The sequence below is a fragment of the Wasmannia auropunctata genome, unplaced genomic scaffold (assembly GCF_000956235.1).
Source record: "Wasmannia auropunctata unplaced genomic scaffold, wasmannia.A_1.0 LD335244.1, whole genome shotgun sequence".
NCBI classification, from domain to species: domain Eukaryota; kingdom Metazoa; phylum Arthropoda; class Insecta; order Hymenoptera; family Formicidae; genus Wasmannia; species Wasmannia auropunctata.
In genome coordinates, this window is record NW_012027646.1 from 105374 (window position 1) to 172801 (window position 67428).

General features: G+C 39.8%; 5 protein-coding genes across 7 annotated transcripts in view; 3 read left to right on the plus strand and 2 right to left on the minus strand.

The window, feature by feature from the left end:
* Positions 1-2737: 2737 nt before the first annotated feature.
* On the minus strand, positions 2738-12059 carry LOC105457370 (adenylate cyclase type 8-like). Its single transcript, XM_011701994.1, has 17 exons — positions 11990-12059; positions 11305-11494; positions 10486-10670; positions 9923-10121; positions 8618-8776; positions 8183-8412; positions 7783-7919; positions 7248-7557; positions 6857-7063; positions 6619-6716; positions 5816-6337; positions 5234-5599; positions 4696-4933; positions 4499-4625; positions 4242-4348; positions 3587-3850; positions 2738-3351 (listed from the first exon to the last, which is right to left on the minus strand). The coding sequence occupies exons 1-17, from the start codon at positions 12017-12019 to the stop codon at positions 3133-3135; spliced, it is 3588 nt and encodes a 1195-aa protein (XP_011700296.1). The 5' UTR covers positions 12020-12059; the 3' UTR covers positions 2738-3132.
* A 3680-nt stretch (positions 12060-15739) lies between these two features.
* Positions 15740-20037, plus strand: LOC105457371 (thiamine transporter 2-like). 2 transcript variants are annotated; one of them, XM_011701996.1, is made up of 8 exons: positions 15740-15835; positions 16140-16334; positions 16408-16792; positions 17013-17111; positions 17199-17429; positions 18220-18412; positions 18565-18700; positions 18783-20037. In XM_011701996.1, exons 2-8 carry the CDS (start codon positions 16212-16214, stop codon positions 18963-18965), a joined length of 1350 nt encoding a protein of 449 aa, XP_011700298.1. In that variant the 5' UTR covers positions 15740-15835; positions 16140-16211; the 3' UTR covers positions 18966-20037. The 2 variants fall into 2 exon arrangements, with proteins under 2 accessions (XP_011700298.1, XP_011700297.1); XM_011701995.1 differs by having other exon boundaries at positions 17013-17429.
* Positions 20038-20526: 489 nt separating this feature from the next.
* Positions 20527-29522, plus strand: LOC105457372 (serpin B3-like). 2 transcript variants are annotated; one of them, XM_011701999.1, is made up of 4 exons: positions 20527-20650; positions 26623-26964; positions 27790-28171; positions 28483-29522. In XM_011701999.1, exons 1-4 carry the CDS (start codon positions 20636-20638, stop codon positions 29091-29093), a joined length of 1350 nt encoding a protein of 449 aa, XP_011700301.1. In that variant the 5' UTR covers positions 20527-20635; the 3' UTR covers positions 29094-29522. The 2 variants fall into 2 exon arrangements, with proteins under 2 accessions (XP_011700301.1, XP_011700300.1); XM_011701998.1 differs by lacking the exon at positions 20527-20650 and adding an exon at positions 21427-22695.
* Positions 29523-29750: 228 nt separating this feature from the next.
* LOC105457373 (serpin B9-like) lies at positions 29751-33768 on the plus strand. Its single transcript, XM_011702000.1, has 4 exons — positions 29751-31477; positions 31792-32037; positions 32283-32676; positions 32953-33768. Exons 2-4 carry the CDS (start codon positions 31792-31794, stop codon positions 33513-33515), a joined length of 1203 nt encoding a protein of 400 aa, XP_011700302.1. The 5' UTR covers positions 29751-31477; the 3' UTR covers positions 33516-33768.
* Positions 33769-63242: 29474 nt separating this feature from the next.
* LOC105457375 overlaps positions 63243-67428 on the minus strand; it is a 51100-nt gene continuing 46914 nt past the window's right edge. The window contains exon 4 of the mRNA XM_011702002.1: positions 63243-63305. Within this exon, the coding sequence (XP_011700304.1) occupies positions 63252-63305 (54 nt within the window). The 3' untranslated portion in view covers positions 63243-63251. The remainder of the gene's footprint in view (positions 63306-67428) is intronic.

Genomic DNA, 67428 nt, shown 5'->3' on the forward strand with positions numbered 1-67428 from the left:
GAGATTTATGAGGCGCGTTAGGTCGCCAACAAAGGGATTCTCGAGTGTTATTTCGCGTTTCGGACGCGTATACACATATACGGGATTCCGCGTTCGCGTATATATATAATACCCCGCGTTCCTCGCGCGAGAATTCAATTTCACAAAGACGGTCTCGCGCAATTTCATTACCGCGCTCCACTAATCCCACTGCGGATTGTCAGCCTCGTTAAATTCTCGATAGATGCGCGCGGGTATCTTAATGAAATTTAATTACTGCGTTAAACGAGCGGCGTTTCAACGTAAAATTCCCGCGAAATCGCAGCATGATCGCGGTGATTTCGACAATTCACATCTCTGTCTCACTCCTCTCTCTCTCTCTCTCTCTCTCTCTCTCTTTTTTGGTGAAAGCTCCGCTCAGATAAGATTTCCACGCTCGCGTGCGAGCTTCTACTTTCTTGTATGTAGAAATGAGAAAAGGGAATTTTTGAAGGAAGGTATTCAGATACGCGTACACAAACGAGCGTTCGAGCGTTCTCGATAAAACGCGCACACAATGGATAAAGATGATCGTTAATCCTCCACGGACACCGCAGCGCAACTTTCGTGGCGAGCACACAATCGCGATTTATTATAGATAGAAAAAAAAGGAACTTAATCGGGCATTCCTTTTGAATAATTCTCGTTCGTGGAGGATTAAATCGGTCGGAGGGGGAGAGGAGAAAGAGTGTATAAGGGCATATTTTCGCTATAAACTACTACTACTATTACTATTATTATTATTGCTACTACTATTACTACTACTACTACTTCTAATTTAAGTTGTACACCCTACGAAAAAAACCGAGAGCAGACCAGACGAGAATTTATTTTTGGTCCGTGAAAAGATATAGCGAGGTAATATTTTTCTCATCAATCCAACCGTATATACATTCGTGTATATACGGATATATAAATCTGTATAAAAGAGCCGTGGTGTTTATATTATACATATATACATATGTATAGCGAGCCGTTGTAGCTAGCAATCGTATATGTATGTGTATAGCATTTGAGGGAAAAAACACACGGCTGAACGCTACGTCGCTGTAAGTTATGTATTTCTTAAACGACAACAACAACGTGAAAACGTTCACTGCCAAATTGTGATAAACGTGAGAGATCCCACCTTTTAAGCCAGGAGCGTTTTCTTGACTTCTGATCGCATTGACCAATCGTTTTCGCGTCCCATCCGCCCTTCCTGTTTTCCACAATCTTCTTCACTACAAGAATTCACCTCCCTCCGTGTAATAATAATAACAATAATAATAATAATATTATAATAATAAATAGTTACCGCGCATCCAATCCGATCATAGTCATCTATTTTTCCTTAAAATGAAGCTAGACTAATCTAGACGAGGACGAACGAAGAAGTTAGTCTCGACCAATGCAGCTAGAAACGAAGGAAACAGCTCCCCTATTTTAAGCGCCACGATTTAATAGCCGTATTTTCAAGCGACAGACAGATGTTGTAGATCGAAGCGATATTTTTAAACGGGGCACGTTTTACCTGTCGAGAGAAAGAGATAAAGTGGGAGGGAGGTGAGAGAGAGAAAGAGAGAGATAAAAGAGGGGAAAGGAAGCATCATCCGGACCGCCTTTTTAGCGCTCTTCTAATTGTATGTTCATTAAGTGTACAGTGCCTTTGTATCTTAAATGAGACAAGTCTCCCCTTTTCGTCCCTCGGTGAAAGCAGCTCGACTCGTGACTCGAGCAAAATTTTCCGAGCATCCTCGATAAGAAAATGATATGATATTTATTGGTTCCTTTAATTAAGAAGAGCCGTTATCGCGGTATTAAATCATAATTGTCTTCATCGTTTAAAGATCATTGTTACGAATTTCAATGTAAATTAGAACGAATATTATTTAAAATAGAAACTGACTATTGACAAAATTTGAGAGACAGATTCTTTGTTATTAAATATAATTTTATTCTGAAAAAAAAGAAGATAAAATCGCGCGAGTGAATTAAGATATAATTTTCTTTCTCTTTTTAATATAACAGTATCTAAATTTCTCTGCGGCAAAATGATCGTGTAATCGATATATTTTATCCTTGGAATTCTTTCTCAGAGAATGCGAAATTTTGCTGATGATGTGTAGTCGATTAACGGCGAGCAAAACAGATGCGTGGATCTGAGGGAAATGGAGGCGTGCGGTCCTTCCTACGTGTCGTGACGTTCTTCTGACTAGGTTCATAATTGTAATGAATTGTCTAATGATTAATATGTAAAATTAGATTAATTATTCGAGTATGTTGTAAAAGTCGTGTACAGTTGCGCCGACCGATCGAATCGGGAAAGTGCGGTGGCCCGTCGGAATCGCGCGGCGGCAGCCACCCTGTAGCTAGCCTTATTATGATTATCATTATTGCCATTATTATCATGGATTATTATTACGATTATAAATATTGTGTTTACCGTAATAATGTGTAATATACGAGGTTACACGGAGCCAGAGAGACCTTGTGCATTTTCACCTGTCACATTGATTACTATATAATTATATTAGTAATAATAATAACGCCTTTTTACAGTGAGCATGTTACATTGCTGTTGTGATAAAATTAACAAGTCGTCAGTTCTTTCGTTGTATTCACGGCGGCAGTGTTACTAATTCTTTCTGTTTTCATGTCGAAGTAGCCGAGTGTTAGAATCATTTTGCTGTAACAAAACTTGTGATTAAAGTTTCCAATTAAAAAAGGTCATGACTCGTGTGGGTTTGTATAAGATCGATTTTATTTATTGTAAGTGCTATATACATTCAATATTTTGTGGCAAGATGACACGGAAATGAAATTGGACAGAACTCCTTTTCAAGACCTGAATGTCCGCTCAAATTCTTGTCGCGCTTATCCGTCAGATTGGTGCAAAGGTTTATCTTTTTCTATTAATATCGATATGTTATTTTACTATATATTGTACGTTTTATTTTTTTAAAAGGAAAATTGAAATAATTCTTTCTAGATGAAATATACGTGCGTCGTAGACTGCCTTGATGAAATGTAAACCTGCGCGACTCTCTGTTCCCAATTGTTGAGACTTTCCGCACCAATCTGGCAGCATTGGCAACGCTCTACACGAGGAAGCTATTCTCGGAGATTCTCGATCTACGTTCGTCGCATCGCCTGCTTTCTGATCTGCTTGCGACGCGCCTGGACCACACCGTAGACCACCGCGGCGAGGCTTCGGCAGGTGCTCCTGTGCCTCGGGGTGCCCTCCTGCTGCAGCGTGGCTTTGCCCAATACAAAGTACGTCTCCATCGTACCCTTTCCCTTCACCTCGATTAGCCCGCGTTTCTGCGTCTGGTAACCCCTCTTTTCCAGAAACTGTTCACGTACGAATGAATTGATGAAATTAGTGCGATTCTCAATCGCTATTTTAGAAAATAAAATATCGAAAAAGAAATGCATGAATTTAGATTACACGAAAATATCGTTAAAAAAACGTAATTCTGTATTTACTTTCCAGGAGACAAAGTGCGAAAAATTAAGAAACGACTTGCACACGAAGCTCAAGATTACTTTTTTTAAAAACCACTGTTATTGCTGCTATTATTATTACCCTGGCGATATCATGCGGAACTTGTATCTTGCCCATCACGCCGGTGGAGTCCATCCTGGAAGCTTCGTTCACAGTATTGCCCCATATGTCGAAGACTGGCTTCCGGGCCCCGATCACACCGCCTACAAGGGGTCCGCAGCTGATGCCCACTCGCAGATCGAAGTTGTTGAACGAGTGAACGTTCACGTCGTCGAGACGGTGACGCATGGCCACCGCGTAGTCAACCAGCCTGCACAAGTGCTCCATGTCGTCGCCGTTGTTATCCTGCTATCCAAATTTTAGTCTTGTATACCCCGTATTATTTCATCCACTTTTAATACAAATATTAAAAGGTAAATTTTTCAAAACTAGGAATTTAAAGATATATAGGATATTTTCAGTATCAATATGATTCTGTGGGAATCAAAAATATTTTCAATTGTAAGATTTTTTTGAATAGTTTTTTCAATTTTCTTTCTATACTGCATTACAATTAAATTCCAAAATTGAGAAATTCGAATATCGATAAGCTTGAAATTTTCATGGAGAGAAAACCTAAATCAGCTAAGAAATTTTTAGCAAAAAGAACATCCGGTGACTTTATAACATCCTCGTATATCTTGTTAAGACATATATATATTGCGTTGTATTATATTTTATATATTTATATTGTTACGATTTGGCTGGGATTCAGACCCGACGCGGCCATATAAGTGGCGCCGACCGTCTTTATCTTCTCGATGCAATGAAACGGCGGCTCGTCCAGCAGCTCGTCGAAATCAGCTGTGTATTGCAAGTAAATTACATGTCAAGCATCAATATTATGAAAGTGAAGAAGAAAAAAAAAATGAAATGAAGAAAAGAAAATATGAAGAGGATATACATTGATTTTAATATCATAAATTATACTAATTTAACGAGAAGTCGCCGTACCGATGATCTCGTTAAGCAGACGAATGCACTCCATCCCCTTGTTCACGTCCTCCGAATAAAATTCCGTGAAGTTCGGCACGCTGGCGAACATCACGCCGACCTTGTCCCGCGACTGCGAGTAGAGTTCCTGCGTCGACGAAGGGATATTAGTACGGGGAGCAGCGTATTTGCCTAAATGAAATAAGAGCGAGCCCTACTTCCGGCGCGCGTTCCGCCGTGAGGAAGTGATGCGCCACGTGGTCCGGCAGGATGTTCTTCAGGAGCTGCATATTGTTATGCCGCGACTCGATCATGTCGCTCAACTCTCTCTCGGCCTGCTGCTTCCACAGGAAGTCCAGACGCGACGTCACCTCCACCAGTCTGCCGTGGTACGTGACCATCACGAGGAAGACAATCAAGAAGGTCAGCATCTGCGCCGGTAGAGATATCGCCGATCTGGAAGAGAAATTAAGAACGAACGAAGGATGAATGCTGTATGAGGAATTTTCCGATCATTATTAAATTAAAAAAATGCTTCGAATTAATTTTACACTCCGACTGCCGAAATACAAGCTTCGTCACATATTCCCGGGCCTTTTCGACACACAAATTTGTTTTTATTTGTTATTAATAGAGCTGTTAAATACATTTTCTCGCGACAATTAAAGGTTTCACCGCACATTTAAGACTGAAGAGCATTTAAATGTGAAAGTTATAAGCCCGCCAATATTTTAAATGTCGATCTGAGCAACTTACGCGTTCGTTTCTTTCTCGGTGAACATGTCCTTGCACACGACGAGGATCAGCACCGCGTACACCAGGACAATCGCCGCAGCTAGCGCGGTCTTCACCAGATAGTATAACTTCAGAGCTGAAGCGAGCGCGATGAGGCACAGAATCCATGTGAACACCATATACTCCGGCCGGATACAGCCGATCTCCTCAAGCTCGTCGAGACTCCTCAGAGCCAATCGCTTTGAGCGAATATGAGCAGCTTTGAGCGGCTCCTCTTCGTCGACAGAGAGAATCCTTCTTTGGGAGCCTCCCTCGGCGTCGCGTTCGAGCGCGACTCGTCTGTAATGCCGGCTTTCGGTTTCCGGCTTTCCGTAATGCTGCTCGTACCTGCGATAATATTAAACCATTTGCCAGGAAGTCATAGTAATTTCTTTTATCTTTTTATTTCTTTCAATTAATTCGTAAAATAAATTTCGCGTAATTCTTTCTGCGACAACGAAGAACCTTCGAATTTACAGTGCCCCCAAATGGCGCTGCAAGTATTGTAAATACAATCAACGTCATCTTTCTTTTTTTTTTAAATTTAATGACCACAAAACACACCTGTAGAATCTGAAGAACTCTCTCCTGCTTCTTCCAGGCGCCCTATCATTCACCACTCGTGTCAGTTTCAGCTCGATATTGCTGGAACCCGTTTCCAAAGTGTTGTTCTCCGTCGAGGGGACAACACTCTTTCCACCCTCGGTGGACTCGTCGCTCAGGGCAGCCTCTAGGAACGTAAGGACAAAGTGATCCAGGCTCGAGGTGGTCGCCGTCAATTTCTCCTGCATTGGAAGCGGTACCGTCGCGATCGTTGTCGGTACCTGCTGTTGCTCGAGCACCATCACTTCCTGGTAAGGGCGTACCGTGATGGGACACGTCAGCACGCCGATGATGGATGTCAACATCATCAGGCTGATAACGCCGCAGATGAAGACGGTGCGGTGCTTCTTGTTGTGCACCAGCATGGACGACGTGTGTTGCAGATACGTCGGCATGCCCTTGAACTCCTCCGCCATCACCAGGATCGACGACGCCACCAGTATCACCGTGGTCACCAGCAACGAGATCAGGAGAATCATGCAACTGCGGTATTAACAAAATTAAAGTTATCGATTTATCACTGTACGTGCGACATTTTTAGTTATAAAAAGAAAATTAAAATTCTTGATTTTATAAAAAAAAAAAAATTAACAATTTAAATAAAATATGAAATTTTAAATTAAATGTTTTGGAAATTAGATAATGAAGAAGGAATTATTTATTTCCAAGAAACAACCAATTTGATTCGTAGCAAAATTTATGTTTCCAAACACAGGAAATCGATTGTTAATTGATTAACTTCCGACTTGCTTATGTGTACTCACTCAGACAAGATTATGGCTTGGCAGACGGCGATGAAGAGCCATATGACGAAGCAGCATATCATATTAGACTTGAACATGTCCTCTCGCAATTGATCAAACTGAAAACGCGGTTAATAATACAGAATATCTCGTGATTCATTTTGATTTTGATAGAAAATTCGAATTTGTATATTATTTATTTTTTCATTAGATCGAATAAACCCAAGAACAATAATGGTATCAGAGGAATTAATTTTACCTTGGATTCCAAGCTCTCGTCGTTATAGCGCAAGGTCCACGTGTTTATGTTCGCCGATCTCATACGTTTGTTGCTGGCAGTCTCGATAGCGCCCTTCTTCTCGCCGGACGTCGTCGAAGCTGCTTTGTTGCTCGGTTTGGCTGGCTGGCCATTCTCCTCCTCTAGATACTCGGACTCCAAGTTACTCACCGATGTAGCCGTGTTCAGCTACGATTGCGAGGCAAACAAAGTAAATAACATTTATGACTACCATATAATTGCATTTGTTGCATTATTAACTCAATTAATGAGTTACATTATTATTAATTCAATTAATTCATTAAATATTATATATGGCTCATTTTCAGTTGAATTTATTATTAATCAGATGCATTAGCATTTTAACGCTCACATTCTCGAACGGAATTTCAGGCGTCCAGTCAACCCCGATATCGTCGTCCGGGGGTGCATTGCTGTTCACGGCATGTGGATTATTCACTTTGAAGCTCTTCTTGTTCTTGTTCGCGGCCAGCTCTTCCTCCGTCCAGACCTTCGGCTTCGACGACTGCCTTCGTCTGGACTTCTGCGGCTCCAACTGCTTGATGAGATACGTCACAACGTTCCTGTCCTTTAGATAATTGTCCCGCTCGCAGCCATAGCCGGGTTCCACCTCGTAAACGTCGTTGAGGCACTTGAGCGTGTCAGCGGAAATGTGTACCCTCCTGTAACAAGATATAATTCCCTCGTTTTGCTTATGAATTTTGCATGTCGAAGGCTTTAACGAGATAAGAGATTTGAGGACTTGAACGGGAGCCTCAAAGTTAGTAAATCTATGTATTTTCTTAAAGATACGAATTTTCGAGAGTAGATTAACAGTTAATAAATTATTAATCGTTTAATTTTATAATATGTGGTGTACATTCTGTATAAGTGTTTTTTTTATATACCCCGGTATTCCTCCGCTCTCGAGATGATTTGCGAGCGTCACGTCGTACGACCACACATCGAACTGCCACTTTCGCAGACCCAAGACCCCGCACAGCACCGATCCGCTGTGTATTCCTATCCTCATATTCAAATCCACCTGCGCGACAGGAAGATAAAGGAAATTTCGATTTAAATACGCTTAAGACATGAAATATATTTCGTGTTTACTTTATATAGATATTTATAGGATATTTGCTCGAGAGACTTGCTAAAAATAAATTAAGATCTCTAATATGCAGTGTCATTCAAATATTAATCACAAATTTGCTTAACAGAAAATACACCAGTTTTAAAGGTGTATTTTAGAAATTTATCTTTCTTTTCTGAAGAGATTAATTTATACGGGAGTAATCTCAGTACCTTCGTAGTGAACCTAACGTCCCGTATGGCCTTTATCATGTGCAGGCCCATCTCGACGCAGCAGTGAGCGTGATCGCTCCTGGCGATCGGCAGGCCGGAGATGCAGTAGTAACAGTCGCCGAGGAGCTTTATGCGCAGACAATGATTCTCCGCCGAGAGCTTGTCGAAACGGGCGAACAGGTCGTTCAGGACCTTCACCAACTCCTGGGCGCTGCACTGACTCGCCAGTGCTTTACAATGAAAAAAATCATCGTGAATCGTCACCGTGCGCTGTCACACAGCTCTAACTTACATATTGCATATAATGTAGTTAACTTAATTTACATAATATATTTTATATATTTAATATGTAAATCATATATATTGCGTATATAAAATTAAGTGAAATTTTTCGTTCTACGCTATCGTAGGCTCTAAAACCGAGCGCCAGCGTACCCGTGAATCCTTTGATGTCAGCGAATAGGATGCTGACGTTCTCGTAACGGTGGATGTATATCCGGTGGAACTGATTCGGCGTGAATGATATCGTCCCACCACGTGCCGTCTCGCGGGCGATGTCGCGGATCATTTCCTTCGCGACGAAGTCGGGCAACACTTTAACGGGATTAATTGATTATGCTTCCATGAGACACGTGTATTAACGCGACGATAAAGTATAAAAATGTGCAGCTCGAGGTTTCGCGAAATATTCAATCCAAACTGGGTAGATTATATCTCTTTAGCGAGACATAATCATATCTGTCGTAAATATTCTCCGCCTTGAGTATCTTTACAATTAATTCTCTCGTATATTAGACAGAAACGCATCTAAATGAAGTCCACTTCGTGAATCTGAAAAGCAGAGCTCCGCCGTCTGTTTTCACTTCCGAAGCTCAACTATCGAGAAACTTTGGTGGCTTATATAATTTTGCGCAAGTAAGTAAGCCTCGGGCGACATTATTCCGGCATCAATTTATTGAAAACAAACAGTCCTATGGCGTTACGAGAGAGCGAGTGATAGTGGGTCAGAGGTGGTATTTATGTAATCCAGCGTAATGTATCCCGACGATGGGATATATTTTCGTAGCGGTCGCTACGAAGAGCGGGGAGGATCGATATATCGGGTGGGATCGCGGCGACGTAACACGCAAAAGGCTATTGGAAAAACGTGCGTCCAACCGGCGCAATCGGCTGAGAGAGTGTCTAGTGACCCTTTTTGACACTCGGCCGAGCAAGTTACACGGACGAGCGGCGGCGGCGAGTTACCCGCGCCGCGTGTTACGATAAATATGCACATAAATACCCAGCCTAGTTACGACCCCGCGGCTACCGACGCCTCGCGCCGCGTCTTTCCTCTTCGAAAGCTTGCGAGAGAGGTGCTCTCTCAAAGATTCCCTCCAGTTTCTCTCACACTCGCTGTGAGGGGGATACTCGCCGAGGATACTCTAATCTATCGGAGATACTCTAATCACGTTTCTTTAAGCTTCGGCCGTGAAGGCACGAGGCGAACGGTATGAAAATCAATTCTCGCATGCACGTCCTGCTCTTCGCAACTATTCTACTTCAACTACTTGAGCCAAAGAAAGAAGAAGTCACACTTACTCCGTCAGGAACTTAAATAAAGCATTTTTATTTCCGAAGCACTCTCAGTCCAAGATGTTTTAGATTAGTATTAAAATTGTTAGATAGATAATCCTTACATTCAACGTGCAGGATTACGTTCAAAAAGTAGGATAGCTTGAATTTGTTTTTTTTTTTTACCTGAGAGCAGCAGCTTTTCCTGTCGATTGTTCTCGTTCTGCGTGCGTTGTCGCGTCTCTGTGGAACGATGGGTCTCCAGGAAGGCTTGCCGCTGTCCCCGGTCCGTCAAGTACTTGGTGTACATGCCGGCCAAGTTCACGGCCAGGTACAACAGCACGTTCGTCGTCAGCATGCGAATGATACACGCGGCGTCTCGCAGCTGCAAGAGATTCAAGATCATTTAAAAGCTTTAAAATAATTCGGGCTGAACAAAATTAAAAGAGCTAAGCAAGATAAGAAATGATAATCAAGAAATTAAAGATTCAAATTAAATCAGAAGTTAAATTAAAAAAAAAAAAAAAAAATATAAACAGAATTTAATGTTCGCATGTTTCAGTAAATATTAAAATTTCACGCACGATAAAAAATCATTACTGAAACATTCATTATTGAAATTATCTAATTTCTAATAATGTTCTTATTCGTATAAAATAAAATGAATCAGAGGGTAAATTAATTAAATAAATTTTTTAAAAAAACTTTGAACGGAAATTCCATGAATGGTCTACGATGTATCTTCTCACGTATGTGGAGTCCTGCAGGAGACTTATGCCGGCCATCACCATGTGTGTTAGCGCCGTTCCGTAGCCGGCGAGGACGCACCATCGCAGTGGCAGAGGCAACATCGCGTAGGGCGCGTACACGACGAAGAGTATGTACCACATGAGCCGCTGCTGCGTGGTGAAATTCAGACCGGCACCTATGAAACCTGCAAACGGCCACGGGGGATGCGGCATTTTACTTGCCGATATTTACTTCAGTTCTTTCTTCCGCATTAGCGTGCTCGATCAAGAACGGGAATACTCGGGCGCGAACGGAGATTTGTTTAAAAGGTTATTTTTGCGCGCATCTTCGGAATGAGCGGATGAAATTATCGGCTACGATCTCCGCTTTGCTCCACGCTCTGGTGAACGTTCGCTCGAATTTTAGCTGGCCAGCAGAGCAAGACGCCATTCTATTCAACTGCGGAATCGATACAGCAAAGTACCGATAGCCAGCGCAGCTGTTAGAACGATGTAAAAGTTTTGTCGTTCTTGCCAGTTAAAGTTCAGAGCGAAGTTAACAAATTGCAAAGTAATTTCTGCGCTCGAAATTCAAATAAAATAATCGCTATTGACCTCGGTACATTTTTTCTAGAGAGAAGAGACCGCTAATTCTTTCTTTTAGATTTTTTTTCTCTTAAATCATTAGTTTTATTTACGAAACCGAGCTTTATGGAAAGTTTATGAAGCTTTATAGAGAGACGAAATCCTGCGTGTCAGCCCGATATTCCCAAATCGAGTAGTTGCATCGAGTTATAATTATGGGGATCGATAGGTCAGAATGAGTCGCGTGGGCCTCACCTTGAGAGTTTATTAATAACCAAGTGAATATCGAGGCCCAGTACAGGTAATTGTTAGAAAAGCAACGCCACCAGCCGAGCACGCAGATCACCAGATTCGCCGCCATGCAACACGCGGCCCACGACAAACCCTCGATGAGTCCACCGTTGTCCGGGTCCCGTTGCCAGAGCCAGATCCCCGTTAGCGTGATCTGCGTCGCGATAAAAATCTCTTCTATCACACAGTTTACCAGGGAACACGTTTATCTTTCAATTTTTATCTTCTATTATTCTTCGTCGAATTTCGAAGAGAGTTTGACTTGAAATTTAATCAGACAATCTTCAGCCTAAAGATGTATAATAAAAAAAATATAAATGTCGTACACAATTTCGTTTTATTTTATGAAATATAGAAATGTGACGTAAAATTTATTGGCAGCCTCATAGAAAGTATAGTTTTAATTTAAAAGTTTAAGATATCTGTATTTCTCTATAGTCTAAAGTTTAATTTTGCAGGATATAAAATTGTAGTTTAGCTAGACAATTTTTAAAGATAAAAAATAGATTTCTACGTAAAGATTCTCTACATGAGTTAATAAGATTATATTCTACATCTTAGATAAATCACAAAGTCCAAAATCTGAAGAGAAGTCTGGGATGATTTTAAATAATAAATACAAAATTGATTTAGATTTACTTTCGCTCACCTTCAAGCTGAGGTCCACGATGTTCAACATTATCAGAGACTTCTGTCTCTGTCGATTCGAGTAGAGAAGGTAGGACGTCTCCAGCTGCTTGTTGTGAAAACTGTTGGTCAGCGAGGGCAGAAATATTCCCTTGTACAGCGTTCCCTTCTTGAAGACATCTAAAACCACACGATCGCGCACATTCCCAGTCTTTTCTCCTCGTATACTTTACGTCGGGGGTTAAACGGGAAACGCATCCCGGGACCGGGGATTTCGTACCACGTAGGGTCTGAGCCTCCTCATCGTCCACGGCCTGCTCCGATCCGGCGGCGGCGTCCGATTCCGCGTTCGCGGCCTCGTCATTCTCGACGGGTGCCTGGCCGGCGTCCTTCGATTCGGCGGCGACCTCGGGATCCGTGTTGGACTTCCGGTCCTCCCACGCCGCCAGTCCCTCCCGGCCCAGCCTCTCGGAGGTCAGTTTCTTCACCGCCTTGATCCATAACTGTTTCCTCGGCGAAATGCTCGACCTGCCCCACGATTATCACGCGTGGTGTATCGATTCGTTGACGAAAAGAGAAAGATGATTGATCGATAGCGTTGTGCAGTGTGAAATTTGCCCACAAACGTGTTCTGATTGTTACATAGAGAATTTTACGTTTTGCTTTAATTTCATAATTGTATAATTCAAGTAAACTACTCTAGGACGTGTTCATATTCCCATCCAAGTACTCTTCAGTATCTTATCCTTGTTTACTTACTGTTAATATTTTTCGGTAAGTAACAAGGATAAAATAATATCTGAGTGGCACTTGGGTGAGAATTCGAACGCGCCCCTGAAATTCTGCTCCAGAGATTTCAAAGAAATATTTATAATTACGTAGGAAATTTTGGCGCAAGAAAAGTTATATTTCCTGCAATATGAGAAAAAATGGTACTTTCGTAGCGAATTAATAGATATTACTGAGTTACTGTAAACAAAAAATTATTTTTAAATTCAATGATTTTCAAATAATCCTCGTGAAAACGAAATGTATCCAATTTTTATCAGGTAAAATACTTTCGTTCTCGATCAGACCAAGCGAATTTCACACTTTCGCGAAGGGACAGAGGAGAAGCGAGTTGGCTACTCACTCGTTGATGCCCGTGACATCGCTGTCCAGCATCATGCTCCAGGTCTGTTCTGTAATCATTATCTCCCCGATGATCCGCGGATCACGACTGACCGCTCACGTTGTGATCGTCAATAAGGCAACAAGTGCCTTAGCGTCATCCGGCATTGTTCACAGACACCTTGAATGAAACTGACTTGCGAAGAAGCGACGATTTGTTCGCACCACGGCGGCGACGTTGCGGGGCGAACGTCGGTTTTTTTTTCACGAGAAGTAGATATAACTCTCCGGCAAGGAAAGACCCCCGGTAAGAGAGATCGGTCGGTCCACGATCGCGATCGCGTACGACGGCGGTCGATCGACTCCGTTCAACGTGATCCGGCCTGACTCTTTAGCTTCACAACCGGCGGGATGCGAGAGGCGTCTGATCGAAGTGTCATATCTTTTCCTTTCTCCTCACGGCGTATCGGGTCGTGACGAAAACGCCTCCACGGGGACGCCTACGTACTTTTTTTCTCCCTAACACTTGCAAGTGTCCCTTCAACGGCTCTAAGTGTTGTTATCAACTTCTTCGTCAATATTAAAATGGCGCGTCTCCGCGACACGCGAGGTCTGACGAAAAAGAAATGGCATCAAGAAACGGTTCGTATCTAATTTGGAATTGGAGATATCTTTTAAATAAATTATCGCTTCATTTTCTGCATACATAATTGCTAATTAGTGCGTGTATATTTGTGTGTATTGCTTTATATAGTGATATAAGTGCACGTCAAGAAATTATACAGTATTTGAAAATTTATGGGAAAAACAACACATCAAAATAAAATCCTGTCAGCAGAAAATTTTCAGGTAATTAATGACTAATGAATTACTAATCTTCTTTTTTTGATTTTAATTCTCAGTAATTTTTGTCAGTAATTCTACGATGCTTTCTTTCTCATCAGCCATTTCGTATTTTTGCGAGACAAGTCTTCAGATTCATTTGAGTTTTTTTCGTTATATCTTCGAACTATTTTCGTCACGACTCGACTCTCTTCGGATGAAGAAATGAAGTATTCAATCGCGATACGACAGATAGATGATAAAGTTATGTATATATGTTATCTACTGTTCATCGAAATTGCAGTATCAAAAAATCGCAATAAATTTCACTATTATTGTAACCAATCAAAAAGTAAACTTTGCATCTTTAGTGTTATTTAATCTAATATGAAATTAATTTAATGGATTTTTAATTGCGTTGCAATTCCAATAAACAAGAATATAAAAAGAAAGATAATTTGTATGAAATAAATGTTGTACGTCTACATAAACAGATGATTTCTTTGTAACAAAGTTTTAACAAAAAAGTATACTTTTTAAACACGATAGCCAGTAGCTTACCTTATTATGTCAATCCTCAGCAAAGGGAACAACAACTCCTTCCTGCCACGTCCTCGGCATCGAGTCCGTAAATCGCGGGAAGAACTCGAAAATCGGGCGCGCGCTTCCTGACAAGCCGACGAGCGGGATCTATGAGATGACCACAAAGTTCAACCCGCATCCCCCATCATCGTCGGCTCATCCCCCCTTGCTGAATCCGATCTGGAGAAGGGGCGCGATTGTCGGCTTGGCCGATACTTTAGAATAACATTGCTATCGTGATATTGTATTTTAAGGAAGATGCCCCTTGTGAAACAAATTTTTAATGATCTAAATTTGTATTCCCTTAGAAATAATAAAAATAAGTCTGCTTCGTATATTAATGTATAGTATTGATGAATATTATAGAAAATGCATGTGATCGATTGAATTTATAATATGCTGTTTAAATTTAAAAGTTCGCATTACTTAATGTTGAGTTGTACTACTGAAAAATAATAGCCGTGCGATTTATCGTCGACTCGCACTGCAAGTCCTAATTTTGAAATAGAGACTGTGGCGGCTCATAACGGATTGCGTCAAAGCTAAAAGTTCGTCATTAGGGTGCATTCGTTTGTGCAGTCACTGCCGCAGATGTATCATTTTATCTTTCTTATTCGAATATTGAACAAGGATAAAATAATATATTTGCGGCAGTGATTGCATAAACGAATGCACCCATTATATTACTGCTGCCAAAAGGAATAAAATGTTGGTGATTCAATTTAGAAAATTCATATATTTAGCGCTAAATACGCATTTATAGCATAACGGCGTCATGAATTTCTAATTACTATATTATTATTACTATATTATTGACAAATAAAAAATACATTAAAAGAAATTTAAAAATAAATTAAATTTTACAAATTACAAACGTTTAAAATTTTAAATATAAATCTGAAACAAATTAACTAAAATATAAATTTTCCAAATAAAAATGTTGAAGTTGATAAATTATCGACCACAGATAAGAACAATGAAATATATATCAATATATAGCGTAACCAATCCGATTTTCAGAATTTGATTTTTAAATTATAATTTAAAAATTTAGCAACTTTTACAATTTTATTTTTAAAATATAACTTTTCACGCGATTATAGTTTTTTATTCAAGAACATAATGTATATTAAAATGTCATCGTTGTTCGTTCATGGTTTAATATGTTACAATTTTCCTCGCTAAGGTGCGCTGTGACTTCGCTTCTCTTTGGAGTTTCCCTTCTATCACTTTTAAATTATTCTTGTTCAAGCTTGGCATGCGAATTATTTTGGCTTGATTTTAACGGAGCACAGCGGAGCAAAAGGCAGTAGTGGATGATACAGCGTGGGAGAACGTACAAGAATTTTTCAAAGTAAGGTTAAATGTAATGTAACGTGGAAAAATATTCAAAACGTGCAATACACACGTAGACATTAATAACTAAACAGATGTTATATAGTGCAGAAAATAATTAATTAAATACAAAATTTAAATTAAAATCTTCAATGTTAAATAAGACTATTATATAAATTTATATTTTATTGTATTAAATGTATTATTATAATGCTGTTATTTATTAGATAGATATAAATTAATACATATACATTTATTATTTCTATATGACACATTGATTATGCTTAAATAAATCGATGTATATCTTTTCTCTTTTCTTGCAGAGATGCATTGAAGATTTTCTTAAATTTATTAAGATAATTCATTGAACGACGCACAAGTATTCACAAGGCAAGATGCATTGGCTCAAGATCTCATTTATCTTGTGCATGTTTGGATGCTTTAAGGACTTCCGGCCCTCTGAATCATTTGTGACAGATTATTTAACTGGACCATGGAAGAACTTTACAGATGATCAAGTAAGTACTTCAAATATTGAATGATTTTATCCATTGAACAATTAAATTATGTTAATAATGTTCAATTTTTTAGGTGAATCAGGAGATCATTCCTGTGTCCACATACAGCTATTTAGCAACATTGATACTTGTCTTCTTGATCACAGACTTCGTCAGATACAAGCCTATCATTATATTGTGTGGTTTCTCCGGCGTCGTCACGTTCCTCATGATAATACTCGGAAAAACTGTGATAGTATTCCAGATTCTGGAATTCTTTTATGGCCTGTATATGTCCACAGAGGTAGCCTATTATACTTATATATACGCCAAAGTGGACAAGAAACACTATCAAGAGGTGACCGGGCATACTAAAGCAGCCACGCTGTTTGGCCGCAGCATGTCTGGCTTTGTAGCGCAATTAACAGCTTCCTTCGGCTTACTGAACTATCACCAGCTCAATTTTATAACTCTTTCAGGTACGCAAGATAAGATAACCTGAATGTATACATATTAATTAAATTCAAACTACAAGTCTGATTGCGACTTAGCAATAATCTGCATAGAATTCTACACAGCTTGTGAAAAGTAATGATATTAGTTGATATAATATAATATAACATGTTTAGAAATATGACATGTTCCTTACGCATTATATAAGATACTTATATAAATGACGTTATATATTTTATTTTTCAGCTAACATTTTCGCGACGGTCTGGGCGCTTTTCCTGCCTTCTGTAAGTCAATCGATGTACTTCCATCGCAACGGTATTTCCGATGAGGAGCAACGGAAAGGTGCGCTCGATCATCAGTCGCAACATTCAAGTAATCCGCGAGAATCGCCCGATATAGAGAGTGGCGAAACAAAGTGTTGTTTTACAGTGTTAGGCGGGCCATTGCTTCGCAAGATCAGAAATGCGTATGCGCTGCTGTGGAAACACTTCGTGCAGGCTTATACCAATTACCGCGTGGCCAAGTGGTCGGTCTGGTGGGCACTGGCCACCTGCGGCTACCTGCAGATCATCAACTACATTCAGCTCCTGTGGCGGACCGCGGTGGGTCCGGACGACATGATCTACAACGGTGCCGTGGACTTCATCTACGCGATTGTGGGTAAGGAAGACGTTTCAATCGTCTTTGGTCGAAACACGTGCCTTATTCCAATTTTGTAAAATCAAAACCAGAAGTCGGAACAATGGAATCAATTTTGAACGATTGATTAGTCTGTCAACTGTATGGAGTGAATTTTATGCAAGTAGCTTCTTTGAATACTTTCAAATTTTATGCGCTATAGTTTCATTGTTTTTTTGTAATTTGAATATTATATATCGCAATAAGGATAATAACTATTGCAATCACATTCATGCTATCTGTTAAGAATGGGTAATTTTGTCTCTCTAATCTGAAATAAGTAGATACTGTGCGATAAGCTTAATAGAGGTGGTTGATAACATCAATAACGTCAGAGCAATAAACTTATCTGAAATAAATCTTGGTAGATAATATATATTTTTGTTACAAATGAAAAGAAAGAACTATGAATGTGCTGTAAAAATGTATTTGCGCCAACAAATTGAAAAATATTACATGTTAAAAGAACATCTTATTTATCTTAATTAAAAAATTTATTCAATTCAAATCTAATTGTAAGCAGAATTATTCATCAATTAAACGCAGATCAGTGAGATTGGACGCGCTATGAGATGCGCGATTTATAGATACGTTGAACATTTTTAACCATAAATTCATTAAAGCTTAATTAAAAACTTAATTATCGATCTTTTAATTAAGTTTTTAATTAAAATATCGATAAGATAAAAGAGCGTAACTGAGAGAAACGAATTAAATTAAATTATGTAAAATTGGTGATTTTTTTTTATATATATATTTTTGTTTTCACCAGGTGCAGTGACCGTATTTTGTGTAGGGAAGATACAATTAAATTGGACCCTATTAGGAGACATGATGTTGTCCGTTTTCTCGCTCCTAGAAGGCGGCATACTATTGGGATTATCTTACAGTTACAACATTTGGTTTCTATACGCCGGCTATATCATATGCGGCGTGATTTATCACACTATGGTCACTGTTGCAAGGTGAATGCAATTAATTAATTAACAATACGATTTGATCGGGGAATAATTTCGATCGGAAGTTGAAATAGTTTCTTGATTCTTGAATAAAATTACGATAAGCTGAACGAGGAAATGGGGAAGTAAATAAGCGTTTTGCTTTTGCTTGTTCGTAGCTTCGAGGTCGCCAAAGACATAACTGAGGACAGCTATGGTCTTGTGTTTGGGATAAATACATTCTTCGCGTTACTAACGCAAAGTTTACTGACGTTCGTGGTCGTGAATACGCTCATGCTGAATATCAGGCAGCAGGTAAGATGATGCGCTAAAAGCACTTCTAAAATTGAGTGTTGGCTATCACCTCAAATAATGTCGGCAACTATTCGCATTTCAGTTTTTCGTCTACGGCAGCTACTTCCTCGTTCTGGCCATAATGTACATTGTGATAGGCGTCATCAATATCGTGCAGCACTATCGAAGCGGCGCAGGCTTCCACGTGTGGCTCAGCGATGACGATAAATCCGCGAGTGATGCGAGTAACATTGAGCCGTCCAAGTCTGAGCACGATGGCAGTTGAGGCAGACGCATCTTAACTATCAATTCAATTTGTAGCTCGAATTACGCACATAGTTTTTTAATTATTGAATTAGTCTACGCCGTGAATATTATTTTTATAAAACAATTGTTTTATATATATGTTCTTTTCGCGACGTGCCGTTGTTCCTAAAAATTTTATACATAGAGATTTATTGTACATACAGTATACGCGCAGTATTAAATTGCGAGGTAGTTATTTTTATAGAAAAATCGAGATACTTTGCACTAAATGCCAAAAATCGTTTTTTCAATTTCGTTTTCAAAGCAACACAAGTTTCGTGAACAAATTATAGATTTGAAAATCTTTTTTGAAAAAGAAAAGTGCAATAAAACCAAATATTTTTAAATAATATTTAAAAATTAATTTTAATATTAATATTTCAAAACTTAGTTTCAGTTTTATTTAAGATAAACTTAAAATAACAGATTTAAAATCCATTGAAGTTCGTCAACTTCAATGGATCAATCTAGTATTATTATGACTTATATTATGCTTCGTGACGAAGAGATGAATGATAATTAAGTTTATATTAATACAATCTGCATTTATCTATTTTCTTCACACAAGAGTTTCTTGTAAAAAGAAATAATAATATAATGTATTTATAAAGTATCTCTATTTTAGGAAATTATCTTGAAATACGTTTCTGTTGTTTTAATATGATTGATATTTTGTTGAACAAAATCCTGATATCCGAACGAAATGCGAATCTTAAATTGTGATTATGTTCTAAAATCTTTTTTCATTTACTTCCTTAGATTATAATGATAATGATAAAAGATAATGGTTTGTACAAAGCGGTTGATTAATTTTAAACATAAATTACTTCGATCAATAAAGCCATTGTTAGATATCGTGATACTACCCACTTTATCAAATTTTTAATCTATAAATATCAAGTTAATCTTCAGATATCCGGAAAAAGAAATCTCTACGTGTTCTAATTGAGAAATTTATTTTCAATAAACTTCATATCATGTAAAATAAACAAGAGTTCGATTTGATATTGCTAATTAACTTAACAAGTGTAATAAATTAAAGATGGAACAAAGATTTAAAAATTTCTTAATTGCGCAATGAATTTACTAATTAAATTTTTATCATATCAAATTTGTTGTTTTTTATCGATTGAATTAAATAAAAAATATTGTATCAATGTCTAACTTTGATTTAAAGTCGAAAATAAATTTTTATAAAATTTTATTACCAATTAAAAATTTTTAAAGATTAAATTTTATTCGTTAAATAGAATTTGTATTGTTATTTGATTTATTAAAATTGATGAAGCGTGTTGATAAATAACTTGGGATTTTCCAACGCTTTTCTGCTGCTATTAGCATTTACATTGTTATTCAATTTGCACAAACGGAAATGTGTCTTTTCAATCATCTTTTTCCAATAACGGTAAAAGCTGTGGTCCATCGCAGATGTGCTGATTCGACTGGGATTTTCCCAGATCCGCGCCGAAAGTGCGTACGGACTTGTGTAAACATGTGTGTAAATAATGTTCATGTGAATGGCGTTGCTACATATAAAGCCACCACGACGATGCGTAAAAACACAATCGTAGATACGTTTCGTTACAAGACGCTGTTGTAAAACAGTCCTTAAGAAAAATCTCCGTATGATAAATCGGTGCTCCAATAATCATGATTTATCTCCAGGTAAGATTAGACATAATTAACGGACAAGATTCACATCATTCATAATTCAACGATCTAATATTTAATTTAAGTAAAGTATCGTTCTGTGTTCGCGATTTTACTTGGCGAAGAAAACGTACGTCTTTTATCGAATCTAATATCCAATTTATTCAGAACAAAACGATGTTCTTTCTCTCGGTAATAAATTCGTTTTTCTTTTGCAATGAGAGTACAATCCACAGCAATATGATCCACTTTCATTTCGTTAGAAAGATCATTTATTATTTGTGTTCACGTCTTATAAATAGTCAAAGAGTTTCTTAACGTGAAGAAATCCACAAATCCATTTGTCGGAAAGATTAAATGTCTTGTTTGCTGCGACGATAATGAGGTAAGAGTGAGCATTAAGTTAGCATTCTTAACTCCGAGTTAACGGAATCTTTAATGAGAACGAATGACATTACTTCAGAGAATACGTTGTTTGTTTGACAATTAGCCAACGTGTGCCGCAATTAGAACGTGACATCGTTGCATCGTTGCACTGTTTTATTTCTTCCACTCGGTATATGTATTAATAATTGTAAAGCTTGGTTAAATTGTCATCTTAACGTAACTCATTTTAATGTGAGACACGTGTAGATTGAATTATAATGTGTGCGTGAAGAATGACTGTACAGAAAATTTTCGGTAAATTATGTCATCGAACGCGATTGACGACAGGAAATTACAAACAGCTTTTTTTTATTAAAAACAAATATTTACACGATTCATCACTTCTGACATCATAATCCAATATAATATTGAATTAAAATACCAGCAGCTTTAAATTTAACACACTTGTATCCATTTCTACTAATATAGATTAATTTTCATCTCGGGTTAATTTTTTATCTGTATGTTTCGGCTTATTCTTTATCTTTTTCAATTTCCCAGAACAAGAACAAGATAAAGAATAGAAGTTAAGCCGAGAAAGTTAATCTCTACATTAGTAGAAATGGATATTAATCGCTCATCAGGCCAATTGACCTGTCAATTTTGACCTACAATAATCGCAGATAGACAAATTATGTGCAAATCAGCACATTCTGATTTTGAAAATGTATGATAAATTATATAATTTCTCGCAAACTTGATAAATTCTGATAAATTTGATAAAAATTCTTGACACAAGAAATTGATAGGAAATTGAGAGAAGGATGGAATAAAATCACTGCAAAATTTTAACTTTGAAAAATTTGGGCGTGACTGGAAGTAAACATATCTCGTTAAAGGAATTTACTTCTTATGAGTAAATGCACGAAACTAAACCTCTTCGGAGATAAGTTTTTTTCGTGGAAAGTAAAGATAGAACACTATAAAAACACACATATACACGCGTCTTTTTAGAGGTAGCAGGGATTTTGCAGGTAATAAAATTGATTGTGATCGGGCATTTCCAAGAGATCAGGAAGTAATGATAAGTTCGCACGACAAGCATACATACATAAACGCGTTCAGGGTCGGGTGGAAAGGAAGTAGCTTGACTGAAACGAGGACTCAGGAGGATTCTTCTCGCATTACCCTACACTAGATGTATACACGTCCGTTTCTCATTGTTCAAATTTAAGTAAGTCGAGCGAATAGATTAATATACGTATAAAATTACATAAAACACGCTTCCTTTAATCTATAGGCACGTATTTAATTCCGAGCCTGAATGTCTCGTAATTATTTCTAAATTTTTCTTGAATTTCTTACAAAATTCCTCTAAATGCAACTTTATCAGATTTTCTTGATTTTTCTTCGTACAATCCGATCCTGAATCCCCAACTCGTTGTGACTATGTCATGACGTTTTCCGCGCAAACATGTGACGAGTCAGTAGTGGGGAAGAGTGGGGCTGGCTAAGGCATTCTCCTCTAGCGTGTCTCTTCATGAATTCATGATCGCTCCGACTTCAGTTCTGCCTCTTCTCGATCGTCGCTCAGACCGCTCCAACTTTACTTCGTACCAATTACCGAGACGTCACTTGATTATTCATTTTACTGGAACTCTCTGAGAGAGTGTCAAACAATGTCGTTCCTCACGGTAAGTGTCGACGTCGACGTACATTTATTTTTCCTCTGCGATCCCATTTATTTCGCTTCGTGAAATCCGTTACGAGTTTTTTTTTACAGAGAAGATTCAGAAGGCGATCTTTCGAAAGTCCGAAATTCATTGAAATATCACTCGTTGTTGCTAGCATCGCGAATTGCCTACAAAAGATTGTAAAGCACGATCGTGTGTTGTTGTACCCCAACCTGAAATGACCCTTGACTGCCTGGTCGGAAGTTCAACCGCGATAAGTCTTATCGAAAAACTTGCGAATGTCTTCCTCTCGAGAATAAATTTCTTAAATTAATTTCGAGCGAGTTTGATACATGTATTAAAAAGTTATCAATTTTGGGTTGAAAAACGTTTTCAATTTTTTAAATTCCTAAAGAAATTTATTAGATGGTTTACTGAAAACGTCAAATTCTTTATCTTTCCGATTAATAACATAAAATTTCTAATACGATTCATTATAATATAATTGTGACAATCGTTACGATTCACGACACAACATTGATTCAAAATTGAAAGAGATTTATTTCGAAAGTCGATAGACGGAGCAAATTCGTAGTCCGGGATAGTTTTAAGTGTTTTGACTATCCAGAATGAGTTTGAAACGGTTTGAAACGAGTTTCTTCGTGTGTCAAACAATATCAATAATATTAAAACACGGTCTATTTTTATTTCATTTTATCTAGAGCGACGTCAAACATTTATATAATAATATCTCTCGATATCCACAAATATGCATTTACACATACATATCCAAAATCTAGCAATTTTATAATAGAGAACAATGTAAATGATGGCGTGATATTATCAGGCATAATCATCTAACAATTATTTTGTGTTTTTAGTATACATTTCATGTTTAACTTGGCAATCAATCTCACATTGACATCGAATGTTATTCTCTTAAGTTTATACTAGAAATCTTAGTTCATTAACGTTTTCATTTAGCTTCAACGAATATTAATTTCACTAATAAACTTTCTACTATAATTTTCAGTACATGATGTGTAGACGATATAACGTTTCCCAGAAAATCATTCGTATATCGTTTTGTAAATACATTGTAATCACAAAAAAATATTTTACATTCCTGTAGATAAATAGAAAAATAAATGCCGCGCGGTCCTATTTCTTCGTCTTCTGAAATAATTTTATGTGATCGTTATCCTTTAAAATTAAAACCCAATGTTGTCAAAACAATTATAAAAATCTGTCTGTTTAACGTTTTTCTAAATTTAAAATCCAGAAACTTGTGACTCTAAGACTTTTAGAAAAGGACAATTACTACTTAAATAAGACTCTCTGCATTACAGTTTTATGACCTTTAATGAGATAATTGGACAAACGTGTCTACGGTCTAACTTCAGACCTTCACGCTTCGAAGTATTTACGTAAAGAAGCTATACGCCGCTCTTACGTTTCTCACGGAATTCCCCTGTCGCGTTCGCACCGCTTGATCATTCATAAATCCTTGCGTCACGAGTAATTACCTAGAGCTATTTGATCGCGAGCAAACGAACAAAAGAAGAGAGAGAGAGAGAGAGAGAGAGAGAGAGAGAGAGAAAGAGTTCGATTCTGAGAACAAGGTTGACTATTCGCGAGCACGCTTGTCATGAATTGTACGTGATACGTGATCGCAATGGATAACGAGTATAAACGTACACAAAGAATTCACACGTAACATTTCATTGCCATATCGATCTCGTTCCATCTATTCCAATTATAACTCAGACAGATCCTCAAAACTCAATTGCAATCATAGTTTTAATTCACCGACCTCGTTCTCATTTTAATTCATGGAGTAATTTTAATTTCAGACAAATTCAAGTCAGTCTTTATTTCAATTCGCACCTTTTCTCTGCTCTTTTCTTGTTTTAGCTATGTTTTTTTTATTTCAAATGCTCACTATTTCCGGAGCAGATGTATCTCGCAAGTATTGTCGTGTATATGATATGTAACACAGATTCGTGGATCATCTAATTTTAATTCAGACCATTTTATTGGAATCTCCGTTTTAATTATTCCAATTTTAATTGTTTATTTTTAAATTATCTTCACAAATTAATTAATTTCAAAAATCTGTTTCCACTTTTAATTTATTTATTCCGATTTTTATTTAAATTTTACTCCTAAAATTCTAGAATTTATTAAAGGAAGTGAAGAATTGTAGTCTCGCGCTGCGATGCCATTATTAATTTTTAATTAATTATTAATGTTTCCTTATATTGAATAAAATTCATATACGTCACCGAGGGGTGTGACCCGTCTTAATTCGCCATCTTGCGAAAATGCCGCTTTTCAGGCGAGAACTTTCGTCACATCTTAATTTCAGTCATGAAAGCCGGATGCCCTATGATGTCACGGTACTGGCTGCGCCGGCTGCTTTCACTCGTTGTTAGCCGATTTCCGATCCGGTTGCAATTTCGCCGCAATTGCACAGAGAAGTAACGAATGAGAGAACATGCCCTTCCACGAGGGAAGGAAGTTGTGAAGGAATCGCGAATGATTACGTCAGGATTTGATTGAAAAAACTAAAATTCTCCAATATACATATGCACACAGAAGAAAAATATGTATTATTAGCAGACAGAATCTAATTGAAAAAATCTTGTTCAATTCATTACAGTATTAATTAAACAAATTCTCTTAATAAAATGTTATTTTCCAAGACAACACAAAGTTTAAAGGGGACATAAGATATCTACAAGACGTTTTTCACATGTCTTTTAAATATTTCTCGCAAGTAGAAATCTTTAAGATCCTGATTTTATGCTGAATTGATTAATTGATACTGATATTGAATAAACAAGATCATTTTCAATTAGACTGCAGTTGGTTAATGTTGTTAATACATCTTTTTTTTTCGTGCAGGGTCATAAGTCGGTAATCGCGATACACAATCGCGACGGCTTAACTTCGCGAAAAAGTAAAGAAACGAATTTGAAATTCAAATCGTTGGACGAAATCCTTGATCTTTGACGTTCTAGTCGGGCGGGATTAGCTACCGGCTAAAAAGACTCGCAATCAGCTGCGATGAAGCGATTGCGCGCGGTGGGCGCGACACGGTCTAGAAATTCGTATAGATTACAGGCTATTGTCGTGAGGAGCGGTCGCGCGTGTTGTGAAAAAAAAAACGTGCCGAAGGCCCAGATTCCTTCCGTCGCGTCGTCTACGTGTCTTCTGCGTCAAACGCGGCCTGTGATTCCTCGTCGTCGTCGCTTTCTCCGCCGCTCGCGAGAAAGTTTTTTTTTTCCTCTCAGATCGAATATTCGACCGAGGGAATGATGCCAGCGCGTGCGTTTTATTTGCACGGGACATCGTTAATCTCTTCGCGTTGGATGACACGTGTGTATATTTGACGATAAATCGCCGCCGAAATCGAATAACAAATTGAATTCCTTTTTTAGTTGCGGTTCCCCCCGCCATAACGCGGAAGTCTCTGAGAGATCTCTCCTTTGAAGAAAAAAGCTCTAAAGAGATTTTAATTAGCTTTATTTTTCCTATGTTGCACAATCAACCTCCTAGAGCGACCCACTTTGAACATATTATTGTTGCTTTGACGAAGGACACATCATTATATACTTATGGCCTTGACCATAAGTATAATGCTCTTTCAATTTATTGCATTTTCTTGGAGAAGACAGTAATAAAAGCCAAAGGAAAACTAACGAAATAAATTAAAGTTGCCATAAAAAATAAATATTATTTTTCAATAAAAATGTTCTTAATTTAGTTTTCGTTAGATATAGACCGTTTACAATTTGTAGGGGATGCTTTATACTTATAGCCAGGACTGTAAATGTAACATCGATTTGAATCCATTCCTTACGTGTAATATTAATAAAACATATTTTTTGACAACATTCTAAAGTTACGATATTTTCCTTTCTCTTATTTTTATCTTTTTTGCAGGTGATATCATTGCTGTCGGCGATCAGCATGATTTCGGCACAATGTCTAACAGGAGATGACGTCCCCTCGATGATGGACCCGACGTCGAGGATGTCGCTGACGGACGCCCGTTTCGGCTTCGCGCTCGACAGCCTGAGGAAGACCGTGCTGATCGAGTCGAGGGACAACGTCTTCTTCAGCCCGCACAGCATACACGAGGCCCTGAGCCTGGCGTACTTCGGCGCTCGCGGCACCACCGAGGAGTCCCTCAAGCAGGCCCTTCACATACCGAATGAGCTGACGAAAGTCGACGTGCAACGCTACTACGCCCTCGAGAGATCGCTCAGTCAATTACGTGTCCAGGTGAGCGATTCCGGCGCGATTGCGTAATTGCGCGATTTACTTTACTTCATCGTAGCGCGGAGGTATGTCAAGGTGATCATCGCCCGCGGTTTATCGTTACACCAACGTCCGGGGATAAACCGCGCTCGGGATCCCCAAGGCCCTAAAGGTGGCTGCTTCGAGAGAATCGCGGATCCCCTTGGCCGACTTTTAAAGATCGTCTCGTACAGCGAAACGCTTGCACGAACGAATTTGTGAATGACGTAGGTAACTCAGGGATTTCCGCATGAAGAAGCCGAGAAGAAATATGGTGGAAATAAATTTCAAGTTCACATGTTAAGTCAACTGCAATGTACTTCTCAAATGCGTTAGAATATGTATGACGGATCCGAAGATATATTTATTATCGCAGACGGTTTATTAGAATGTGATGGTTGTGACAATAATTTTAACTAAATTTTAAGTTGAAATAATTTTAACTAAAGAAAAGGAAAAAAAAAGTTAGAATTAAAAATAAATTATGAAGTTAAAATTAATAATGAATTCGCAGATCTTTTAAAAATGGGTTTTAGAACAAGAAATATGAAGGCTTTTCTACTCAGACCAAATGTTTAACTTCAGACTATTTAATTCGAATAAAATGATTAAACGAGTTTTACAAAATAATTTAGACATTTTTAAAATTTATTACTTCGGGGATAGAAATTTTTCTGAAAATCATTCTTGTGCGAACGTAATGTACGAACAGAATTTGTATGAAATTATCTTAGCGATTTCGCGCAGAGATTCTCAGAAGTATTGAAAAAAAAAGAACGAATTTTTTATCCTCGGTATTTCTCATTTCAGATGGGTGGATCCGCTGAAGATTCCTACGATTTCAGGATCGCCAATAGATTTTGGATTACAAATTCCAAGAAACCGCGCGAATGCATGCTCGATTTCTTCGGCGATCAGATGGAAGTAACCGATTTCCGTACAAATCCCACCGAGGTGAGAAATCAGATCAATAATTGGGTCAGCAATATAACGAAAGGCCACATTCGCGACCTCTTGCCGCCGAACAGCATCACCGAGGACACTGATCTGGTACTGGCGAACGCGGTCTACTTTAAGGGTCTGTGGGCCTCTCGTTTCGACCCAAAGGATTCGAAACGCGACATCTTCTATACTTCCAGCACGCAAAATTCTTTCACCACCTTCATGCATCAGACAGGGAATTTCAATTACGGTAAGCGTCACTACTCCACTCGAGAGAGAACTTCATGAACTTATCATTAAACTGGACTCTTTTAATTGATTCTAAACAAAATATTTTTTACATTTGACTTTAGATTTATTCAAATTTATGTATAAATTCCAATATCGTCTATTTTTATAAAAATATAAGATGTCAAAGTGAGATTATGAAAACGGTCTTTTACTTTGATGGAAACGTAAACAGCATTAGGTATACGGATTAAAAATCCGACATTTTATTCATCAGTATGCAATATTTATTTGTCTACTTTTTTTTCCTAATTTTTACGTTTTTCTTTCCAGGTGTCTCTGAAGAGCTAGGTGTATATATCTTGGAATTGCCATACAAAGGTAACGAGGTATCGATGTTCGTGCTACTCCCTCCGGGAGTATTCTCTGCCGGGCGATCGGCTCAGAATCCTTCTAACGAGCCGCAAGACGGCATCCGTCAACTGGTGGAACGTCTGGCGACGGAGAAGGGTTCCCGGGATTTACGCGAGCTGCTGGACGACGGATTGCTGCAGCACGAGGTCGTGGTCAGCCTGCCGCGTTTCGAGCTCGAGCGAGAGCTGCCGATCGGTCAGCTGCTGCACGCCCTAGGCGCCGGGGAACTGATGACACCCGGCGTGGCCGATCTGCGCGGCTTCGTCGCGGACGGCGAGCAAAGCTTGCACCTCGGCGACGCGGTGCACCGCGCCCGCATTGAGGTCACGGAGGAAGGCACCACCGCGGCCGCGGCTACCGCCCTCTTCACCTTCCGCTCGAGCCGGCCCACCGAGCCCGCCGTCTTCAACGCCAACCACCCGTTCGTCTACCTGATCTACAACAAGGCTGATCACACCATCCTCTTCACCGGCGTTTTCCGCACACCCGGCTCATCCCAATCGACACCGCTAACTCCCGGTGCTGTTTAGACAGATGTTTACGAAAAAAACTCGTCCTTTAATTTAAAAGACAGTCGGGCCGTGGAGTCTGATAACGTGGCGGAGGTTAATAAATTCGTTTTTTCACTTCTTCGTCAATTGACTCGTATGGCGTTGAACTATTTTTGTTGATGATAAGAGATGATCTTTTGGATCCTGCAAAGCTGGCGTTGTTGGTCTTTAAATCCGCGCGAATTTTCGAAGAATCGAAAGAAGGACTTTATATTTGCCGGCGATTTTTCGAGAGGCGTTTGCTGATTAATGAATCTCATTAATTTAAATTTTATACTTTATGACGTCTTATATTAAATGAAAACGAGTGTTATAAAACAAAATAAAAGTGTATACGTTAAGGCGTCAATATTACTTACTGATAACATATGGATAATAAATTTCGACGATCTCGCTGACTGACTGAAACAGTTGTTATAATAGATATTCTTCCGAATTTTATAATTAAATTATATAATCCGAATAAAAAAAATTAAAAGTTTAAAAATATTAAGCGGAGATTTATGTAATAAAAAAAAATAAATAAAAATGCCTTAAGCATACATATAATTATACACGTATTGTAATTAAAAAAATGTTTTTCAACTCCCCCGTTTTAATATTAATATAATGACAAATTTAACGGCGACAGCGTAGATATAATAGAGAAAATATTTAAGTAAATCTAGATGTAAAGCGTTAATTTTTTCATCATAAACTCAAAAAACAGAACATAATTAACACAGAGAATATTGTTAATAAACTGTTAATGAAAGTTTCGGTGCAAACAACTGAAAATTTGTCGTATGACAAATGTACAATTAACTTTTCGGGCTCATGTTCCGTCCATTAAGTACGTGAACGGAACACTGTATAGTTGGAATTTCGCAACGTGGTATCTAACGTGGTGATGGCTAACGCCATCCCTTTATCTGTACCAAAACTTTTCACAGAATAAGAATCGCAGACGTCTTTTTTCTACTTGAGGTTTCTATTCTGCGCATCCACTTTGCGCAAACACTTGTGCATATAAGGAATAAAATAGGAGTTAGCAGTCTAATGTATTATATAGACGTCTGTGCTTAGAACAGATTTTTATATACTGTAACTATAACTATATAGACTGCTCACTTTGTAGCCTTGTTTGACGTCAAATAGTGCTTTCGATAGGAGCTACCATTTTCAAGCTCTACCTACTCACTCATATTTAAATCATATAATACATAGAGTCAAGATGATGCTACAAATGCTTTAAAGCATTTGATTGACCAATCAGAAAAAGAATTTTACAAATTGATCAATCAGAAAATGCTTCAAAGCATTTGTAATATCATCTTGACCGTACCCATAGTCACATGGTACCCTCAAATCACGTGATATACTCACAGACAGTATACATATGCATAAGTGGACCACGACAAGAATAGCTCATCACTATTGTCTCTTTCTGTCATGCAAAATAATCGAAATGAACAATGTATAGGCCTATTCTTTTCAGTTAAACTTTTTGCATGGTTCATGTTGGAGAAAAAAAAGAGAAAAAATGAACGATGCAAGAAATTCAAGCTAAAAAGAATCAGAACAAACCTTAGTTGTATTCCGATGTAGACTAGCTGTTATTAAAAATCTATAATATACCTAACAAAACTATAGATTTTCACGATCGAGTAATAAAAACTTTTTGCGTGAGTAAAAAAGATCAAAGCGTAACGAAATTATACCAATTTCAGTCGCGATTTAGGGATTAAAAATAAAACAAGAAAAGATAGACTGATGTTCTTTAAAGGTTTCTGCCGAACATATAGAGCGTATTTTAATGGTAATCGCGTTCAAATTCGTTTGTTTTACGGAAAGTTGCAAATAAAATATTTGTAATAAAAAATAATTAAAAAAAATTTTAAGACACATGTATAATAATATAACATAATTAAATGTTTTTTCAATTTATTTTAACTAAAATAATAAATTCAACAATTCCACGATACAAAAGATGGAATGAATAGAGATAAATCATCAATTTTGATCACAAATTGAAAGCAGAACACAATTGACGCATTGTCGCTAAATTCCCTAAACAATAAATAAACCACAAGATTTAGCGCTTTTCTCATCTTTTGTCACCGACTTCAATGTCCTTTAGTTTTTATTTTAGTAAACATAAGACATCTTGACTGTCTATTATCGATCCTATTGTATTCTAACATCAGTTTCGAAAAAGTCGTTTTACCATTTACAGTTAAAACTAAACTGGACAACTATTATTATATATCGTCGATATTTCCGCTAATTTGTTAAAATTTTCTTGCCTGGTGAGCGACAATTTTTGTAACTCGTATTGGGACTACTTGATGGGACTGTGTCGATAGCTTGAGAATTAATTAAAGGTATACTATATTACTGCCAATCCTAATAAATGCGATAAAATGTCTATTACACATTATATATAATGTGTAACGTATATATGTTAAAATATATTTATACTTATCTTCACTATAACTGCATTAATGCTTGTTTTGTGTGTATCAATGTATAAAAAATTTCTTAAAACACAAATTTGTACGTACATAACATTAATTGTGACTTAATTTTGTGATAGCCTTTTGTTTCTCTTTCATTGTCAGTCTAGATTTATAAGATTTTAAATATATATCTTCTTGTGCAGAGATTAAATTAACGAACAACTTCATTTTTTTTTAAGATGTTGACAGACGCTTGCTTCAAATTTGCCCTCGAAAGCCTAAAAAAGTGTATGATGATGGAGCCGAAAACTAACGTCTTTTTTAGCCCGCATCTTTTATATCACAATCTACTCGTTATATATTTCGGGACTACAAACGAAATTGAAGAGTCTCTTAGAAAGATCCTCAATATTCCCGATGACATATCTAAAGCCTTCCTTCAGCAATACTATTTTATATGTGGTTACAATCAATTTTGTTACATAGTAAGTAATTCTTTTCAATGTAATTAGTATCGTCATACAAAGAATGCATGAGAATGTACGTAATTTATCGCTAGCGTTTTTGGGGATTTTAAAAAGTTAAAAAATTGTAATTAACAAAATAAAGTCAACTACGGTGACTTATAATAAAAGATGACGAATATTTATTTGTCTTAAATAGGAAGAAAAAAGGGAGAGAGGAACGAGGACAAGAGAGATTCTCACAATATCTTCATTTCTTTTTTCAGATCAATGGATCCGATAGACCCACTGATGAACCCGAGAGCTATCACTATACATGTCGAATTTTCAGTAGAATTTGGACGAGTGAATGCAAAAGGATGTACATCGAGACAATGAATTTATTCTCATCTGGCCATCAGTTGAAGGAAATCACTTTCCAACTTCGTCCCGAGCATGCAAGAAATTTCTTTAATAACAGTATTAAATCCGTAACACAAGGTCGCATAGAGAACCTGCTTGGGCCGGAGAGTATACATGTCAAGACTGAAGTAGTCCTGTTTAATGCGATCTACTGCAAGGGCCAATTAAGCGGCAGTTTTGATTTTGACATCAATAATTGCCAGAATAAAAAAAATGGCAGAGTCAGACAAATGCTTAAGAACGAGAATCTCAATAAAGGTCACTAGTCACTTCAATATTATTTTATCCATTTATCAATAACTTTATAACGATTTCTTGTATTGAATTAGAAGCAAAAAAATTTGTATATTTTATTTTGTATTGTAAAACATTTTCATATAGATAGAAATTGAAGTAAAAACACTTTCCAACATTTTTTTCCCTTTTATATTTTCTACAATTATTGTAAACCGATATTTAATGAGAAACGATTAATACTTTAATTTTTAATTGTCTCCGTTTTAATCTTGCTTTATTTTTAATTTTTTCCTTCAGACAAGTCTTCTTCAGAAAAGTCTCTGCTAGAGGCATATATTATGGAGGTACCATGTAAAGAGAAGGATATATCAACGTTCTTCTTCTTCCCGTCGCAGACTTTGGAATCTGACAAAAGTAATCCGACAGAGAGTGATAAAATTATCAAATTGATAGAACAAATGACGACCGAGAAAGGATCTGAGGAACTTCGCAGACTGCTGGATAATGGGCTATCACAAAAGACGAACTTGGTGTTTCCGATATTCAAGCTCGAGCAAGATCTGCGAATGTACGACCTATTGGATTCGCTGGGCCTTTCGGACATTGCGCCATTAGGCGAGGTCGATCTGACTGAGTTTACTTGCTTGCCCATGATGCTCGGCGATGCCGTGCACCGTATCAGTATTAATCTGACGAGTAGTGATATCACCGTGGCCGCGGCTAACGTATTCATCACCGAAAATGAATGTCAACACGAGCGTAAAGACACCGACCTGGATGTTCTCTTCCCATGTGTTTGTCTGATCTACAATCGATCCCGTAGCAACATCCTTTTCTGTGGCGTGTTGCTGGGAAATTAACGAAAGTAAAGTCAAAGATATTTCTGTATTTATAAAATGAGAGACAAAGCGAAAGTTTAGCTAAATTAATTTTTTTTATGGAGAAATTGTCTCCTGTAAAAACTTTTAGGAATTTAAACTTTTGTAAAATGACCTGTTTGAATAACATAAATTTTATCGTGACTCTTTTTTATTAAGTGTATAAAAAGAATTGTATAGAACACTGCTTGTGCGAAAAGTGTGCGAAATACAACTTATAGTTTTATTCAAAAAATTCTTTTCTCTCTTCCGACAGAAAATATTTAGGTCAATTTAATAATCTAATCCCTCCTAATCGCGAGAAGTTGGTGGCGAAAACACTTTGTCGTGCCTTCTTGATCGACTTCTTGAGAGATTTTCGCGATCGGCAGCTTGCGCCTCTTCCGGTCGTACCGACAAGTTGAATTCTCGAGACTGAGACCCATTCACCTGGGCTTGACGTCATTCTGAGCACCGCTTCTGGCTTGGGTATCTGCCTGCCTGCCCGTGTATACGTGCGTGCGTTCGGGCTTTGCGTATCAGCGACCGTTAGCCGGTAGCATCCGCGAAACACGAGCATGCCGGGATCTGCTGCAGCCCGTTGGCATCCGATTGCGTCACGTGGAACGCACGCACGTACACACATGTAACACGCGACGCGGGTATGACATACCAGAAACACGGACGAACGCGAGTATCGTCCTGATTCGCGCTCCCGCGAGTCCTTGACGTATTATACGAGACAACGAGAAAGAGATGAGCGAACCCGAGATCCGTGAGAGACGCGAACAGACTCTCGCGCTTCCTCGAAGATCCATAACGTCGTCTTTAAAGCCTTTCGGCTGCGGCGGTTTCGGGATTGAGGCCAATCCGGAAGGATTCGCCGTTGTATCTCATTTTTTTTGTTTATATTTTTCAGCTTGTTATGTTCGTACATTTTTTTTAGATTTTTTTTCTCTCTCGTTATTTCCGTTAATTTAAGTAATATCTAATGAAGGATTACGTTTATTTTCTCGCCTGTCCTATGCTCGTAGCAATATGCCAAGAATAACCGGCGATCGGAAAATTGAAAAACGGATTGATCATTGATTTAATTTCAGTAAATAATTGTAATACATACAAAAAAAAGTATGGCACTTCTAAGTTTTGCACTTTAATCTTCGCAAATATAGACAACGAATCCTTTAGACATGGCGGTAGTGGAAAAAATCGCAACGCGCAGCAAAATCGTACCGACATTAATTGCGATTAGTTGAAAAAAAGTCGAAATACCGAAAACGGTAGGTTGACGTCCTTCGGAAGTTTCTGCCAAATTATATAGAGCACACTTTAACAATGAAGTTTAGAATTGTTTGTTTGCGCCGTGAGACTCGCGATTTTTCGCGTTGTCCCGAAGACAGAAGGCAATCTTTAATTCATCGGTTGCATAAAATCGGCTATTATTATCGCATCGGCGCGTTCAGAGTCTTTTTTTCGTATTTGAATATGTTAGCCGTGGGCGTCACGCAGAGACGAATGGCGCTCTATGTGGATTCCTTACAATGCTGACGCATTCCGCCAGCTCGAGGAAGGAAGACCCATCTGTATTATTGCGTATATTATTCGAGTTGTGTGGATGCACATCTCTCTTTCAACGTGTTATGAAAGCGAGGCAGCGCGAATGGAATTGACATGATCGTGAACATTGCCTGCGTGTACGATTCTCCTTTTTTACGACCACAAATTGCAGCTCCGTCCGCGAATAAGATGTCGAAGTAATAATCGTAGTAATTGACTCCACTGACGTTTTTCCAAACGAAAAGAAGTTCTTCAGTCTGAGGCTGCGAATGTCCGAAAAATTTCCAAATTATATACAAAATTATTATTAATTAATTACAAAAACGCGCAGTTAATTCGCTAATCTGAATAATTTGGTTTTTTAATATTTAAACTTGCAAATCTGGATTTAAACGTTTCTTTTTAGAAGTAGAAAACCAACTGCCAAAATTTATTAAAACTACGCGTACGATAAATATAAATGCCATCAATTTTCTCTAATCTTTCTTCTTTACGTAATTTTTTTAATATTTCTTTTCAATGTTACATAATTCTATGAAGTCATTTTATGCCCATGATTATTTCTTCTACTTCTTCTTTTTCTTCTCTTAATAATTATTTTGATAATTTCGTAATTGTAATCATAATTTTGCACCTGCGCGTGAAGTAGCGATATCGATGCTTCATTGGTAAAAAAAGAAGAAGTAGGAGAATTCGGGCCGACAAACAGCTCGATAAGAAACGCTTGAATATCATTAAAGAATATCTGAGTAATCGGAGCTGGTCCTGCCAGATTGTTTTTCGCCGGCGGCCGGCGAAAACTCGTCGTCGACCGCCTTCTTTTTTACAGCGCGGGATAGGCGCTCCCGTACGGTCACTTTCTTTCTTTCGACGATGATGAGGACGGCGCCAACGACGACGATGACGACGACGACGACGATGGCGACGAGGACGAGCGCGGCGAGTCGGTCACGCGCGCTTTTTCGCGCGACGCTCGTTCCACATCCTTTGATCGCGCTCCCCATAATTATGTGACTTCACCGACTTCACCGAACGAGATCATCCGGATCGCGCGCGGCGCGAAGTCACGCGTGTCAAATTCCGCACGGTCATCCGCCGCGCTGGCCGCGCCGTTTTTCCCAAACCGCAAATCGGTCGGGTGTATATACAGGACGGTGTATTTTCGGAGTAAACGACGCCGAAACGTCACCTCGTGGTCACGAGGTGATCCGATTTTACATCGGTTTCCAGGGTAAAGTTTTCGATAATGAGAAATAATAATACCAGCTGCTAAGTGAGTCACTTTTCAATTCGAAGCCAAAGTCCTTTTCTTTCTCTCTTACGTCCGTTTCGAATCCGCATGCAGGCTTACGATTCGCGCGTTTACCAAACAAAGTTTAAAAAATTTTGCGAATCCTCGATATCGTGAGTCCTTTGTTCGCCACGATGAACGCTTGGTAAAAGCTTCTCCCGCAGGGATCGGGCGCATAACTGAATTTCGAAATTCGTCAAGTCGCGGGTAACGTTTCTTGCGCTCCAAACGTAATCTCGTAATCGTCCGGGCAGGGATTCGTGGAAGTTATTCCAGAGGCGAGACGACGGCGAGGGTGAGAGGGGGGGGGGAGGAACGGGGAGGGAAGAAAAAGGAAGAAAGAAAGAGGTATATCCGTCGCGCGCGGTTATGACCGGTCGCAGGAACTGGCGACAAAGGCGTTTTGACGCGCATGGCTGGTCTTCGGGCCCGGCTGCGTCATCTCAAAAGCGTTGTCCATACTCGCAAAACAATTTTTTGTCTAGTACCGCCTTTTTCAGAAAGATTAATTTTTTCGCTGCATCCCGGTACGTAAGAATATATTTTTCTATGCTCGCTTGGCACGTCTCGCAAAATTATTTAGCTTTAAAGGAAGGAATTTACAATTCCAAAGAGGTGATTTCGTCAACATCTCTTTGTAGAAATCATTAATCGTTCGCGTTATCGTTTCCTTTGGAGAAAACAATTCCTCCAAAAAAATTGTGCAAGCTCTAGAAGATTATAACAATAGTTAACGGAGAAAACGGAATGTATACACGTGAGGTTGATCCTCATCATTCAAGAAATCATCTCACTAAATAGACATTTATAACGCCTAGTGTATTTAACCGAGTAACTATGTTAACGCGAGATATTTTCTGCATTCCTTGCGCGAAACCGCGACGCAATCCGCAGCTTTTTATCACGAGCCGTTTATAGAAAGACAGACGTTTCTCGAGATAATTGACAACCGTACGGTCATCCGTATCGGTCGTCCATGGTCGTTGACGAGGAGAGAAATGACGATGATATTTCGTTACACCCTCTTTTTATATGTACGGTGAGTATACATCTCGCAAAACGCTAACAATAAGACCTCTTATGACGTCTATACCGCATCGTAATCGACAAACAAATAATTCGCAGACAAACGGAAATTTTGGGTCAGACTTCGTTTTATCGTTCGCCAATTAATTCGCCCATTAATTCGCCAATTGGCCGTGACAGTTAATTTAATCGAGTCGACCGAGATCACAGCCCTTGTCTCTTTCTCTCTCTTTCTCTTTCTCTCTCGAATCGCGTGCCTTTCGTTTGTCCTGGTTTCGTTGCCATTTGTCGTCGACGCCATTATCGTTATTGCATTCATAATCTACGCCGTCGAAGACAGAGATATCGCCGTAAGGGCGGCCGCCTTTAGTAGAATCAACGTCGCCGGATAACGATCGTAATGCAAATTGCGCGAATTCTACACACACCGCCCTACTCCCCGATCACCCCCTTTCCCTCCTCTCGCGGTAAGGCTAAGGGATCGTGCAATTGCAATCGCATGGAAAAGAAAGAAACGCGCTCGCAATGGAAAAAAAAGCACGTCACGCGGCGGTCGATCTCGTATCTGTCAGTAGATAACATCGAATTCCAATGGCGGCTCACACCCACTCACAGTCTGGTGGGTGAGCTCCACGTCCGTGACACGAGCGAAACGCGCCTGCGTGTTCTAACAAGGGCTTAAAAATTCGTGAATTTGCAACCGACCAAAACTAATTGCTCTTAAATTTTCGGAAAATGTGTATCAATTTAATATAAATTTTTCTTCTTCTTCTATTATATTTTGTGCCATTTTTAAGTATAGCATAAAATAAGTAGAAATGTAAACTTTCTAAAAAAATAATTCTAAAAAAAATCCTAAAATTAATTTAAGAGAAAAATTTAGAAATAAAGTATAAAATCTTATTTTTGCAATTAATACATAGTTTGTGTACAAAAATTATTTTAAAATTAATACAATTTAATTTTTAGATTAAAGAGACAATTTTCATAAACTTCTATATTCGATTTAAAAAAAACCATTATATTGATATACACAAGTATGTTTAGATTCCTCACCAAGTTATTTTCTTAAAATTACACAAGAAAAAAAGCCATAGATAATCGTCTTAAATCTTTAAGTCTAAAAAGAATCTATACAAAGCGACGTTTTGTAATTGAAAATTGTTAATTGTACAAATGAATAAACATCTGCGAGTTTCTGAACCTATAATAGAAAGGATATGTTCTCCGTGCTCTGGATACAAACCTGGCGGATAAACGCCGTCGCCACCGCCTCCAACATTTACCTATAAATCAATTTAATCGTGCGTACAGTGTGATAAACATCGCGCCGTGTGGTAATGTAATCGTCCCAATGCGCCTCGTCGGCGCACAGAGCGCATAGTTTCTCTACCCCGTCGCAAAAACTTCAATCCGGAGCACACATTCCCCCCTGCCTCCCCTCAATGCAAGATTTATCTTCGTTTAGCCTCCGACCTGCTATCGCTACGTACAAGCGTGCGAACGCATTTGCATGCGTGATTCGCGTGACGTGAACTTTTATTTTTCTATAAATATGATTTTTTATTTTGTTCACAATCAAAATGTTATATAAAAAAATTTTTTATAAAGCCATCAGTCTAAAGGTTCCAACATTAAATTCTTAAAAGCTTTGAAAGCTAGTAATAATGGATTCAATTATAAAATTCTTTATATTACAATTAATGGGTTAAGAGATTACCTCGCAGTTAAGAAAGTTCTTAATCTCCCGTGACTCGATTCTGTTTAAACAAAAACCGCGCAGTTATGTTAAAAAAAAGAGAGCCACGGGTTAAAGCGAGAGGCGTTTCTAGTCGGCCGCAGCGTTTATTTAGTCCCGAAGATTCCGCTCCTGCGGATGCACGCGGGCACAGGCGGTGAGGTTTTATGTCGACCGACGCTGGTACTTTCCTGGCCGCAATTAAGAGCGCGCAAAATCCAAAGCGAGCGGCCAATTAGATGAAAATGGAACGCGCCGTCGTCGACCGATTACGCACTCTCCTCGGATCCGGGGAATTCTGCGGAATTCCGTAATGCACCAAATTCCGTCTGTGAGTGTTGACTCAAGTAATGACAATAACAGTATATAATTTTAGCAATAATTATATGTAAAAATGACGATGATAATTATACATATACGTTTGAGGCCAAAAATTTGGAAACATCAATTAAAAAATGCAATTAAATGACACATAACTATATGAAACACCGATTAAAAGTAAACTATATTTTTGGTTTTATAAAATAATTATTTGATCTGAAGAATTATTGTTAAAAAAATATATTGTTATGGATATTTGAATAATATAAAAAATATTCAATTTTTGAAAAGCGTTTCCAAATTTTTGACCTACATTGAATATTAATAACAATTAACATTTATTATAAATTTAAGATTAAATCTTAAACATAATTTAAATGACGAGATTATGTTCATTCCTAAATAGATCTTTTCTCTATACAAACTTGATACACGAGGAGGGGAGGAGGAATTGCAGAATTAAAAGATAAGATTAAATAGGTTGAATAAATTGGAATCGATCGATTTTCGATGAAGGCGCGTTTCCTATCACAAAGAGGGTCATTTACTCGAAGGTTTATTTTAAGGTCTAGCTGAGGTCGTCGACGGTTAGGTTCAAGGTTCCCCGATATAATAAGCGGAGGTATGAGACTCCGGCCATTGAGGAAAAAGGAATCATTAAGTGGCTCATCCTGTGGAACAGGGCGCGCATGAATTATTCACGTGCTGCTCTCTTCCCCAATAGTTTGCTCGAGGAAAGTGAAACCTTCGGTCAAGTTCAACGACATCGACAACGAACCGGCCAAGATTGACAAACGGTCGTCGTTCTTCGTCCTCACCCGTTATAGGCCCACGACTTTATTTTCGTAAGAAGAACAACGCGTCGTTGGTTGAGGTAACAAAATTCAAGTTTAATGACAATCGATATTTAAAGAAAAATTTAAAGAAAAATCGTCTGTAAATTAGTTAACGAAATTGTAGTTGATTTCTGAGAAACTCAATTCTGTATAAAAAATTTTAGATATGACAGTTGTGTTATTTTTTTAAAGGTCTCAATTGATATTAAGATTAATAAAGAGATTCTGTTTTCACTCTCATAAAAAAATAATCTCAAAAAATCGTGTTGTAATTTTTACAGTTAAAAAAAAGACTGCTTATACTGTTAAAACAACTTTTATGACTTTTATGTGTAATAAATCTCCTTTTTTTTTATGGCACACGCCGTTAATGGATCAACGCGCGAGGTGAGAATACGGATCTCGGCGGCTCTTTTACTTTCATTTAGCCGCCGAACCGAGAGAAAGAATCCACGTGATTTTCCATAAAAGACTAAATTTATGTAGCTTCAAAGAGGCAGCAACCTACAGCGATTTATCGAAATCGCGCGACCGTGAAACTACGAGTAGCTCGAGCGTTTCTTTTTAATCGCGCGCGCGCGCGGATTCTGCCGCCGATACGGTCGGCACGAAGAAGACGTATCTTTAAGACGCGCGGTTTCAGAGATACTGCAATTTTACGAGGTGTCTACGCGATCTCGTGCCAGCTATCGCTAAAATGTAAAAAGTAAATTTAACGTGCAAGCGATAGAGCCGCGTACAGACACTGGCGGAAAATCTTACGCGCCTGCAATTATTAATTATTAATTGCTCATCGCATATATCGTGTTCCTTTTAGCACCATGAAATACGGATTCGGATAATAGAGCCATTAATTACATTCGTTATTATACCGCAACGCGATTTAATTTTCGCACGAGCAAATCTTCGTGACAAGTCTCTCGATACATATTTATAGCTAGGCCCGGCTAGTCCCGGTTATGTAAATCGAGTTGTATTTATAGTCGAGCGTAGTGAAGTAACAACGGCGACTATTGTACGCCGTACGTTCAGTAGAACATAAGCATTGACTTCGACAATTTATTTAAGCGCGATTTAAACGGGTATCCTTTTAGAATTGCCGTTGACGAACGCAAAATGCAAATGTGCTAAATATACACGGCCTCATTAAATGTACATAAAAAAGTCATGAAAATATTTCAGATACATAATAAGTTGACATTTTCTATTAATATTTTCTGAATATTACACTTGATTAATGTTTTCATTGAGCTGAATGACACAGAAGATGTGTAAAAGATACGCGTCACGGTAAAGTATTCACACTAATCACATACGTTTACTCTGAACTGCGGTCAATTTTGTTAATTTATTTTACTAGGTAAGTGATTTAAGCGACGATTACGGTACTTATATATGTAAGCGCGGATATGCCGGTCGAAGCGTTAAAATCTCCATGCGTAGGGCCAACCGGACATCTATGCCACGCATTGAAGTCTCCAGGCACGCGTGGAGACTGCAATGCCAACGTACTTCTCGAACAAAAAGCGACGCCCACTGCGCGCTTAGCGGAGACTTTAACGCTTCGCGTGGTCAGTCAGCATGCTGCTTTGTTCACATAACTGCGTCCGCACCGCAATTTCGGTCGACCAAAGTGCTAAAATCCTACATATAATGAATTTAAATTATTAGATGTCACATAGTAACTGTATTTATTAAATAATTAATGTATAGCTAAATAAATTTAGTTCTAGGATTTCTAAAGTATTTAATTTCAACAAAAATCATTTTCTTTATTACAAGTTTTTATAATTTTTATTATATTCTTTTGGATTTAGTAATTTTAACGTTTTAGTTAACGAATTATATGGCACGGCTTATTATAGCGCGTTGTTATGTGGCAGTCATAAAAATGTGACAAACTCATTTAAATAACACGAGAGGTTGATTCCACTTCGCCGCGTAACCATAACTTTCCCCCGGACCGGTGAGAAAAATGGCGTTTAATTTAAGCCTGTCTTGTGCGCATCGTCGGCCGATAAGGCTTTATCATTTTTGCGGCCGACGACGACGGCGTGTAATTTATTTCACGTTTTAAATAGGCAAACGTAATTCCGAACCGATCGATATAACATACCAGTGTTCCGCTTATGCGAATCGCGAGAAAACGCGAAGACCACCACTTCTCGGTATATCGGCTTACTCGGCTATTAATTTAGTTGAAACACAACACACGTGGGAAACAAACGTCAGAAACGAATTAAGGAAATATTAATATTAAATTGCTGCGTGTTTGAAGAAAAAAAATGCTTCAAATGACGGAAGCTATTATAAATTATTATCGAAGATCTTGAATTTCAAAATTATTACAAGTCGAAATTGTAGTAGCATCAGAAGAAGAATCATTTCCTATCTCATGGTTTTTCACAGTTCGCTTGAGAAGCTTATAATGCAAAGGTTGAGGTATTTACCTTTCTTTCGACGGCGAGCGAAGGAGCGAAAGAGATATCGCATCCGATTAAACCCACATTTCGGGAAGGATGCTAAAGTAGCTCGGCCATATATCCCGCAATTAATTTCTCGCCCGCGGCGAGCCGGGAATTATCGGGAACGAACGGACGATATCGCTACTAATACGCGAGCCCTCGCTCGCGCACCGCTCGTTTTAGAAATCGTGTCGTTAATTTGACGCTGTTCGCATAGTTGGGTAGCGATTATTTGAAAGTGGCGGCCGTACGATTTAAGATATGACATATCGAGCGATATGAGGAACAATTTGCGAGTGATCTCTCGCCGAAATCGGATTCATTCCGTCTAATTGAAAAAAAAAGTTGTCATTTATTCATACATTTTTCTTATAATTCTTGGTATGATACCACTTTCTAAGCGTGGAGTATAGATCGTTTAATATTTCATTTTAAGTTTATGAGTAGGTTTCATTTTTTTTTTCACAATTAAATTTATGTAATTTGGAAAATTTTTTTCAAGTCATACTTAAAAAAAAAATCAATTATTATCACTTTTATGTGATAATTAATAATTAATGCTCGATTATGAGAAGATATGAACATAAAAAAAGATTCCATGAAATCGAAATTTTCAAAATTCGTTTTTCATATACAACACGATTTGTAGATGGATCTGTGTAAAAATTTACTTTAATCTGTGTGATACTGTGGGAAGGTCAAGCGGCCGATCCGAGGATTCGACCGGAATAAGAAGTTATCGATCGGCGACCCGATTCCGCCAACGATAAAAGGATATAAATTGTGGAGACTGCGGTTTACGGCGAGCCTCTCGGCAAGCCTCGGTATGATCTCTAAATGACTGCAAACACTGTAGAGCGATCCGACTTTCTCTCTTATGGGCGTCTCATAAAATCGCGCGTTTTATGTAAAATCGCACCAGTCATTTCGTTTAAAAGCCTCTCTCGCGTTGTAAACGCCGGCGAGCCAATGACGTACGGGATCATCGGAAGCCCGCTGATTTTCCTTTGTTCGCGTCCCATCCTCATTATCCCAGCATTATACAATGTGCAGACATAGAGCGTGTCCTGAGAATATCGCGTTCTTTTTTTTCTGGACGAGTTGTCGCGATTTTAAAGCAGAACACCGTGAGTTTCTCTGTCATGTTCCAACTTCGATGCGCAAGACATTGGTGTACCTATTTCCGTGAAACGCCGCGGGCCACGGCGATCGAGGGAGGTGAATCCTTCAAAACGATGTGCCGCGCGACGGCTTTCTTCCTTCGGGTTTCCTTTCTCCCTCGCCACGCTTCTTGCACGTTTTTGTGAAAACACGATGTTCCAAAACCGTCAGATGACCTTGTAAAGGCAGAAACTTCAACCAATTTTTTCCTTAGCGAGAATGTTAAAGAAGGTCATTTGTCGCAACTTTTAAATCGCTTATAATATATATTATGATTAATTATTGATTTTTATTATTAGAGTATTAGGTATAGAAAACTTTTAAAAAATAGATAATGCTTTGCGCAGAATTTTCGTTAAAAGTTCCTCGTGGTTGGACATAATCTAGGATTTTTTAATTTTAATTCACATAAAGGAAGAAATTAATTATCATATATTATTAATTATATTGTTATAAATTTTATTAGCTATCTTATATTTTTGCTATTATTCAATATCGGAAAATCTTGAGCAAGAGTTGATTTCAGCCACGACGGACACGATTATTACCCTCTTCCGGCGAGAGCGTCGATTTGACAAAGGTCGAGAGGTCGGCGATACAATGTAGATTCTCGGGCGAAGACGATGCAATCGCCGTGGACCTATAGATGAAATCACGGGGCGTTCGTCTCTCGCATACATATCGATGGTGGTGCTGGTGGTGGTGGTGCAATGCTGCACGCTGCACGCCGCATTTCAATGATGAATGGTTGTGAACTCTCACGGATGGGCGCGCGCGAGCTCGGCTCGCGGAAAAGAAAAGAAGAAGCAAAAAAATGGGGGAGAAAAGAGGAGGAAAGAAGGAACGAGCCGAGCGCGATCGACGGCTTACATCGTAATTGCATTGAATGCATTCGCGCCTCTTATCCTCGCGGCGCGGCGCGGCGCGGCGCGTCGCGCTGCAATGGGTGCAGCAGCAGCGACCGCAACGCTCTTGCAGCAACATTGTGTTCCGGAGAGGCGAATATCGCGATTATGGCGATTATGGCGGCGGTACACCTTGCGGGCACGAGCGTGATCGCCTAATTCCTGTCCTGTCCTGTCCCGGGAATAAATCCTTCGTGCTTCGCGCGCGAGAGGCCTTGAGCCGAATCTCCGTCTAATTCGCGAGAATAAGTCGTGGCAATTGCCGCAACCTGCGAAACTGCGCGCCTCTACGAGAGTTGGGTGTTAAATAAACACCGGTTCGAATCGCGTGATTTTATTCAATCACGGTTGCGTATCGAAACATCGTACCGTCGTGTAAAAATTTCAGTTTTCGTGGAAATACTTCATAAATTCCATATTTAAGGAGAATTACTCGATAAAATCAATAGATACCATGGGTAATTTAACATTCGAGATGTGAAGCTGGGAATACATTCCTGATATCTTCAATTCTATCCATGTATATTAACAAAATTGTGAAAATGCTATTTGATTCTGAGAAAGCATTAATAAAATGCTAATGAAACATTAACAAGGATTTCCTCTGCAGAAAATATAGATTTCTTTGCAGTGTAACTTTTGTCTTTTTATAAAGATAAATGAATTATCGCGATATGGAGGTGTGTGCATGTTTTCCCGGGGAAACGGTCGGCCGGTTAAATAAAGCAACGATGTGTTAAAATCATCGTAACCGCGAGTGTTTAGTGGCATGCAACGCGATCGCGTTTACGTCACCGCCGCCGCCGCCGAGTCGAGTTAGTAAATTGTGGAAAAGTGAAAGGTCACGTAATCGGCGCAGTCCACCCCCACCTTGATAAAGACTCGATAATTGCTCTCGAGTCTACTTGATTCCCGCGCAATCCCGTTACTCCACCCACTATTATCCCCCGAATTATCCTACTGAACGACTGCCTCGATTCTAAAACGGGCCGCGCTGGTTTCTCTCTTTATTCAAATCCGAGCTTAATTAGCTCCATCGAGTCCCGCGTATCTCGACAAGATCTCCTAAGACATTTAATTATGTCGTGACGTATGAAATTTCGCGTTCTAAAAAAACTATCCGTGTATATAATTAAATATACATTCTGCTCGCTCGGAGATATTTAAAAAAATCGTCATAGGAATGATATTTTATATATATACGTATCTCTCTCTTAAATGGAAGAAAGTGAAGTTTCCGGATATTATACCACTTAACAATACGATTTGCCAACGTCTCGCCTCTTATCCTTCGTTGTTCTTGATCTTTTTTTCTTCCTTCTCACTTAGCATAGAATTTCCTCGAGAGACTGCCATAAATGACGCTCTGTGCGAGCAGCTCGAATCGTCCGTCGAGAATCGCGAATCGATTCGCGCGAGTGTGTTTATAACGCGTCGCGGCTGAAAAGGAGAATTCATAGGGCGGTAATTGGATTTTTGATCCGATCAAAAGCGCCGATTGTGTCGTTGGTGCGCGCGAGAGAGAGGGAGTAAGATCGATGGATCGAATTCGCTATTTTCCAACCGCGCGAATCCACCACGCTTCGCGTCGGAGTGTCGTTCATTAAGTTGCAAATGAACGTTCAAGGTTTCGCGAGAGTGCGCGCGCCCGATCGATCGATATCCGCGGCGGAAAATCGATTATGCGCGCCGTATGGATTGCACCACGCCGCATTGTCAGTTCGTAATTGTGATTGCAGAGTCGCGTCAGAAATACATCGTCCTTTGTCGATTATTAATTTAGTTGGAGAAACCGATAAGAATAATACGAGTGGGAGAGATCGGCTATCTATAGAGATCGCGCGATGTCAGATCGCACTAGAGAGACAGCAAAATTGGTTCTGCGTCACGAGCACTCTTCCATCCAGTTTTTCTTCAGACAAATCGAACAAACGTGTTTGACATATTTTACATCGCCGCAGGCTTTCTTATCGCGTCAAATAAAGTGGCTGGTTGAAATTCTTTTTTTAATAACGAGATTGAAAAATCGCGCGCGAAAAGAGCGCGATTGGATCCGGGATAATGACTCTGTTTGGGTTAATAAAATTTACCTCAAAAGTACGTAATGTCTTGTCTTCAACTTTATTCGACGGACAACCAAACTTGTGCGTTCTCCGGAGTGCTAATTCAGAGGAATGTAAAATCAACTCGCTCTAGAGAACGCATTTTACAAAATCAATTCAGTTATCTGACTATTTATGTCTGCCGATAACGAATAAATAAATCGACCGGTACGTAAAGAGAAAGAAGGAGAGGGAAAGAAAGAAAAATAGAGAGAGAGAGGGGAGGGAGGGAAGGGAGGGAGAGGGGGAAAGAAAGAGGGAGAAAAAAATGCGCTTTATGCCGCGCGAAGTATCGTAGAAGGACACGCGGGCCGAAAGGGTATCCGTGACTGCGTTATTAACTAACGATATTCCACGGCGCACGGGGCCCGATCAAATGTATTATGCTAATCCGCGGGAAACCTACTTTGCGCGGAGTCCCTGAACCGCGCGAGCGGTATCCTGCGCGCGAGAGCAGCGTCCCGCGACAATATTTACTCGTGAAAGATCTCAGAATTAGCGAGATAAAACTGGACCGTCGAAACCGCATCAATCTCGCGGAAATTTATTTCGTTCGGTTATGTGAATGAGGATTCTGTCGCTTCAGCTAAAACACGGAGCTAAATTACATCGAGATTTTTAATCTTGCGTCGAGTCGCACCTCGTTCCACTGCGAAGTGATTTAATTGTCGCATGAAAATTAAGTGGTGACCGAATAAAATCGCAGCGTCATATGCGATTAAGATGGTAAATTGTCCTGGATATTTCGAATACATGAAAGTCGCATTAGCGACTCGTGTCCGGCAGATAAATCCAAACGAATTTCAGTTGCACCTCGCAAGAGGATCGCTTTCGCCTTTAATAAGACTTAAATTAAATCTCAATTTTATATTAATGTTTGTTTTTCTTTAAAAATATTTTTAATTTTAAGTCTAACAATAAGTGGGTATTCTTTGTTGAAAATTTTAGCTCTCCTATTATTAATATATCTAGTTTCCGGATTTTTAAAATTTATTCCTTCTATGTCTATGATTTTTAAAATTTATTCCTTCTATGTTTAAATTTAACTGATACTCTCAACTTAAAAAACTTCGTAGATATTTAGAATTATTTTTTTAAAAGAATTTATCTGTTTTTCTCATCGGGAGTTTTTGAACGAAGTTGTAGAAGTTTTGACTTTGAAATATTTTGAAAATCCAGTTGATACTTTGTATGAGACTGCACTAGCTGGAATTGAGTGGTTCGAGTTAGCACAATCATCGAGAGATCGACGCGGTGACGGACGACACGGCGGGAGGCGTACAAAAAGAGTCGGCTTCCGGAATTACCGCAAATAACCACCGTTATTTTTCTTGCTGACGCTCGCGAGTCGCGTGGATGTGCGCGTTAATTTGCTCGGCTTCTCGTATTTTTCTTGTTCTTTTTACGCGAGAGACACCGCGCCTGCAGCCGCGCGTTCCATCAAGAACGTTTAATCGCCTCGCGCGCAGCCATTTGCATAACGACGATAATTATTTCGAATAGTCGCATTTATATCAGTTTACGTAACTCCGGCGTTAGCACGAATGCCATGTACTATTTTGCTTCTACTTCTGACTGAAAATTTTGGACACTCGCTCGCTACGACGAGGAACGGCAAAAAAGATGTAAAAATATTTATGTCTTGTACAAAAAGCTTTGTACAAATTCGCTATTTATCTGCTTAAATTTATTATTTAATTCAAATACACCGTAATCTGTAATTCAAATTTCGATAATGTGTCTAAAGAATATCTTTACGAAAAATATATTATATAAAAAAATTTAAACGCAGAAAGAAAAACAAATGAATTATTTTTTACACTATAAAAACAAATATTATGCTATATATTTTGTATGAAATATAATATTCGATTGAAGACGACGCATCCACAAGGTTTTCGGAAATTTTCGGAATTCATGTGCGACGATTCGAGATTATCAAATTTCGCATTGCGCGAATTCTAGTAGGAAAGTATCGGATCGATTATCACTGCAGCGAGCCCATATTTTGTAATTTGTCGTTGTTTCGTTTTGAGAGATCAATCATGCTAATCGAGACTGCTCTAGAGGAGATGCGAAGATGAAAATGATGACGAGGAAGTAGGGATCGACGTTCTCGCTCGGTCGATCTTCTTTAAGTAGGTCTCCAGAACGAGAGGGAGGGGAACAGCATCTCGTCTCTCGCGGGAGGGAGGAGGTAACGCGAAAGGGTACGCATGAGGGAGAGGAAGGAAGGAGGCAGAAAAATGGGCGAGACGGGGGGGCAAAAAATCCTGGAAACGAACGTACGAGGTGGGTCCCTCTTCCTCATCGGCCGACCGTGACCGATAACTAATGCAATCGTCTCGGAATTAACAGGAGACCGTTCTCCAACGCTCCATCATCGCGTCACCGTTGCGATTTTGATCCTAGGAGAACGGATCTCGCCCGATGATCGCTACGATCATTAGGCTCGCAAATAGAAATGATTCTCTTTTTGTTTCAATGTCTCAGGAGAGCGAGATGTAATAAAAGCTTCCAGAACATTTTTATTTTTATCCGACATGACTCTCAACGGAAATGTGTCGTGCTGATAATTTTCGGCATCGCTGGCGATAGCTCTGGTTTGTTCCGATCGAGATCCACGGGAGTGAATCATTTTTAAAAGTTGAGGCGTTTGTGTGAAGTTAGCATTTTCATATTTGTATTGACATTGAATATAATGGCCTTGAAAAAATTAGCAGGGAAGTTTACTGTGATAACAAGTAGAAAAAATCATACTTAATTCGTGTTTGATAAAATGTTACATTTTTTAACATCAATACCTAATATATATATATTTACACGTATTCTCTTTTATTTTGATAATTTGTAATCAAGCACAAGTTTTTCCATTTATTATCGCGATAAACTTAAACAATTTTTTTCGATAAACAAAATAAATTCAAAAAATTTTTCGTAGATTTCAAAAGCGCATAGATAACGTATTTATTATACAAGTTATTCGTTAAATTTTGGTTACAAGAAAAGAGGGTAGCTAGACGAACATTTTAATTTCTCTACGCACAATTAATTTTCACTTAAATATTCTAATATTTTGAATTTCCATGAAAATAATTTTTGAAGACGTTTTTCTTGAATTCTCTGCAAAAAGTTTCTCTTTTCTTTATATATAACTTCGATCAAAAATCATTCAATATCTGTTAATATACTTTTCAATTCATACCGGAAGTCTTTCTCTTCGCACGCGCTCGCAGACGCACCCCGAGGGTAATCGCAAGCATTTTACGAGCGGCAAGCATACCGAGTTACGACAGGTGCGCGCGCGCGAGAGGTGACGCCTCTCGTAGGAAAAGTCGGCCGTTTTATGGAACAACAAAACGATTTTGATTCTGACGCGGACGGGGCGAATAATTGACGGGGCGAATAATTAACGGGGCGCGGTCATGATCTTCAAGTCTGTAATAACGCCGCGCGACGTGCGTTGCGCTTTCGACGCGGAGATGAAGATGCAGTCGCCGCCCGTTTGCCTCGTGCACCACGCAATTTACGTCAATCCTTGTGTAGCTTAGATAATCTTGAAAATAATTATAAATGAACACAGGAGTGTTGAAGATGAAAGATGTATAGAAATTCGAAACTCTTAACTGATCTAAACTTTAGATCAGAGACGATATTTGCTCAGCAGAAATTTAATGGAGTTCCATTTCTTCATATCTCATTAATTTTCCATTCTAAACGTTGTAATGATTGTACAATAAATACCGTTGAAAATTAAATGCCGTTAAAAGTAAAAAATTAAAAAGCCAAAAAATTATTAAATTACTAGAATTTGAATTATAAGTATATATTTGTTTATTCATTTTTGTACTTAATTTGTGACCAATTCCTTTTTTTGATCGGAAACTATTGATATTTTTTGCTAAAAAATATATAACTTTGTATCATTCACAAGACTATTCTTTAAAATTTTATAATTCTTTTACCATCCCTCATTGTTCGCTAAGTTCATTTCATAAATTGTACGATTTACGTTCAGCGTAGCGGGACAAACTAGTTAGTATTTCATCTAAATGTCATTATTACGGCCCGCAAGGATCTCTTCTATAGCCAAAAATAATTTGTGAAATCGGCCGAGGCTTCATGCACCGTTGATTGTTGGCCGGATCTGTTTTCTGCATCTCGAGAAGAGGCGCTTTTGTGTTTGTTCAGCCACGCCTGAGGATCGAGTGGAGCACTCAAGATCGGACCGTTTCTACTTATAAGTATGCCCCATGATATATCAAATATACTTTACCGTCCTTCCCATTGGCGTCGTTCCGCTTTCGAATAGAAACATTACTTATCTGTTCTAATGTAACAATAAATTGCATGTCTCAGTTCAATTTCTAGAGCTTGTAGTTACCTCCGTTTAAGAGAAATTAAATGTTTCTGCCAGAAAAATAGCACACAACAATTTTTTTTCTAAATAAATCGAAACATTTGATAAAAGAATTTGTAACACGAAAATTATATCGTTACGGTACATAAAATATCATGTACAAGCGTTTTTATAAATATTATTTACAAATATCTTTTTCGGAGGCTTGTCTTTCTTGAAGCGCGGACCAATTGAGGGGTACAATTAATTTCTCTCTAATTGAAGACAGAGTCAATTGAATTTCGCCGCCAATGCGAAGGCAATGACTCGGTGACTATCTAACCGGGGCCGATTTCAATCGTTAATAGCTAGCGATAATAACAATAACAATGATAACAATGAGAACGGTAATGGCGGAGGCAAGCACGGTAACGACGACGACACAACGGGGCCCCATTGTGCGTCGTTCGCGCGGGCCCCGATATCAAGCACGAGCTAGCCCGAACAATCGAAAACCAAGGAGGCATCGACAACGACAACGACGACGGTCACACTTTACTGACTTCGATACACACAGGGTGCTCCGAAATCCGTACAGACGGACGTTTCCCTTTTCGACGCAGATTTGCGGCTGATTTGCGAACGGTCTTCTCTCGACGGAAATGTCAAGGTATTTCATCGCCCTCGCGGTGTTTCCTCTTCCTCCTCTTTTATTTTATCATTGTTATTTTTTTCCTTGCAGCATTCACGCAACAATCATTTGTGACAGCTCAACTATTAACTAATTACATTCACATATTAATCATTGAGATATGATGATTGCGCGACACTTTGAACTTTGCAGGGGATGTAAAAATTTAAAGAAGAAATTAATATAAATTGATTTTTCTATTTTGATTTCGTGAATAAAAATGTAAAAATACATTTTATTCTTCAAATATACATTTAAAAAAATGTATTAGAATTAAACTATTACGAAAATGACCATGCTCATTCAGAAATTTTATTGAATCTTCTCATTTACATGTTTTGCTTTCTCAGAAATCACTTGAATTTTCTTTATATAAAATCGATATTTTTTTTTTTAGAAATTATGAGATACCTCGACAATTCTATTGAAAAAAAAATCATCTTCAAATTAATTCGTTGATTCTATAAGAATGTAATTAAAAGGACATGTTCCGGTGATTCTGGGACACCCTGTGCGCACAAAGACGTCGGACCGTTCACTGTTCGAACATTCTTCTCCCTATTCTTTTCTACGCGTCCTGATTCCTCCGAAGCTAACCAGACACCCCAGCCGGGCGACGTCTATCTTCGCGAATTAAAAAGGCGGAGATCAATTACGCATTCAAACTGACCGGACGACCGCGACGGGATCTTGCGCGTGTCGTCCTTCGTGAACGCTAGTCGCCGAATAGCCGAATCGGAGAAAGCGAGTCCTTTTATATTCGACGCTCCTCGCACAATACACCCGGAACGGTGCATCGCGTGATTAATCGGGCCGCCGCGTCGGTCCTTTGAATAGTTCCTCGACGAGAGGAATTTCAGACATTGTCGTGCCGGACATGTCGGGCCCGTCGCTTATATTAACTCTTAATTAGTCGCATAATGACTCCGCGCCGGAGTGTTCAATTCTTCGATGTTTTTCTTTTTGCTCGGTTTAGCGAGCACTGTGTACCTTCTATATAAGACTCGAGTCTTTTTCTAAACATGATTCTGTAAAGCCGTAGCGCGAGCGCGACGTAGCTATACATAATAAAAAGATTCAATCAAGAGAGCCGCAGAATAAAGAGCCAAGGATTCTAATTTTTATCGTTTCCTTATTTGTTTTGTAAAAGGCGAAACGCGGTCGTGACGAATGCGCGCAATTAATTACGGTTACACGGGCCTAATGGACGTATCCTCTTCCACCGGAGAGATCCGGAAGGATCCGTCGAAGGACGACGTCCGTTCGACGGCCGGCTCACTTCGGAATTATCGGAGCAACACCGGGATGATCCGTTCGCGATCGATCGATCGAACGCGGCGCGGCGCGGTGAAGAAGGCTTTTAGAAACTCGCCCGAGAGAGGAGAAGATTGGCTCGGTCGATCATCGCTTGGCTATTGGTTTTGACGAAATTGTTGTTATTAGGTCGGCGCGATAGCGATCGTGTAAAAGTCTCGTCTCTCGGCGGCTCTCGCGCTCACGTTTCCTCGGACTTTCTAGGCTGCTATGCGTCTCGTCTTCGCGGCGCGGCGCGGCGGCGGCGGCAGCGTTGCCAGGCAAAGTGGCGAGCGCAAGAGTGCGCGCGCGCGAGGGGGGAAGACCCGATGATCAGCGAAAAGATCTTCTGCCGATTCCCGCGCAAAAATTGTTCGCGCGCGCGCGCGCGCTCGAGCGCGTGATTAGCCGTTTAAAGCCCCGCTAATAATGTGACGACGTTAACGCGCCGATTCGCGGCCGATCGATCCGATCGTGATCGCCGATCGCCTATTGCCGATCGGCTCGCTGATACCGGCACGGAGAGACGGAGAAGGAGAGAAAAGAACGATGCCACGTAACGAAATCAGGCAAAAAAAAGGGAGAAAAACAACGCGACGATGCGCCGTTAGTTGTCGCGTGATTTATTTCTTCTTTTTTTTACGGTAATTATGCAGAGATACGATGATGAAGAGAGGATTAGTAACGCAGAATGTCGAGGATACTATGTATTGACAGTGTATTGGACAGCACGGTGTCGATACTCTGATACTATCGAGATGTGTCTAGTCATATACAGGACGTAATGGAAAATAAAGTGAACCAGTAAGAAGATAGAGGATAAGCATGCGGATTAACAAACTCAACATTCACGTTATCATCGGATATCTTACGCAAAATACTAAGATATCCGACTAAGGTTTTAGAAGACAAATAAATTAATAAAAAAATGAAAAGTAGAATTGAGAAACAAGTCAAATTATATTTGCGCGCGCGCAGCTAATTTTAATATACAAATAGTTTCTTATCAATTTCCAGAGATAAAAGTAGACAAAAATAAATAATTTATAAATTAATTATAAATACATTTCTAAAAAAAAAAATATGTACGACAAATGGAACTCAGTTTGATGTCTCAGAAAACGTCTATCAACTCTCTTTTACAATCTCACTTTTTTCATAAATTAATTTATCTTCTAAACCAACGTCTTATTGAGTACAATAAGATAGGCGATATACATGATAATTGATATGGACGCAAACATTATACTAAGCTGATTATTTGAGAGCGATATAATTAACGCGTCGCAAACGCCATAATCTGGATCTCAGGATCGACTTTAACAAACTCTATTAGAGCGACGCGGTCTCATTTTTATGCCGATCCTCCGATACTGTCGCAGCATTATTTCTAGTCGAAAGTAGAGCTTTTTCTTGCTCCTCGTACAATCGAACCGCCGCCGCCGACTTCTCGGGGAGAGACGTTTACACGACGGACGCAATTACGAGATGCGTTAACGATAATGAGCCGAACGAATACGCATGCAGGCAATGCGTATCCTTCGCGAGCCCATAAACACGTCGGCACACTCGAGATATCGGGACAAGATTACACCCTTGCCGGATCGTCTTACGGGAGGGAGGAAAGGAGGAAAGGGGATTGAAAAACGAAGCGGGGTCCTCGTTTTTCCTCTCTCCCCCTGCCGATCCTGTGAATCCGACGTTCGCGGCGGTTTTACGCTTCCGACGACGACGAGCCGGCCCGCGCGACATGGCGTTTATTAAATATACATATATGTAACCGACTTTCTCCGCCTGGTCGTAAAGCGTGTTTACGCCGATACGTGTATGTATATCGGCGCAACGGTTACGTATTGGCGGCTAATTAAGGCCTAAATGCGCTCGAGATGGGACGTCGTGCTTATGTAAAAGCTCAAAAACACCTGGACGCCGTGCAGAAACCTATACACAGTCCACGATGTTATCGTGGAAAAGAAAAATGAGGTCCTCCTGTTACGATTATTATTCTGCACGAGCGAAACTGCACTACATTTGTTGATATTAAATAACATGATTTTAGATCTTTAGATTTTTAGCTTTGCAATTCTATAAACTTTTGAACGGCCGCCTTGCTTGCTGACGCATCAGTGTTAAATTTTTTAAATAAAGATCTCGATGCAAATTTTATATTATACATAAAAAAAATCGGGCTACTCTTCTCACCTATGCAATAAATCCGTTAAAAGAAATTCAACTTGAAATTAAATTAGAGATTTCGCTGGCTGTTTGTATCCTTCTGAAACTTGTCTCGAGGTGCCTATTATTTCCAGCCGCTTATCAATCAAAATTGATCCTTTGATTGGTTCTATTCAACGAAATAAAATCTCTAACGAGAAAATAGCGCTAAAGATGACTTACGCGCCGCGTAATTACGTACACGCTATAATTCACGGTAGGACGATAGTCAAGGATGAGAGTAACGATTTGCCGAGTTTTCATTAATTTCAATGCGAGGTTATCTATTATTGCCGTCGGTATATCGAGTGCGTCGCGCGAGATCGTCATTTTACCGCTTCGCCATTACCGAAGATCGAGTGGATGATAAGAGTGACGACGAGCTTAACGAGTTATCGATAGAAATCACGCCGCCGTGGCAAATGATGCAGCAAAAAGCGGCGATTGTGTCAGAAAAAAAAGGAAGAAGAGGAAAGAAGAAAATGACCGCGATCGCCAAAGATTCAACAGAAGAATTTCGTGCGAACACCTCGTTTTCCCTCGCCGCATCATAAGCCGCGGATAAATCCCGCGGATCCTGTCGCGGAGAATTATCCGCGCGCTAATTAAACGCCGCGCTAATAGTCGTTTATGTATCCCGCTGCACCGTATATCATCCTTCGCTGGCAGAAGACTGTGCGCGCGCGCGTGAGAGAGAATCCCGGTAAACGAGTAGAGCCGAGAGACCGCGTCGTCGGGCTGAACTTTGTACGTTGCACTTGTGCACAGAGGGTATAAATTTAAAACAAATGAGTGTCCCGGATTAATGGAAATGTCTTCGGTAAATTCGAGTTGTAATTCAATGTTGTGCTAAAGCACACAGAATGGCCCATTACCGGCGGCTCAGCCGGAAATCGATATTGGGACTTACTAATAGCTTAAACGGTTCTGCCGCAATCGCTAATATTCGCGCGATAAAAATATATACGCATAAATAAGTGTGTATCTCCAAAAAGAGAAAAGATGATTCCTACCGAAGAAATATATGTAAAACTTGTAAAATCAATTTAAAGAACAACACAATAAAATTCTTACTTTTCAAAATTTACTTTAGTGAAAAAAAAACTTCAAATTTAAAGAATTAGTCACGAGTGTCACGACATGCGGCACGATCATAGCGGCAGCGTCGGATAAATTGTAGCCCCCAAAGCAGGCATTCGCGAATCTAATTTGGAAGGATAATTGGTATAGGTGGGCGTTAAGGCGTGCTTCGATAAAATAGCAGTCGACGGCAGTCCCGTCGCCGGAGAACAAAGCGATAGTATATCAGGCCGCCCCGTTACACGTGCATTCGCGTTCCCGTTATCAAGGACAATTACGTGGGACCGATAGATATATATCTGAAATGAAACGATCGCTTTCGAGGAGGAGTCCGGTCCCGGCGGTGACCTTCCGCCGTGTAAGAAGCGTGTAATTTCCTCGTGCGCGCGCGCGCGCGCGGACGTTTTGCTGCTAATTCAACGGTAACATCGTCGATCGCTGCCGATCGTTGCTGTTGCCGCTGCCGCCGCTTCTTCGTCCAGGCGGGCAAGAAATCAGGATCAGATTTCCCGAGTCATCGGGATTTTTCACGTCGGCTAGCTTAGCGTTAACGGAATTCGCGATAGCGAATGCAGAAGCTACAGGTGCGCGCAAAACACCCTGGGAATTTTGCAGCTTGCGAAATTCCAGAGCGAGCGTCGATCGGGGAGCCTGGATTCTTTCCGAGTACACATTTATCCGCGTCTACTGCAACGCGCTTGAATAAATTAAGTGTATAGTACCTACGTATGCAGAGTATCGTTTCACGTCAACGATTATCGAAGAAACAAATTATACATGAAAAATAAATTAAATAAAGTAAAATTCAGCAACGATCAAAAAGACGAATAGATGCAAATCGGAGAAGAAGGAACGGTTTGTTTCCTTCGGGATGACGACAGTGCGCTCATTGCATGACGAGGTCGTAGTGAGGTTTCTTCTCGCTAATACAACCGGAGTTGCGTGGCGTTATTCAGCGGAATAATATCGTCTTCCCCGTCTTCGTCTCTCTGTCTTTCTCTCTCTCTCTCTCTTTTTCTCTTTCTCTCCGCCGTTAAATTCGATGTACTATATCCGGCCGTTTTATGGCGCGCGCGCGTGCAAGAAACGGCGCGCGCGAGCGCGAGCGCCCCGACCTTTTGACGCAACTCCGGCTCTAGCTCCCAGGCACAAAAATATTAATGCAGGCATTAGAAAGTTCCCGTGCGAGCGCGCGAGATCCTCGCCGTCCGTATCTGCGCCGTATATTCCCTGGCTCGCGTGCATGCGGCGGCGCAAGCAAGTTGCACATACGCGCCACGAGATCGTCACATTTTTCCAGGTGGCCCTTAGAAGCGACTAATGGACCTTATAATGTCTGAATTTCCGAGATATCGAGAGCGGTATCTTCTGCTAATCACGAATTTATTGAACTTTTTTTCAGCAAGGGGATCTTGTGAATTACATCCATAGATGATTTTTAACGGTGACAGTTTGTAATTTGCACTCCCGACGAGTTTTTCTCGACAGCGATATTTTTGTAACGTACGTTCGTTTTTCAGTAGTAGTTTTGTAATTTAAATCTGGAATTTTTTTTTACTAACAGTCTTATATTTAGCAAATTTTAGTAGAATCTTATGTAATATATGCGCATAAAAATTAAGTCTGAGTGTGAGAGAAAAAAAATAGAGAAATAAGAACTTGATTTTGAGATATTTTCGATTTCTTACATTTTACGAATGAATTAAAATATCATAAAAACTACTTTTCATTATATAGGTTTAAAAAGCAGGAGAGACTTTCTGTCATACATATAAACGTATATTCCGTTTCCTCAGAAATAATGTAAAAATCGTTGACATAACGATGTGTTTCATACGCGAGAAATGGCCAATAAAATAATTGTCAATCGTCGGAGGCATCGAATGCAAACAATTCTGTTGATATCTGTCGTCGAACTATCGAAAGTCGCGTATAGGTACCCACGCACTCGTCGGGGTGGTCGCCGATATCTATCGTAGCTCGACTAACGTCGAGGACACGTGGATTATTAATTCGCTATTTAATTCCAATAAGGCGGCGTCAGGCTCGTTGTAACCCGACTGTTTATATGCGAAACGGATGTAAGAGAGAAAAAGAGAGAGAGAAAGATAAGCAGATAGAAAAAGCACTAAAAAGTATCTATCTTCCGAACCCAAGTGCGTAAATTAGTCGAAAACTCGACGTTTCGCGTCGAACAGCTGCTGAAGCTCCCAGCCGGAATGCCATCGAGATTCTCTCTCCGACGGTTCTTGCGCGCGACTTCGCGACCTTGGCAGTATAATAGTACTTTATTACAATGCACTAGGATATGCCTCTCGACATTTCGCGAGGATGCGCGGCTTACGCAGGATACCGAATGTACACGTACGCCACAAGGCCTACTGTCGCAAGTTCGCTAGGCACATTAATGCATTAATAAATGCATGAATCATCCCCGATTGTATCATCACTAACGGGCCCATCCCGCATAATTCAATAATTAATCGTTTGTCATTATCGATTTAACTTAATTTATCGTAATAATAATAATTCACGCTAGAGCTCCGGGAAGAGCTGAACGTTTGCGGATCTCTCTGTCTCTCCGGTATTTAAATTCAAATGAAACTCTGAAACTCGATCCTCGCTCCGAAAGTTCGCTCGATACGCATCTCAGTCGGTGTGATCCTTTCTACCGTCAGCATCATTTGGCTCACCGATACTTCTATTTTTTTTTTGCGCTATATAGTATACTATTCTCAGTTGCATATATTTCCGTGGCTCTCGAGAAAATATCCTGTCGCGCGGAGTCGGATCCGCGGAGAAATTCGATATATGTATTCGCGAGATATATATGTATTCCCATTGCCTTTCTGGCCAACGCCGGCGTGCGCGATTTTTTTTCCGCGATTTCGAGCCGCTCTCGCGAAGGCGAGGCATGAGATATAATGCAATTAGGATACGGCGGAATTAATATCTCTTCTCCTTCCCTCCGCGGCGAAGATCGCACACCCATCTCGGTGCGAGACGCGACGGGCGGGCAATATCGGACGATAAACAATTCCGCATTTGGGTCACGACTCTATCGCGATTGCCTTTGTTGTTATCGATCGCTGAGGAAAACGCCGCCAAAGGAATCGGGACACGATAAGAGTCCGCCCGCTTCGCCTGATATCCCTGATGGAATCCGCAAAATCCTCCGGTATTCCGTGCGCCGATTCTTTTTGAATCGCTTGTAAAATCGCCCGAATAAATGGACTCTTGAAACTCTGCGGGTGATCGACTAAGCCCAGGAATCCCGGATTAAATCGTTCGAATCGCCGGGATGTATCTTTTTTTCGGGAGACGGAGAATCGTTCCAGCGCCGTGGACATAGCTAAAATTGCTCTGATATTAGGGCAAATGAAAACTCTGGATTTCACATTAAGATTTCTTATTTTTTTTTTTTCAAATCAAATCGAAAACTTTGAAGGCTTAAGAATGTTATCATTCTTGCATACAAATTCAGATCCTCCGCTTCAATCTTCGGGTACTGATAATTATAAATTATTCTGCATTGATAAATGTATCTCGAGGAGAGAGAGAAGCTTTACCACCAAGAATGTTAAACATGCCGCGGTAACATATACAGTTCATAAAATATATCACACTGTCCGTATTATTATCTTCCTGGATTGAACCTGGGCTTCTTGCAAATCGCCGCTTCATCGGCCATAATCTCTCGAATCACGAAGATCATTGGCCGTATATTTGAATAAAATTTCACAGCGAGCGAGAGAGATCCCGATGTTCGATAGCTCATCGCGGAAGGAGCGATCTCGCGAGGTTATTTTCATACTCCTACATCGAGGATGGTGCGACGAGGCGCGAGCAATTTTGTAGAGCGCAACCGACAGGGAGGCAACTTTGTGGAGCGAGCCCGCGCTTGGCCACGGCGGCCAAGATCGCGCCCGCCGCGCCGCGGCCGGGGGCCCCCGCGGCTACACCGTAGCCCATATTATTTATTAAAGTCCCGGCTACCGAGCCACCATCTTTCAACGCCTCGAACGTTATCCGTCTTCGCGCGCTTTTGCATTTGCAAATAGAGTACTCGCGGCGCACACGCGCGCGCATTCGTGCACCGCGTTTATAGAGAGTGTCCTACTACATACCGCAATTGCGTCGTTTGTTACGTCTTCATCGGCTTATACGGAATATTCCTTGAGATGGATAGCGCTGAAACTTCGGGAACGTGTTCCGCAACCTTTTGAGCTCGAAAGAGGATTACGCGTTACGATGCTACACCGGAAGCTTCCCCGATCGTACCGGGAAAAAGAAATGATGTATTAACAGCCAACAGTCAACGCATTAATTGAAAATAATCATGTGCATTCAATAATAGTACTAATGAAAATAAATAACATTTGATTAAAACAAGCACATGGCGTACTTGTTTCATTAATATATGCTGTCACTGAATTAAGTAACAAGATTATTTTCAATGAGCTGCTGTCGGCTAATGCGGTTAATAAATCATCATTCTTTTCCCAGCAGTAGGCTCATGATCGTGTGACTCTTTTAGAATTTGGATTCAAAATAATTTGCAAATAAACTTGCAATCACACATCGCCTAGGGGGAAGCGAGGGGCACGTCCGCCCGAGGAAAGTAGGATACAGTATATTTGACCATGGCTATTTGTTAACCGAGAATTAATCGAAGCACGATTTATCCTGTTATCTATATTGCGTTCGCGAGGTTTAACACGCCAAAGCAGATTCCGCCTATCTATCTATCTCAGACATCTCGGGACGTTGAATCCCGCCGAGGGAAAATCGACTACAAATTCGCCGATATGTCGCCGATAATTGATGCGATGTTGCTCTATACATCTCGGTTCCATAACAGAAAGGACGGCGGCGTAATCCGAAAGTAGGTTCTCGCCTAATCTGCCTTAATCTATCGACAATGAGGCGCGGAGATTGACGCGCCGGGGAGCGATAACGATGCTGATGCTGCGCTTTTCCTATGCGCGAACGCTGTTTATCTTGGCGGTTGTACACGGCGATTTACTGTACGCAGCGAGAAATGACAAGCTGAGTAGTCGTGACTGCTAATTAATCAAAGCCGACTGGGAATTTCAGACAGTCATTTTTCACGAGATTACCCCGCGAACGTTAGATATTGTTTCCTTCCTTTTTTCCCCCCATTCGTCAATTTGTTTAACGGATCGCATTATAATCGCGATTCCAGAACTGACTTTAACAAGCTGTGTTAGCGATGCGATAACGCGAAAGATAGAAGAAACATAAAACCGCCGGATCAATTCGGAATTTTAAGAAGCCACTCAAATGCTCGATTTCGCTTCTCGATTTCTCTCTTTGTTAATTCACTCATTCGTCAAGTCCAATATTTTAGTGTCTCGCGCGTGACAGTTGATGTATGTAGGTACAAGCAAATTCGATATACGTGCCAAATACTTTATTTACTTTCTAAATTTATGTCTTAATATTTTATCTGGTTTTATTACTATTTTATTATTTAATTTTTTTTTATTTTTGGATACTCGACGAACATCGGAATCTCCGTCGCTCGGATCTCCTTGGCGTTCACATAGCATCGACAAATCGCTCATATGGAATTTTAAGACTGATCTCAAGCATTGTCTTCACGATGCTAGAAATTGGTCCAAGTTTTCGGACCGACAATTGTATGGTTAATAAAACAGCTGTTTTTCCGTAAAAGCTGCAAGTTGATTGGCTACACAGTTCTATCCGAGTCCGAGAATTCGGACCGATTTCTAGCATCGTGGACACAAGACGTTTTAGTCGACGTCGTGCTAGCGACGCGATATCGCAGGGAAAAAATCGCAAAATGGAACCGACGGCCGGATCGGTAGGTCGGGCAAGATCGACGACCTCCCGGAGGGCAAAATATTCTGCCGCGCCGCCGCTCCCGATACGCCCCTGCGCCTCGGGCTGTGATTAGCACCCAAGCGTCAGTGCATTTCGAGAACGAGCGTGCATAACGCGTGCACGATGCACACCACATAGTGGCATCCTCTCTCGCGTGGAGAGCCCCTGGCCTCGCCGCGTGCTTACGACAGGATTGCAATGAGACTAAGGTGCTTGTGCACCGCGCGTCCGATTAAAAGAAATCCCCGCGCCGCAACTTCCGTTTCAAATCGGGACGCCCGAGCGCGACCGTAACACCGTAGTCGCCGGACACTTGAGAACTTAGGCTGTCATTTGAGATTCTCAAATGCACAAGTGATAACATTGTAGACGTGAACGCAGAATTGGATACGCTTTGTAAAATCATCGTCTCGTTGCACTCGAGTAAAAACGATATCGCTGGATCGTTTGCGTTCGTTTTTGTCGTAAAAGAATTTGGGAGTATAAGCTGCATATGTGCCGGAGCGGACTGTCAGTCTAAATCAATATCTTTAAAAAAAAAAAAAAAAAACCGAAATCCGGACTAATCGAACGATTGAATTGATCGACGACGGTCGCTTGCCGATGTCTTTTAATTGAATTCGCTGTGCCGAGAGCAGAGTTGCTCTCTTCCTATCAATTATATAGTAGGTCGACGGGCACATCTAGCATTCATTACGGGATCGGTTTGCGCAACGCTCGATTTATGGAGCGGGTACCGCAGATCGAGTCCTTCCTCGATCAGGACGGAATTATCGCGACGGACCATCTCGCCAATTGCACGCGCGTCTCTGTGTGTGTGTGTCGCCGGATAGGAACATAACGATGCAAAACTCACCGCAAAATCCGGACGTCGATGCATCGACAAATGTACCACGGCGAGGATTCCTGCAAAGAGATGAGGAGATCATTAAAAGGATGAAAAAATTATTTAGAAGATTTTTAAAATAATTAATATATATGTATACAAATGATATAAATTCTCCTAAAATCTGTGAATTGTGTTACTCGATTTGACTCACCAGAAACTTTTAGGAAATTATGAATCTTCAAGAAATAATATGTTCCTAAAGAAGTTGTTAAATTAAATTATGTTACTGAGGTTTAACCAAACTTTTATTCGAGATAAGAAATTTCTAAGATATGTTATTATCCTCAAGTTCATTCATATAATTAAAGAAAATTTCTATTTTAAAGATAATAAATTTCTATAAAATCTCCAAATTTATTGTATAATTGATAAAACTGTAAACATTTCGTAAAAATTGAAACATTTCAATTGAAAAACTGATTGTAGGACAAATTACTTTTGTAAGAAAAATAAATTACATCAGCTTAACGTGACACTTAATCGTAGGAAATTTCCTTTACCTTGATTCATAACAATTTCATTTATGTCAGCAGGTATATTCTGACAATCGGGATGTAGTAATTATTAAGTTGATTTATTCAGATTGAAATCAGAGAGAGAGATATATATATATATATATATAGATCGCTTGAAATGGAGAACAGAGGTGCTTATGGAGAGGGAAAGGGGGAGGGAGGAAAATAAAGTAAGAAGCGAGGATCTTTGGGGTAACCGCAGCCGTGCGCGCGCGCGGAGTCTGCGAATCCGCGCTATCTAAACTCCGAAAGAGTTCCTCCACGATGCGCGGCGCGCCGCGCGTTAACGGGATCGGGAGTTACGTCGAACCGGTTGTGCGCACCCGATGTCCTTAGGCGACCGCGGGTGGTGGTAGCCTCGTATGTAGGTCTTCTCCTGCGATTGGCCGAGCCGCGGCGCGCCGCGTCGGCCTGGCGGATAAGGCCCACCGCGCCGCGCCGCGCCGCGCCGCTCCGTGTCTGCCCGGGCCCCGGACTCACCGAGCCGGACTCACCTGTTGCACCTGGCTCGTGATCGCGTACCGGAACCGACCCGATAAATTCGGCTACGGTGGCTACCCCCGTTTGGGGCCGGTTCTCAGAAACCACGGCCCCCTGTCGGATTTCGGACCTTGGGGGAACTTAATGAACTCTCCGGATTTTGGAAAAAAATCCGTTCAACTTTCACGTCTCTGTTCCAAGCGAGTTAACGGAAATTTCGAACCCTTGACTGATCTGCGAAAAATATGTAGCTCTGGATTTCGAAAACTTTTAAATCCTTGGAGAACTGAGGCCTTTTTAAAGCCTTTCGAGCTCTGATTCATCGTTAAGTCTTGAAAGAATTTTAGAAAATTTATAATTCTCTGCAAGTCTATAATTCAAGAAAGATTTTTGCTGGAAGATCTTTTTGCGCATCTCTGAGATCTCGAAAATTCAGTATTCTTATGTAAAAAAGAAAAGCGACTTTAGCCAAAGATTCTAATTTACTGTTACTTGAAATCACCAAAATTTTTTAGAGGATTAAAAGATTTAAATGAATCCTTTCTCGGAACTCTGAGGCCTAGGATGATTAGTAGAATAACCAGCGGTGACTCTCCAATGGCATTGCGCCCCTGTTTTATGCGCATAATTAGTAGGCAGGATGCAACCACATACTCGTAAATTTTTTGACGAGCTCTACGGGGTACGTAGAGGATATAATAACAATATCGCAGAGATATTAGCGCGACCAAGTGAATTAATGATCATAAAGGGATCCTGAATGAGCCGTTACCGTTATTATGAATATCCGCATCCTGTTCCTCCGAGTCTTCTTTGTCATGCCGTAAACAAAATCACCATAAAGAACATATCGTTAAACCAAATGGCAATAATATATCATTAAAAAAAATTGAAGAAAAAAACAAGAGACAATATTTTACTAATATTGCATTCATTAGTTACGTTTTTATAATTTATAAAAAACGCATCAATTAATTAATAATTATAATATTTACCACAATTTATTGAAAATATTATAATTGTACCAATTACAATATTCAACTAGTTTTTAATTTTGCTACACATAATTAAGTTCCGCTTCTAAATCTAGGGCGAAATGAAAATTTTGCCGCAGAGTTAATTACAGCGCATTTTAACTTTGTTTTGATTGAAACTTGAAATTGCATTACAAGTGTAACAGTTACAAGGTAGAATCTATAAATGGTTAATAAGATTCCGCGAGTCTCGGCTTATAAAATAAACTGAGGGATTGCGTCGGTCAGTTATGTCGATGCAATGTTATCATTTATCGGAACGGTTTCCATCCTATCGCGTTGTTCGTTTTTTCGCATGACTTCGCGCTGATTGCGGTTATACACCGGGTGTACACGTGCTACGCGGGACGAGGGTGGGCCGCTCATGGAAAGTGGGAGAAAGAGGGAGCGAGAAAGAGGCTTAATTGCGGCATCTCGGCGCACGTGCAGACGTCGATAAGCGGCGCATCCTTCTCTGACATCATCGATCAGAACTCGTCGAGACTTTTTCCTTTTCGCCCGCGCGCGGCGGCGGTTCTTCCGCGCACGTTCCTACGCTCCATCATCCGCGCGGCCTGCATCGCGGCGGCGGCGGCGGTATTTTTCCAAGGCCGCCGCCGCCGCCACGTTATTAGTCGGGGCTTTCTTTCTCCTGCCATTTTTCCGCGATCAGCCGGCCGGCGCGAATCAATCTCCCGGCGATCAAACTTATCTCGCTACAATGAGATCCACATTTCCAATCCATGGATCCGGATCTGTCGGAATGTAGGTTTCGACGGTAAAAAGGATACTTATCCGATTAACCCTCGGAATCGGACTCGCGGCCTGCGAAGTAGGTAAACCCTGTATTCCTCGACGGATTTTTAAGCAAAATTCCTCCTCTTTGTCTTGCAACAAACGCAATAATTTAATTTCTTTAATATATAATAAACATTTATAAACAATCATACTCGCATCATTTTCGTGTGTGTCGACGATGACTTTTATAATAATCTGCGATTTCGCGGCCGACTCTACGGTTTCGCGTCGAAATCTTATCATGTTATTAGAATCTCGACGGGACGAAAGAAAGCACCGCGAATCACGCGAGTGCGAATGAATTCCGCGACGAAGCCGGGTATAAATTGTTGCCGGTCGATCGATTACTTATGCGCATTGCGGTTTATAATATTCTTTTTGCATCTCCACGAGCGCGAAACAAACAAACCTGTCTCGCAGGTGTACCCGATTCTCGCTAGAGAGAATATAAGATATATCAATACAAATTTATCAATAATTGTCGGTTTTAATAGATAATACCTTCTTTTGAATTACTAAACGTGTTAATAAATCATCTCGATAGATCATATCAGAAAGAAAAGATAAAAGCTGAAAGGAATTGAGATAAAAATTTGAATAAAAATTGAAATTTGATGATTTTAAACATATATGTATAAAAATTGTTCTAAAAAATTAATTGTATTAATTTGAACATAATTTCGGACTGAAATTCTAATTTTGGAAGGTTTATTTATAAATTAAACCTTCTAAAAATCATGAAAATTTTGTTGTACTACTTTTTATTTTTGTTGTCTAGTTCTTATTTTATTTTAATCCAAACTTATTTTAATTTTTTAATTTAAAATTATATATATCATTTACGAGATCAAAAAAATAAAAAGAAAGTTTAGAGAAAAAGTATAAGAAATTAAAAATTAATATAAATAACTTCAACAAAATGTACGCTGGCTAGTATGTTATTAGTGGTACCATTACTACTACTACCAGTACTACTTTTGCTACGCTCTGTATTAATCAATTATCTTTCTCGGACAAGCATTCGCAATGATTGATAATCCTAGTTCTTCCTTCTTCTCGATGAACTCGATGAACATGTCTTAACCCCTCGTTCAAGTCTCCGGCGGCAGTAGGTCAAAGCGCCTAGGCTTAGGCCGAAAAGCCACGTCCTTGAAGTTGCATCGGTTCCCCCGCGTTGCGCGCGCGCGAGACTCGGCGCGGGGCCCCGATGGAGAGTCCCGGACTCGTGTTAGTGACACGTGCAGCGCGCGGAGAACCGCCGGTTGGAGAACCTTTGTGCGCGTCGACGAGAGAGAGAGAGAGAGAGAGAGAGAGAGAGAGAGAGAGAGAGAGAG

Excerpts from the sequence above, each read along its gene's own strand:
- LOC105457370 (XM_011701994.1), bottom strand. The coding sequence starts at position 12,019 with ATGTTGAACATCGTGGACCTCAGCTTGAAG. Across the intron at positions 11,495-11,989 it reads TCGTGGACCTCAGCTTGAAG|ATCACGCTAACGGGGATCTG; the intron begins GTGAGCGAAAGT and ends ATCGCGACGCAG. Across the intron at positions 10,122-10,485 it reads TCCTGCAGGACTCCACATAC|CTGCGAGACGCCGCGTGTAT; the intron begins GTGAGAAGATAC and ends AATCTCTTGCAG.
- LOC105457371 (XM_011701995.1), top strand. The coding sequence starts at position 16,212 with ATGCATTGGCTCAAGATCTCATTTATCTTGTGCATGTTTGGATGCTTT. Across the intron at positions 17,430-18,219 it reads CTTCATCTACGCGATTGTGG|GTGCAGTGACCGTATTTTGT; the intron begins GTAAGGAAGACG and ends TGTTTTCACCAG. Across the intron at positions 18,413-18,564 it reads ACTATGGTCACTGTTGCAAG|CTTCGAGGTCGCCAAAGACA; the intron begins GTGAATGCAATT and ends GCTTGTTCGTAG.
- LOC105457372 (XM_011701999.1), top strand. Across the intron at positions 26,965-27,789 it reads TCAGTCAATTACGTGTCCAG|ATGGGTGGATCCGCTGAAGA; the intron begins GTGAGCGATTCC and ends TTCTCATTTCAG. Across the intron at positions 28,172-28,482 it reads GACAGGGAATTTCAATTACG|GTGTCTCTGAAGAGCTAGGT; the intron begins GTAAGCGTCACT and ends TTTTCTTTCCAG.
- LOC105457373 (XM_011702000.1), top strand. The coding sequence starts at position 31,792 with ATGTTGACAGACGCTTGCTTCAAATTTGCCCTCGAAAGCCTAAAAAAG. Across the intron at positions 32,038-32,282 it reads ACAATCAATTTTGTTACATA|ATCAATGGATCCGATAGACC; the intron begins GTAAGTAATTCT and ends TTCTTTTTTCAG. Across the intron at positions 32,677-32,952 it reads GAACGAGAATCTCAATAAAG|ACAAGTCTTCTTCAGAAAAG; the intron begins GTCACTAGTCAC and ends TTTTTCCTTCAG.